Below are 59,773 nucleotides of genomic sequence, written 5' to 3'. Positions count from 1 at the left end.
ACCAAAACATTCAATAAAAAAATATTTATTTTTTTATTAATTTTACCCAGTACACTAAATCAAATCTGTATTCCTGCATTTTTCTCTCTAATAAAACATCAACTGACGTTTGAGTTGACTTGTTATTAATATGAGTTAAGTAGTTTAATCCATGACATATGACTTTAACATAGCTGAGTTTAAGACAATAATAAATGTTTTTAATATTACAATATTTTATTAAATTTTACAATCAAGTGTCATTGTTTACAATTTAATTGGATTTTAAAAATGATTGGACTCCATGTTGAATATAAGAATTTATATGCAAATGTTTATGTCTGAATTTATATGATTTTAATAGTGTTTGGTAATAAAATTCATGTGGGTTCAGAATTCACACTTGAAATTACACCATAAAGGATATAAAACCTTAGTATTTCGGGTGCATGGGACGCGACAGAAAATTAGAGCATCATCGTAAAGCACGCAAGCATTCCTCTCCTTCGGTACTTGTCACAATAAAGGAAAATTCGAGCATCATCGTGAAGCACGCAAGCATTTCTGCCCTTTCCTCTCCTTCAATTAACAAAGGAAAATTCGTTGGAATATGAGCATTTTCGTAAACTCTACGCAAGCATTCCTCTCCTTCGGTACTTGTCACAATAAAGGAAAATTCATATGAACACTTTGTCTTGCTATTCACAACCAGGAAAAGTCCTTTGGCCTCATCGTATGGAAGCTCCCTCTCCTTATTCCTTATGCTATAAATTTAAGTAATGTAACTGATTGAAGTATGAGACATCTTGATCTTTAATCTTGCTTTAGAAAGTTTGGGGAAAGCAGAATCCACAGTGGGAAACAATTAACAGTACTAAAGCAAGCAGGTATACAACAAGAGCCATCATGTATTTTCCTTACAATCCAAGACGTGCACCTTTGCTTGCTTTGAATACTTTTGATTTACTTGTAGTCAACGTGCTCTTTCCATTTTCAACCAAGAAATCTGTTGTTGCATCGTTTCTTCATATGTTCAAAACTTTTATTTTCATCTTATTTCTGGCTATGTCAACTGATTTTACAGAAGTTAACTAGAGAGGTGAATTGATGGAGAAGACTGCGGCGAAAACTGAAGAAGTTGCTGGTAGAAGCTTATTAGACTTGGTGTTCTCTTGGTCTATCAGGGATGTACTAAACAGAGATCTTTACAAAAATCAGGTTTGCATGTATGCCGTTTTGTCATGTTTATGTTGTACGATCCACTTATGATTTGTTTTTTTTTTTGGCGGTTAAATCCATTTGCAAGTTGATTAAAGTGAAATCATTTAGAGACTTCTCCTTCCATGACATTTAGATTTTGCTGAAACAAGATCAATCTTGGCATGAACTTAGACTTGATCCCTATACTTTTCTTTGGAAAGGATTAGACCAGTAAGCTAAGCATCCAATGGTCAGTAAAGCAGAACATGTTGTTCTTTGAAGATCATTTATAGTAGCGGTTTCTTTTCATGTTTTTGGAATTTTCAGAATTGACATAAGATTAATTGACAGCAACTGGAAAATGCGTTGACCGATTTCTATTTTCTTGCATTTGATGTCCGTGGCACTAATTTACTCAACAACAGGTGAAGAGGATACCAGAGAGATTCACGTCAAAGTCACATTACATGAAGTCATTCATTCCTGCTCTAAGCGAGGAAACTCGGGCAGATTTGTGCTCAAACATGATGAAGGTCTCCCAAGCACCTTCAAGGGAGATCTTTTCAATTGAAAGTTCAAAAGAGTATAAACCTCCCAAAGACTTGTTTTATAAGATGTGGTTGAAAAGAATGGGAAAAACTGGAAATGGGAAAGGAATATACGAGCCTGAGGTTGGAGATCTCCTTGTTTTGACAGATGCAAGACCGAAAGACATTGCAGATTTGAACAGGCCTGGGATAAACTATCTTCTTGCTTATGTTCATAGGGTATCTAATGGGCTGGATGATGACGATAATCATGAAAAGTTATCAATTCTCACATCCAAACCCATTGAATTTGGATTAGAAAACAAGCAGAATAAAAGGGAGTCTGTCATTGCTGGACAAGAGATTCAAAAGAAAAGCAGAGCCACTGTCTTCGTTGTTTACCTAGCAAACATGACGACGAATGTTCGCATATGGAGATCATTGAACTCAGATCTGCAAGGGGGGAACACGAACGTTATCCAGAATGTGCTTGAAACTAGTTCACCTGTAAGAAGGCGAAATCATTTTTCTTTATGTGTAGGGAAGTCCTAGTTCTGTTCTAATAATTCAGCTGCTTAACTGACAGTTGCTGTGTCTTCTCCTGCAGGATAGCCAAGATTGTTCTCACTGTTAGGATACTGGCATGCAAACCCGACAAGACAAAAGGCTAAAATGAGAAATGAGACACACAAGAATTTACGTGGTTCACCCAATTAGGCTACGTCCACGGGCAAGTATAGAAGGATTTTACTAAGTAATGTGGGAATTACAACCTCTCTCAAATAATAGGAGAACAACTAAGAATCTCTCTATTACTAGGAGAAAACACCTCACTTACTCTCTCACAAATACCTCACAAATTTGTGGGATTATTTTCCCTCTTCACTCTCCTCTTCCTCTCTTGTTTCTCTCTTATGGTGTGTTTACAATACTTGGATGCATTGCCTATTTATAGGTAAACATCCATGCAAATACAAGGGGTAGGCAAGTGGCACAAGTTTGGCACAAGTTTGGTGCCTACAATTTGTGACTAAGGAAGGATGGCTTCACCACCATTGTTGACTCCCACCATTGTTGACTTAGGTGGTTGGTTTCATATTGGTTGGTTTCACATTCTCCCACTTGAAGACTTTGATGATTGAATCAAGTCTTCACACTTCATCATTTGTGATTCTTTTATCCTTTCAATACTTGCCATCTTCATGCTGCTTACGTTTCTGCTAGGCCACAAGAGGATCTGCACCATATATACTTATCAGTGTTGACTGGTTTGGTTAAAGCATTTGCTGGGTTTTCCTTTGTGTGAACCTTCTGAAAATCCACACTTCCATCTTCCACCACTTCGCGAACAAAGTGATACTGAACATCTATATGTTTTGTTCTTGAATGAAACGCTGGATTCCTTGCAATATGCAAGGCACTCTGACTATCACAATACAAAAGAATCTTCTCTTGTTTGTGCCCGAGCTCCTCCATAAGTTTCTTCATCCATATTGCTTCCTTACAAGCTTGTGTAGCTGCCATATACTCAGCTTCTGTTGTGGATAACGCTACAACAGTCTGAAGTTTAAAGACCCAGCTCACAGCTCCTCCTGCAATTATGAACACATAGCCTGTAGTGGATTTTCTTTTCTCAAGGTCACCAGCAAAATCTGAGTCAACATAACCTCTGATAGTAAATTCTGATCCTCCATAACATAATGCGGCATCTGAGGTACCCTTGATGTATCTCAAGATCCTCTTAATAGTATTCCAATGCTCTCTACCAGGATTTGCCATGTATCGACTAGTTGCTCCCACTGCTTGTGCAATGTCTGGTCTTGTACATATCATGGAAAACATTAAACTTCCCACTGCTGATGCATACGGTACTCGAGACATCTCCATCCTCTCTGCTTCATTGCTAGGAGACATACTTGAGGATAATTTGAAGTTAACAGGAAGTGGGGTGGAAATTGGCTTACAATCTTGCATGTTGAAGCGTCGCAAGATCTTCTTTAAATAATTCTTCTGAGAAAGCCAAATCTTCCTCTTACTTCTATCTCGGTGAATTTGCATCCCTAGAATCTTGTTTGCTGGTCCCAAGTCCTTCATATCAAACTCCCTAGCCAACTGTGCCTTCAATTCTTGGACTCGATCTTTGTTGGGGCCTATTACCAACATGTCATCCACGTACAACAACAGAATGATGAAAACATCATTTTCTTCAAACCTCTTGTAATACGTACAATGGTCTGAACTGAGTCTGTTGTACCCAAGGCTAATTATGAAGGAATCAAATCTCTTGTACCAACACCTCGGCGCCTGTTTGAGACCGTATAGAGATTTGTTCAACCTGCAAACCAAGTTCTCCTTGCCTGTTTCAGCAAAACCCTCTGGTTGGAGCATATAAATTTCTTCTTCAAGTTCTCCATGAAGAAATGCAGTTTTCACATCTAACTGCTCTAAGTGAAGATCAAATATAGCACACATTGCCAAGACTACTCTGATTGTAGTAAGTCGTACCACCGGAGAAAATATCTCATTGAAGTCTATTCCTTCTTTCTGAGCATATCCTTTCACCACCAATCTTGCACGATACCGCTCCACTTGATCATTGTCATCACGCTTTATCTTGTAAACCCATTTGTTGCCAATGGCCTTTCTTCCTTGTGGTAGCGGAACAAGATCCCAAGTGTTATTCTTGTGCAGAGCTTCAATCTCCTCTTGCATTGCTGTCATCCACATAGATACATCTGTGCTTTTGATAGCCTCATGGAAAGTTGATGGCTCTCCATCCTCTGTTAGAAGACAGTATGCAATGTTGCTCTTAGTAACATATTCTGAGTGCCAAGCCGGTGGTCTTCTTTCACGAGTTGACCGTCGAACTTCAGGAGTTTCAGACTCTATTTGTTCTTGTTCTTCATGCTCTGGTACAGCTTCAGAAGAAGTATGATTCTGAGTATTTTCCATCTGGACTTCTGTAGTCTCCTTTAAAATGCTATTATTTTCTTCCATTTGCATTTTATCTTCTGCAAATATGACATCTCTACTGATGACTACCTTGTGGGCAGTGGGATCCCACAAGCGATACCCCTTCACTCCATCAGCATACCCCAAGAATACACATTTTCTGGATTTTGAATCCAGCTTACTGACCTCTTGAGTATTGTACATCACGTACACAGGACTTCCAAATATATGCAATCGAGAATAATCAGCTGGCTTTCCAGTCCACATCTCCATCGGTGTCTTCAACTCAATTGCAGTAGACGGAGATCGATTTATTACATAACAGGCGGTATTGACTGCTTCTGCCCAGAATGACTTTTCTAGACCTGCAGCCTTCAACATTGCTCTTGTTCTTTCCAATAGAGTTCTGTTCATCCGCTCTGCCACTCCATTTTGTTGTGGAGTGTATGCCGTTGTGAACTGCCTTTTGATACCTTCATGTTGACAGAAGTTATCAAATTCATCACTGGTATATTCTCCTCCATTGTCAGTCCTCAAACACTTGATCTTCTTTTCAGATTCAAGTTCTACCCGCGCTTTGAAGGTTTTAAAAACTACGAACACATCTGCCTTCCTTCTAATCGGATACACCCAACATCTCCTGGAGAAGTCATCTATGAATGATACAAAGTATCTTGCTCCTCCCAAGGATACAACCGGTGCTTGCCAAACATCAGAGTGAATCAGGTCTAAGATGCATTTGCTCTTAGTTGTTGACGTGTCAAACTTCAACCTATGTTGTTTGCTTGTAACACAGTGCTCACAAAAGGGTAAAGTAACCTTTGTAAGCCCAGGGAGTAACTTCTGATCAGAGAGAACCTTTAAACCTTTCTCTGACATGTGGCCTAGTTTTTGATGCCATATCATCGTCTTCTCTTCTGCAGGACTAGCTGATGCGATTGATGCTTCTGCCCCATGATGCGTTTCTCCCATTAATACAAACATGTTAGCAACTGTCTTTCTTGCCTTTAAAACCACCAGCGCGCCTTTGACAATTTTCATGATTCCATTGTCTGTTCGGATCTTACAGCCAAGACTATCAAATTGTCCTACGGACAAAAGATTCTTCTTTAAGTCTTTCACATGTCGCACTCCTGAAATAGTACGAATTAAGCCATCATACATCTTCAATTTGATGGTGCCAATGCCAGAAATCTCTACAGCATGATTATCACCCATGAACACTGTACCTCCAGAGATAGGTTCATATGTATGGAACCAATCTCGTCTAGGGGTCATATGCCATGTTGCTCCTGAATCCATAATCCAGACCTCAGTGAGCTCTTCTCTATCTGTAGAGCTTGTTGCTGCTTCACTATATAAAATCTCTCCATCTTCTGAGGTGCTTGCAACACATCCTTGAGGTCTTGATGACTCTGCAGTATTCTCTATACCCTTTTTAAACCAATAATCCTTTTTGAAGTGCCCTTTTCTGCCACAGTTGTAGCATTTCACCATCTTCTTACTTCTTGATTTGGACCTCCCCTGCCTTTGACTCCCACTGGAGCCACGCTCCGTTGATCTTCCTCTTGACACCAATAATGCCTCTGCTTGGTTTGAACTGTTTCTGTCTCCTTTGTTTTTGCGCCTATTTTCTTCTTCCAAGATAGCGGCTGCAACATCATCGAAGACTAAATAGTCTGAGAGGATATTATTGGTCAAGTTGATAATGAGCTGATCATACGAATCAGGAAGACTTTGAAGTAGAAGCTCTGCACGTTCATTTTCCTCTATTTGCTGACCCAATGTAGTGAGTTGTGAAAATAGAGTTCTGATTGTGTTGATGTGGTCAGTCACCGACGTGGTTTCTGCCATTCGAAGGGTATAAAGTCTCCACTTTAAGAAAATCTTAGTGTGCAAAGACTTAGACTCGTATAGCTTTGTTAGAGTCTCCCATATCTCCTTAGCTGTTTTCTTCTCCGCCACACTTGATAATACTTCATCAGCTAATGCTAAATGTATGTTAGCAATAGCATTGCCATCCATCTCATTCCATTTTGCATTATCAGTGATCTCCGCGGGCCGATCCCCAATTGCTGCCAAGCAATTGTCTTTCCTCAAGATTGCCTTGATTCTCATTTTCCATAGTGAGAAATTACTCCCCTTGAACCTCTCAATCTCGTACTTTGCTGCCATTGTATTCACCGAGATCTATTCAGCTATCACCGTTTCACAGATCTGTAACGTATATAAAAATAGTATCGTGTGAATAATACTTCACTAAGTAAGTTCCCAGGAAAGATTGGAGGGGTCACAAACGGTCCCGCTTAAAACCCAATCTCCTTAGACAGAACTTCCTAGACTGTATTTAATCACCGCACTGACTTTCTATATACGCCAACAGTAACGTAAGTGAACAGTACCGTATGGATGAATAGTGCCGTATAGGTGAATAGTGCCGTAGACGTGAATAGTAACCGTATACACGACTAACTTTTGTGTGTTAACAACACCAACCAAGAAGGCTCTGATACCACTGTTAGGATACTGGCATGCAAACCCGACAAGACAAAAGGCTAAAATGAGAAATGAGACACACAAGAATTTACGTGGTTCACCCAATTAGGCTACGTCCACGGACAAGTATAGAAGGATTTTACTAAGTAATGTGGGAATTACAACCTCTCTCAAATAATAGGAGAACAACTAAGAATCTCTCTATTACTAGGAGAAAACACCTCACTTACTCTCTCACAAATACCTCACAAATTTGTGGGATTATTTTCCCTCTTCACTCTCCTCTTCCTCTCTTGTTTCTCTCTTATGGTGTGTTTACAATACTTGGATGCATTGCCTATTTATAGGCAAACATCCATGCAAATACAAGGGGTAGGCAAGTGGCACAAGTTTGGCACAAGTTTGGTGCCTACAATTTGTGACTAAGGAAGGATGGCTTCACCACCATTGTTGACTCCCACCATTGTTGACTTAGGTGGTTGGTTTCATATTGGTTGGTTTCACACTCACTGCTTATCTGAAGTGAATAGAAGTGCTGCACTTTGTGGTATGGAAGAAACCATAATCAGCTCCTTTAATTTAAATGACTCACAGGAAGGTGCAATTGCAAGCTGCATTGGTCTGAGTGAATGCCAGCATCAAAGCACTGTCAAACTAATTTGGGGTCCTCCAGGGACTGGAAAGACAAAGACAGTTGGTTTATTATTGTTTTCTCTACTTAAACTGAAGTGCAGGACACTTACATGTGCTCCAACCAATATTGCTGTGTTGCAAGTGACATCGAGACTCCTAAAGCTAGTTACAGACTCTCTTGAATATGACACTTATGGACTTGGAGATATAGTTCTCTTTGGGAATGGGGAGCGAATGAAGATTTCTGAGAATGATGATCTTGAAGATATATTTCTTGACCATCGTGTTGAAGTGCTTTCTCATTGCTTTGCCCCGTCAACCGGGTGGAAGCACACTGTAGATTCAATGATAAATTTGCTTGAAGATCCGGAGCATCAGTACCGCAGGTACTTTGAAATCATGAAAAAAGAGAATGTGAGAGTGGGTCAGGATGATGGAATGATTGAATTTGAAGAGATGAAACAGCAACAAAGAGAAGGATGAAGTGGTCAATGGTCAAAATCAGATGGGCAGGAACAGCAGAAAAGTTCCGAAGAAAATTCTAGTGCAGGCATTGAAAGACAACAAGAAAACTGAAAAACAGAAACAAAAGTTTCTTATTATCAAGATAAGCTTCCAAAGTGTGTCGGAAAAGGAGGTCAATATGGAAAGGAAAACAAGGAAGATGATATTCTCCCGTTCGAGGAATTTGTAAAGAAAAGGTTCAAAATCCTTAGTGAGAAGCTGGACATTTTTAATTGTAGGTTTGTACACGCATTTGCCAACGTCTGTCATTTCATTAGAAGTTGTGAAGAACATGATAAAAGCTCTTGATTCACTCAGCCGCCTGAAAACCTTGTTGAATGGTGTTAGCATTGGAGATGAAGGTTTAAAGCTAGTCCTCAATGATTTCGAAGATGAAGAAAGCAGTGCGTGTCAATTTTCATGGTTGGCCACTACAAGAAAGGATTTGCATTCAGATACTGAATTCACTTCCTCGATCATTTGACGTGCCCAATATTTTTAAAAGTTATCAAGTGAGAAACTTTTACTTGGAAAATGCATGTCTAATTTTCTGTACCGCTTCAAGCTCTGCCAAGCTGCACACAGAAGGAATGAAACCGATAAAAATGTTAGTTGTTGATGAAGCTGCGCAGCTTAAAGAATGTGAATCGACCATTCCATTGCAGCTTTCTGGTCTTCGCCATGCCGTTCTTATAGGTGACGAGCGCCAACTTCCTGCCATGGTTCAAAGCCAGGTGATGAGGTTAATCTTTTTTGCATTCCATTTACTGAGTAATTTATAAGATTTAAGTTGTAATGTTTTTGTCAAATAACTTGATCAGATTTCCGAGAAAGCTGAATTTGGAAGGAGTTTGTTCGAGAGATTGGTCATACTGGGACACGAGAAACACCTACTGAATATGCAGTACAGGATGCATCCATCTATAAGCTTATTCCCAAATAAAGAGTTCTATGGTGGGCTAATCCAGAATGCTTCAACTGTCAAAGAAAGAAACTATCAGAAACGATTCCTTCAAGGCAAAATGTACGGGCCTTACTCATTTATTAATTTAGCCCACGGGGAAGAGCAATTCAATGACGATTGCAGCACGAGAAATTTGGTCGAGGTTGCTGTAGTTTCAGAGCTAGTTGCAAGTCTTTTTAAAGGTATGCATTTAAGAAATGGTGTTAGGGAAATCAAATATATGACAAAGCTATTGGTTTATCTTTTTGTTGGCAAATGAGAAAGCCAAAGCTTTCCTTTTCTTTCCATCGCAGGGTTTACCAAGGCAAGAAAGGGGATGAGCGTAGGAATCATATCACCGTACAAGGCTCAAGTTTATGCAATTCAAGAAAAGATTGGAAAGACTTACAGTGCATATAGTGACTTTGCCGTAAATATTCGGTCTGTCGATGGATTTCAAGGAGGCGAGGAGGATGTTATAATTTTCTCTACTGTCAGATGTAATGCAAACGGAAAAATAGGTTTCCTTTCCAATCGCCAAAGGGTTAATGTGGCATTGACCCGTGCAAGGTATCATCTCCAAATACCAGATAGGATTGCAAGTTTTTTGCAAGTTAATGTGTGTGTATGCATCTATGTGTTAGGACATTCCAAAAATCAATTACGTGTTTTGGCAACTTGTATATTTCACAAGAGCTACTAACTTGTATTAGTCAAGCTTAGAAACAATACAAACAACAAAACAAGAATGATGAGAAAATTCTTGTCTACTCAACTCAACTCTCTCTAGCTCTTTCTCTCTGTATTTCTCTCTATTTTTGGTGTCACTCAGCTCTCATTAGCACCCTTTATTTATAGTTGATATGGGAGACAATCCTTCCTATTTTAGTCAATTATAGTAGCCACTTTTGCCACCGTATTTAATATTCAGCAACCACTTTTTACCTTCACCATGCAGCAATGTTTAGCATGACAGCCAACAGCCCATTTGTGTCCATAGATAACACTATGTATTGGTGATTTTGAATAACAATTTATGATGTACTGTCTAATGAAGGTACTGCCTCTGGATATTGGGAAATGGAGCAACTCTTGTCAACAGTTACTCTATTTGGAAGAAATTAGTTACTGACGCTAAGGAACGGGGGTGTTTCTATAATGCCGAAGACGATAAAAGCTTGTCTAAGGCTATTGTGGATGCCTTGGTGAATGTGAATTCTCTGCTGTTCAGAAATGCAAGATGGAAGGTATGTATCCTGAATACTACTGTCTATTTTTTCATGTAATCGTTTTGTCTGAAGCTGAATACTACTCGGTGGACTTATCATCTCGAACCTTTTTCCCATTAAAGTTTTGCTTCAGTGACGATTTTCGGAAATCCATTCTGAAAGTGAGAAATGAGGCTCGTCAGGAAGTGATTTCTTTGCTGGCAAAGCTTTCGAGTGGCTGGCGGCAATATCCTGAAGAGAGAAACATCGTTGTCCGACATGGAACTCCTCCTGTACAGTTAGAACAATACAGAGTCAATGACCAGCTTCATCTGATTTGGACAGTGGATATAATCAAGGAAAACTCAAACCACACACAAATTCTCAAGGCGTGGGATGTTTTACCATTACCTGATTTACCAAAACTAGCAAGGCGTCTCGATGATGTCTTTGGGAATTATACAGTTGATAAGATGAATCGCTGCAAGCACAGATGTATAGAAGGGTATGCATCTCTCTATTTTAATTCTTCCAGATTCTGGTATTATACATCAACGGTTGCTTGAGTTGACTTGATCAGCAGTAGGAATCCATTGACAAACCTCAGATATTTTCTGTTATATGCAACAAGGGCAGGTCTCAAACCTGACCTGAGACCTCTCCCCTCCTTGCTCTGCAACAAAGAATACCATTAGGCTAAACATCCATTGCTATGGGTATTCTCTACTATACTTGCTCTGCTGGCCTGAATAAATAAAAAAAATCAATTATTTCTTTTTTGAATTGCAGGAATTTGGTTGTTCCAATGAGATGGCCACTGTGTTTCGATGGTGCTGCCGGGCGTAGCATCCCTGAAATTGATCCTGTTGAACTTCTGTCGCAACCTTCGGCTTCACTTATGGCGGCGACACCACAAGCAAAGACACAAGCAAAGATACCAGATGCACATCGCAGATTACCCAAGTACATGAATAAAGACAACAAAAAATATCCCAGCAAGTCACTTTTTGAAAATGTAAAGCTTCCGTCACAACCTTTGGCTTCCCTTCTGGTGCGGACACCACAAGTGAAGACACTAGGTCCACACCGCAGATTACCCCAATATATAGAAAAAGACAACAAAAGAAATCTCCGCATATCACTTTTTGGATGGGAGCTCATGTGCGTCTGTTTCATTGTTTTTATTTTGATTATTTGTTTTATTCGGTTTTAATTAATGGATTGAGCATAATAACCGAATGTTTTAGGGCTATGTTATTTATTTATATATATATATATATATATATTTTTTTTTTTCAGCTTGAAAGATAATTTTGATAAATTAATAAAATAACAAACTAGCTATTCATCCTCTGAACATTTTTTTTTTCTCAACTTTGAATTCTTAGCCTTTTTCTTTCTTTGTTTTAAGTTTTCATTAGTTTTTTTGTTTTGTAGAAACATGCTTGATTTATATATATATTTTTAAAATGTTGTTATATATTTTTTAAAAAATTTAAAATAATATTATTTTAAATTCACTTTTATCTATATAAGTTAAATGCGTGATATGTGACCCAATGAGTTGAATAACTTTGATTGAGACCATGTTTTTAATAGTATAATGTTTTATTAAATTTCACAATCTAAGTGTCATTGTTTACAATTTAATTGGATTTTAAAAATAAACATTGGCTCCATGTTGAATGTAAGAATTTATATATGCAATTGTTTATGTCTGAATTTATATGATTAATTTTAATAGTATTGCGGTAATAAAATGTACTATAAAAAGTTTATGTCTGAATTTACATAATGTTTTTTTTAAAATTATAATCACAAAAACTATCACAATTCCAAACATATCCATAATTAAAAAACATCAAGGAGGTCAATTTCATTTAAAATATGATTTGATTTATATTTTTTTAAATAATATTATTTTAAAATATTATTATTTTAAATTGACTTGTATTAATATGAGTTAAGCAGTTTAATCCATGACATATGACTTTAACATAGTTGAGTTTAAAACAATAATAAAATCTATTACAATATTTTATTAAATTTCACAATCAAGTGTCATTGCTTACAATTTAATTGGATTTTAAAAATGATTGGACTCCATGTTGAATATAAGAATTTATATGCAAATGTCTATGTCTGAATTTATATGATTTTAATAGTGTTTGGTAATAAAATTCATGTGGGTTCAGAATTCACACTTGAAATTACACCATAAGGATATAAAACCTTAGTATTTCGGGTGCATGGGACGCGACAGAAAATTCGAGCATCATCGTAAAGCACGCAAGCATTTCTGCCCTTTCCTCTCCTTATTCCTTATGCTATAAATTTAAGTAATGCAACTGATTGAAGTATGAGACATATTGATCTTTAATCTTGCTTTAAAAAGTTTGGGGAAAGCAGAATCTACAGTGGGAAACAATTAAAAGTACTAAAGCAAACAGGTATACAACAGGAGCCAATCATGTATTTTCTATACAAAACCAGCAAGACTTGCAACAGTGCTTGCTTTAATTACTTTTGATTTACTTGCAGTCAACGTGCTCTTTCCACTTCATTCTTCAGGAATCTCTGGCCCATTTTCATTAAATCATCTGCACGTCCATTTCTTTTCATTTATTGGGGTTTTTGGAAGCTATTAAAAAAAACAGCATTGTCACAAGGTAAATATCTGTACTGGTCTTACTGTCGGGTTTCTTCACTCATAAGAAACCTGTTGTTGCATCGTTTCTTCATATGTTCAAGACTTTTATTTTCATCTCATTATTGGCTTTGTCAACTGATTTTACAGAAGCTAACTAGAGAGGAGAAATGATGGAGAAGACTGCAGCGAAAACTGAAGAAGAAGTTGCTGGTAGAAGCTTATTAGATTTGGTGTTCTCTTGGTCGATCAAGGATGTACTTAACAGCGACCTTTACAAAAATCAGGTTTGCATGAATGCCATTTTGTCGTGTTTATGTGTACGATCCACTTATGATATGATTTTTTTTTTCCCGGTTAAAATCTGTTTAAGTTACATTTCTACTGATTAAATTTGGCAAGTTGTAATCATTTAGAGACTTCTCCTTGCACGACATTAAGATTTTGGTGAAACAAGATCAATCTGAAATGAACTTAGACTTGATCCCTCTACTTTTCTTTGGAAACGCTTAGACCAGTAAGCTGAGCATCCAATGGTTAGTAAAGCAGAACATAAGTTCTTTGAAGATCATTTATAGTAGCGGTTTCTTTTCATGTTTTTGGAATTTTCAGAATTGACGTAAGATTAATTGACAGCAACTGTAAATGCAGTTGACCGATTTCTATTTTCTTGCATTTGATGTCGGTGGCACTAAATTACTCACTAACAGGTGAAGAAGATACCAGAGACATTCACGTCAACGTCACATTACATGAAGTCATTCATTCCTGCTCTAATCGAGGAAACTCGTGCAGATTTGGGCTCAAACATGATGAAGGTCTCCCAAGCACCTACAAGGGAGATCTTTTCAATTGAAAGATCAAAAGAGTATAAACCTCCCGAAGACGTGTTTTATAAGATATGGTTGAATAGAATGAGTAAAACTGGAAAGGGGAAAGGAATATACGAGCCCGTGGTTGGAGATCTCATTGCTTTGACAGATGCAAGACCGAAAGACATTGCTGATTTGAACAGGCCTGGGATAAACTATCTTCTTGCTTATGTTCATAGGCTATCTAATGGGCTGGATGATGACGACAATCATGAAATGGTATCAATTCTCACATCCAAACCCATTGAATTTGAATTAGAAAACAAGCAGAATAAAAGGGAGTCTGTCTTTGCTGGACAAGAGATTCAAAAGAAAAGAAGAGCCACTGTCTTCGTTGTTTACCTAGCAAACATGACGACGAATGTCCGCATGTGGAGATCATTGAACTCAGATCTGCAAGGAGGGAACACGAACGTTATCCAGAATGTGCTTGAAACTAGTTCACCTGTAAGAAGGCGAAATCATTGTTCTTTATGTGTATGGAAGTTCTAGTTCTATTCATCATTCAGTTGCTTAACTGACAGTTGCTGTGTCTTCTCCTGCAGGATAGCCAAGACTGTTCTCACTGCTTATCTGAAGTGAATAGAAGTGCTGCACTTTGTGGTATGGAAGAAACCATAATCAGCTCCTTTAATTTAAATGACTCACAGGAAGGTGCAATTGCAAGCTGCATTGGTCTGAGTGAATGCCAGCATCAAAGCACTGTCAAACTAATTTGGGGTCCTCCAGGGACTGGAAAGACAAAGACAGTTGGTTTATTACTGTTTTCTCTACTTAAATTGAAGTGCAGGACACTTACATGTTCTCCAACCAATATTGCTGTGTTGCAAGTGACATCGGGACTCCTAAAGCTAGTTACAGACTCTCTTGAATATGAAACCTATGGACTTGGAGATATAGTTCTCTTTGGGAATGGGGAGCGAATGAAGATTTCTGAGAATGATGATCTTGAAGATATATTTCTTGACCATCGTGTTGAAGTGCTTTATAATTGCTTTGCCCCGTCAACCGGGTGGAAGCACACTGTAGATTCAATGATAAATTTGCTTGAAGATCCGGAGCATCAGTACCGCAGGTACTTGGAAAACATGAAAAAAGAGAACGAGGGAGGGGATCGGGATGATGAAATGATTGAATTTGAAGAGATGAACAGCAAGAAAGAGAAGGATGAAGTGGTCAGTGAACAAAACCAGAAGGGCAGGAACAGCAGGAAAGTTCTGAAGAAAATTCTTTTACAGGCATTGAAAGACAACAAGAAAACTGAAAAAAAGAAACAGAAGGTTTCTTCTCATCAAGATAAGCTTCCAAGGTGTTTGGGAAAGGGAGATCAATATGGAAAGGAAAACAAGGAAGATAATATTCTCCCGTTCGAGGAATTTGTAAAGAAAAGGTTCAAAATCCTTAGTGAGAAGCTGGACTTTTTAATTTTTGGTTTGTACACGCATTTGCCAACGTCTGTCATTTCATTAGAAGTTGTGAAGAACATGATGAAAGCTCTCGATTCATTCAGCCGCCTGAAATCCTTGTTGAATGGTGTTAGCATTGGAGATGAAGGTTTAAAGCTAGTCCTCAATGATTTCGAAGATGAAGAAAGCAGTGCTTGTCAATTTTCATGGTTGGCCACTAAAAGAAAGGATTGCATTCAGATACTGAATTCACTTCCTCGATCATTTGACGTGCCCAATATTTTTGAAAGTTATCAAGTGAGAAACTTTTGCTTGGAAAATGCATGTCTGATTTTCTGTACCGCTTCAAGCTCTGCCAAGCTGCACACAGGAGGAATGAAACCGATAAAATTGTTAGTTGTTGATGAAGCTGCGCAGCTTAAAGAATGTGAATCGACCATTCCATTGCAGCTTTCTGGTCTTCGCCATGCCGTTCTTATAGGTGACGAACGCCAACTTCCTGCCACGGTTCAAAGCGAGGTGATAAGGTTCATCTTTTTTGCATTCCATTTACTGAGTAATTTAAAAGTTTTAAGTTGTAATGTTTTTGTCAAATAACTTGATCAGATTTCCAAGGAAGCTGAATTCGGGAGGAGTTTGTTCGAGAGATTGGTCATACTGGGACACGAGAAACACCTCCTGTATATGCAGTACAGGATGCATCCATCTATAAGCTTATTCCCAAATAAAGAGTTCTATGGTGGGCTAATTCAGGATGCTTCAACTGTCAAAGAAAGAAACTACCAGAAACGATTCCTTCAAGGCAATATGTATGGGCCTTACTCATTTATTAATTTAGCCAACGGGGAAGAGCAATTCAATGACGGTGGAAGCAAGAAAAATTTGGTCGAGGTTGCTGTAGTTTCAGAGCTAGTTGCAAGCCTTTTTAAAGGTATGCATTTTAGAAATGCTGTTAAGGAAATCATATATATGACATAGCTATTGGTTTCAATTACTTTTTTGTTGGCAAGTGGGAAAGCTAAAGCCTTCCTTTTCTTTCCATCGCAGAATTTACAAGGGCAAGAAAGAGGATGAGCGTAGGAGTCATATCACCGTACAACGCTCAAGTTTATGCAATTCAAGAAAAAATTGGAAAGACTTACAGTGCACATAGTGATTTTACAGTAAATATTCGGTCTGTCGATGGATTTCAAGGAGGCGAGGAGGATGTTATAATTATCTCTACTGTCAGATGTAATGCAAACGGAAAAATAGGTTTCCTTTCCAATCGCCAAAGGGTCAATGTGGCATTGACCCGTGCAAGGTATCATCTCCAAATACCAGATAGGATTGCAAGTTTTTTGCAAGTTAATGTATTGGTGATTTTGAATAACAATTTATGATGCACTGTCTAATGAAGGCACTGCCTCTGGATATTGGGAAATGGAGCAACTCTTGTCAACAGCGATTCTATTTGGAAGAAATTAGTTACTGATGCCAAGGAACGGGGGTGTTTCTATAATGCCGAAGAGGATAAAAGCTTGTCTAAGGCTATTACGGATGCCTTTTTAGAATCGGACCAACTTGATGCTCTTCTGAACTTGAATTCTCCACTGTTCAGAAATGCAAGATGGAAGGTATGTGTGCTAACTTTTCTTGTTTCTTGATTTTTTTTGTTAGTTCTTATTGTCATGTCTGAAGCTGAATACTACTCGGTGGACTTATCACCTCAATCCTTTTTCCCATTAAAGTTTTGTTTCAGTAACGATTTTCGGAAATCCATTCTGAAAGTGAGAAATGAGGCTCGTCAGGAAGTGATATCTTTGGTGTCAAAGCTTTTGAGTGGCTGGCGGGAATCTCCTGAAGAGAGAAACATCGTTGTCCGAAATGGAACTTCTTCTGAACTGTTAGAACAATACAGAGTCAATGATCAGCTTAAACTGATTTGGACAGTGGATGTAATCAAGGAAAACTCAAACCACACACAAATTCTCAAGGTGTGGGATGTTTTACCATTGCCCGATTTACCAAAACTAGCAAGGCGTCTCGATGATGTCTTTGGGAATTATACAGTTGATAAGATGAATCGCTGCAAGCACAGATGTATAGAAGGGTATGCATCTCTCTTTTTTCATTTTACTAGATTCTGGTATTATACATCAACGGTTGCTTGAGTTGACTGGATCAGCAGTAGGAATCCATTGACAAACCTCAGATATTCTCTGTTATATGCAACAAGGGCAGGTCTCAAACCTGACCTGAGACCTCTCCCCTTCTTGCTCTGCAAGAAAGAATACCATTAGGCTAAACATCCATTGCTATGTGTGATGATGCTTGAATGGGATTGGGTATTCTCTACTATACTAGCTCTGCTGGCCGGAAGCTAAAAAAATTCAATTATCATTGCATTGTCGTTTTTGAATTGCAGAGATTTGGTTGTTCCAATGAGATGGCCACTGTATTTCGATGGCGCTGCCGAGCGTAGTATCCCTGAAATTGATCCTGTCGAACTTCCGTCGCAACCTTCGGCTTCACTTATGGCGCCGACACCACAAGCAAAGACACAAGCAAAGACACCAGATCCACATGGCAGATTACCTAAGTATATAAATGAAGACAACAAAAAATATCCGCAAGCAAAGACACAAGCAAAGACACCAGATCCACATGACAGATTACCTAAGTATATAAATGAAGACAACAAAAAATATCCCAGCACATCACTTTTTGGATGGGATAATGAACCCATATGGGTCTATTTTATTATTTTTATTTTGATTATTTTGATTATTCGTGTTATTTAATTTTAATGGATAGATTAAACCTAATAGTTAGATGTTTTAAGATTATATTATTTATATGCTTTTTTTTTTAGCTTGAAAGATAATTTTAATGAATTAATAAAATAACAAATTATTCGTGCTCTTAATTTCCTTTTCTTTCTAATTTTTTTCTTTATTTTTAATTCTTATCTTATTTTTTTGCTTTTAGTTTTCTTTAGTTTTTGGTTTTGCACCAACTTTGATATTAGAAACATGTTTGATTCATCTATATATATATATATATATTGTTATAATTTTTTTAAAATTAAAATAATATTATTTTAAATTAATTTGTATCTTTAAAGCAGTCAAATTAGTGGTTGGTGAACTCAATTGAATTGACTATGTTTTTTTTAATAGTACAATATTTTATTAAATTTCACAATCAAGTGTCATTGTTTACAATTTAATTTGATTTTAAAAAGACCATTGGACTCCATGTTGAATGTAAGAATTTATATGCAATTGTTTATGTCTGAATTTATATGATTTTAATAGTGTTGCGGTAATAAAATCGTACTGTACTTTTCAAGTAATTTTTTTTTCTAGTATATTAATTTTGTTTTGTGTAAAATAACTTGTTTTTGAGAAATGGACATGTAATATATTTTTTTTTCTTGAGCGTGTTAAAAAATGCTTAAAATAAATTGTTTGGGGTTTGATATATAGAAAACAATTGTTAATAAAAGTAATTAATTAGTGGCGCGTCCATAATTTAAAGAGGAATATAGTTTTGTAAAATATTTTTATCTTTTAAAAATTGCAAATTATTTTTTTTGTTTCAACTTTTTTTATCATAAAATATTTATATTCATCAAGTTTTTCTCATATGAATATGATGCAAAATATTAAAGAGATTAATTTATAAAAATATTGTGTACATAAAACAAATAAAAGAACCGTGGATAAATTATATTTAAATTGAAAATATAAAAATGAATGATTTGATCTTTATTTATACATCAAATTTATTTAACAAGTAATTTAATTTTATAGTGATGTTGTGATTGTTTTTTAAAATATTAACATGATAATTTTTTATTTTTTTTAAAATTATTTTAAAGATAAATACATTAATTTAAAAATATATAAAAAAATTAATTTTAATAAAAAAAAGTTTAATTTATTTTTTGGTCACCGCATTCCCAAACGTTATACCACAGCAGTCAGCACAGTTCAATTTTTCTTTTTGACTTTTTACTGAAGAATAGTGAAAAATCAAAATGAAACAAGAAAGAAAGAAAAAGGGTCCCACCGCCACCCCTTTTATAACGGGCGTGCTGTAATTTCTCGCGAGAAGTGTCGGTCGTTCTTTCGTTATCTAAGGATATTCGGTACATGTAACAAGTATATCAAGTGTTTTTTTTTTTTTTTAATTATTATTATTATTTTTAATATTCTTGAATATTTTATTTTAATGTATTAATATAAAAAATAAAATTTAAAAAATAAAAAAGATATTATTTTTATACATTTTTTTTTAAAAAATTCACAACCACACTCAAATATACCTTGTATTTTTAAGTTTTGAAGGGTGAATGGAGGCGAGAAATTGACCAGGAGACGAGAGAATGTGGTCATCACTTCCCTTGGATCCTCATTTTTAAGGTGAAGAGTGTTCCACTCTCGTGTCTGGTAGTTGAACAGCTGGCTGTTCCTTCTGTCCCTGTAATTCCCACTTCGCAGATGAAAAAAATAAAATAAAAATCAGCACAACTCATGTCATGGAGAATCCAACATTGAAGCCTAATGTGGCAAGTGTTTCAATTCCTTTTCAGCAATTTTGGAAATTAGGGTGATATCTTGATGAAGATGGCGGTAATAAAGACGGTTAATTTGTAGTTGTTATATTTGAAAACTGGAAAATGGTTTGGACACTCTGCTTCCTGTTCGCATCCATGGGGGTTCAGAATTCACACTTGAAAGTACAGCTTAAGGTTATAAAACCTTAGTGTTTCGGGTGCATGGAATTTTCTCGGGGGAAGTGTGTGCCTGGGGATGGGACAGAAAATTAAAGCATCATCGTAACGTACGCAAGCATTCCTGTCCTTTCCTCTCCTTCGGTATTTGTCACAATAAAGGAAAATACATAGGAATATGAACACGAAAAGTCCTTCGGCCTCCTCGTATGAAAGCTCCCTCTCCTTTTTTCCATATGCTATAGATAATAACTTTAAATAATGGAACTGATTGAAGGAAGAGATATCTTGATCCTTGTGGGAAAATTAACAGTACTAAAGCAAACAGGAATACAACAGGAGCCATTCATGTATTTTCCTTACAGACCAAGACTTGCAACATTGCTTGCTTTAATTACTTTTGATTTGCTTGCAGTCAACGTGCTCTTTCCACTTCATTCTTGATTCTTCAGGAATCTCTGGCCCATTTTCATTAAATCATCTGTACGTCCATTTCTTTTCATTTATTGGGGTTTTTGGTAGCTATTGAAAAAAGAAGCATTGTCACAAGGTAAATATCTGTACTGGTCTTACTGTGGGGTTTCTTCACTGATAAGAAATCTGTTGTTGCATCGTTTCTTCATATGTTCAAGACTTTTATTTTCATCTCATTGTTGGCTTTGTCAACTGATTTTACAGAAGATAACCAGAGAGGAGAAAAGATGGAGAAGACTACAGCGAAAACTGAAGAAGAAGTTGCTGGTAGGAGCTTATTAGATTTGGTGTTCTCTTGGTCTATCAGGGATGTGCTTAACAAAGATATTTACAAAAATCAGGTGTGCATGAATGCCATTTTGTCATGTTTATGTGTGCGATCCACTTATGATATGTTTTTTTTTTTCCAGTTAAAATCTGTACAAGTTACATTTCTACTGATTAATTTTGGCAAGTTGATTAAAGGCACGACATTAAGATTTTGGTGAAACAAGATCAATCTTGGCATGAGCTTAGACTTGATTCCTCTACTTTTCTTTGGAAAGGCTTAGACCAGTAAGCTAAGCATCCAATGGTTAGTAAAGCAGAACATATATAACTATATAAGTTCTTTGAGGATCATTTATAGTAGCGGTTTCTTTTCATGTTTTTTGAATTTTCAGAATTGACATAAGATTAATTGACAGCAACTGGAAAATGCAGTTGATCGATTTCTATTTTCTTGCATTTGATATCTGTGGCACTAAATTACTCACCAACAGGTGAAGACGATACCAGAGACATTCACGTCAACGTCACATTACATGAAGTCATTCATTCCTGCTCTTCTTGAGGAAACTCGTGCAGATTTGTGCTCAAACATGATGAAGGTCTCCCAAGCACCTACAAGGGAGATCTTTTCAATTGAAAGATCAAAAGAGTATAAACCTCCCAAAGACTTGTTTTATAAGATGTGGTTGAAGAGAATGGGAAAAACTGGAAATGGGAAAGGAATATACGACCCTGAGGTTGGAGATCTCCTTGCTTTGACAGATGCAAGACCGAAAGACATTGCAGATTTGAACAGGCCTGGGATAAACTATCTTCTTGCTTATGTTCATAGGGTATCTAATGGGCTGGATGATGACGATAATCATGAAACGTTATCAATTCTCACATCCAAACCCATTGAATTTGAATTAGAAAACAAGCAGAATAAAAGGGAGTCTGTCATTGCTGGACAAGAGATTCAAAAGAAAAGAAGAGCCACTGTCTTCGTTGTTTACCTAGCAAACATGACGACGAATGTCCGCATATGGAGATCATTGAACTCAGATCTGCAAGGAGGGAACACGAACGTTATCCAGAATGTGCTTGAAACTAGCTCACCTGTAAGAAGGCGAAATCATTGTTCTTTATGTGTATGGAAGTTCTAGTTCTATTCTAAACATTCAGTTGCTTAACTGACAGTTGCTGTGTCTTCTCCTGCAGGATAGCCAAGATTGTTCTCACTGCTTATCTGAAGTGAATAGAAGTGCTGCACTTTCTGGTATGGAAGAAAATATAATCAGCTCTTCTAATTTAAATGACTCACAGGAAGATGCAATTGTAAGCTGCATTGGTCTGAGTGAATGCCAGCATCAAAGCACTGTCAAACTAATTTGGGGTCCTCCAGGGACTGGAAAGACAAAGACAGTTGGTTTATTACTGTTTTCTCTACTTAAACTGAAGTGCAGGACACTTACATGTGCTCCAACCAATGTTGCTGTGTTGCAAGTGACATCGGGACTCCTAAAGCTAGTTACAGACTCTCTTGAACATGACACCTATGGACTTGGAGATATAGTTCTCTTTGGGAACGGGGAGCGAATGAAGATTTCTGAGAATGATGATCTTGAAGATATATTTCTTGACCATCGGGTTGAATTGCTTTATCATTGCTTTGCCCCGTCAACCGGGTGGAAGCACACTGTAGATTCAATGATAAATTTGCTTGAAGATCCGGAGCATCAGTACCGCAGGTACTTGGAAAACATAAAAAAAGAGAACGAGGGAGGGGATCGGGATGATGAAATGATTGAATTTGAAGAGATGAACAGCAACAAAGAGAAGGATGAAGTGGTCAGTGAACAAAACCAGAAGGGCAGGAACAGCAGGAAAGTTCTGAAGAAAATTCTTTTACAGGCATTGAAAGACAACAAGAAAACTGAAAAAAAGAAACAGATGGTTTCTTCTCATCAAGATAAGCTTCCAAGGTGTTTGGGAAAGGGAGATCAATATGGAAAGGAAAACAAGGAAGATAATACTCTCCCGTTCGAGGAATTTGTAAAGAAAAGGTTCAATATCCTTGGTGAGAAGTTGGATTTTTTAATTGTAGGTTTGTATACGCATTTGCCAACGTCTGTCATTTCAGTAGAAGTTGTGAAGAGCATGATAAAAGCTCTTGATTTACTCAGCTGCCTCAAAACATTGTTGAATGGTGTTAGCAGAGGAGATGAAGGTTTAAAGCTAGACATCAATAATTTTGAAAATGAAGAAAGCAATGCCTGTCAATATTCAAGGCTGGCCACTAAAAGAAAGGATTGCATTCAGATACTGAATTCACTTCCTCGAGCATTTGACGTGCCCAATATTTTTGAAAGTTATCAAGTGAGAAACTTTTGCTTGGAAAATGCATGTCTGATTTTCTGTACCGCTTCAAGCTCTGCCAAGTTGCACACAGAAGGAATGAAACCGATAAAATTGTTGGTTGTTGATGAAGCTGCGCAGCTTAAAGAATGTGAATCGACCATTCCATTGCAGCTTTCTGGTCTTCGCCATGCCGTTCTTATAGGTGACGAGCGCCAACTTCCTGCAATGGTTCAAAGCGAGGTGATAAGGTTCATCTTTTTTGCATTCCATTTACTGAATAATTTAAAAGTTTTAAGTTCTATAGTTTTTGTCAAATAACTTGATCAGATTTCCAAGGAAGCTGAATTCGGGAGGAGTTTGTTCGAGAGATTGGTCATACTGGGACACGAGAAACACCTACTGAATATGCAGTACAGGATGCATCCATCTATAAGCTTATTCCCAAATAAAGAGTTCTATGGTGGGCTAATTCAGGATGCTTCAACTGTCAAAGAAAGAAACTATCAGAAACAATTTCTTCAAGGCAATATGTATGGGCCTTACTCATTTATTAATGTAGCCAGTGGGAAAGAACAATTCAATAATGGTGGCAGCAAGAAAAATTTGGTCGAGGTTGCCGTAGTTTCTGAGCTAGTTGCAAGCCTTTTTAAAGGTATGCATTTTAGAAATGCTGTTAGGGAAATCATATATATGACATGGCTATTGGTTTCAATTACTGTTTTGTTGGCAAGTGGGAAAGCTAAAGCCTTCCTTTTCTTTCCATCGCAGAATTTACAAGGGCAAGAAAGAAGATGAGCGTAGGAGTCATATCACCGTACAACGCTCAAGTTTATGCAATTCAAGAAAAAATTGGAAAGACTTACAGTGCACATAGTGATTTTACAGTAAATATTCGGTCTGTCGATGGATTTCAAGGAGGCGAGGAGGATGTTATAATTATCTCTACTGTCAGATGTAATGCAAACGGAAAAATAGGTTTCCTTTCCAATCGCCAAAGGGTGAATGTGGCATTGACCCGTGCAAGGTATCATCTCCAAATACCAGATAGGATTGCAAGTTTTTTGCAAGTTAATGTATTGGTGATTTTGAATAACAATTTATGATGTACTGTCTAATGAAGGCACTGCCTCTGGATATTGGGAAATGGAGCAACTCTTGTCAACAGCGATTCTATTTGGAAGAAATTAGTTACTGATGCCAAGGAACGGGGGTGTTTCTATAATGCCGAAGAGGATAAAAGCTTGTCTAAGGCTATTACGGATGCCTTTTTAGAATCGGACCAACTTGATGCTCTTCTGAACGTGAATTCTCCACAGTTCAGAAATGCAAGATGGAAGGTATGCGTGCTAATTTTTCTTGTTTCTCGATTCTTTTTTTTAGTTCTTTTTGTCATGTCTCAAGCTGAATACTACTCGGTGGACTTATCACCTCAATCCTTTTTCCCGTTAAAGTTTTGTTTCAGTAACGATTTTCGGAAATCCATTCTGAAAGTGAGAAATGAGGCTCGTCAGGAAGTGATTTCTTTGTTGTCAAAGCTTTCGAGTGGCTGGCGGGAATCTCCTGAAGAGAGAATCATCGTTGTCCGACATGGAACTTCTTCTGAACTGTTAGAACAATACAGAGTCAATGATCAGCTTAAACTGATTTGGACAGTGGATGTAATCAAGGAAAACTCAAACCACACGCAAATTCTCAAGGTGTGGGATGTTTTACCATTACTTGATTTACCAAAACTAGCAAGGCATCTCGATGATGTCTTTGGGAATTATACAGTTGATAAGATGAATCGCTGCAAGCACAAATGTATAGAAGGGTAAGCATTTCTCTATTTTCATTGTACTAGATTCTGGTATTATACATCAACGGTTGCTTTAGTTTGACTTGATCAGCAGTAGGAATCAATTGACAAACCTCAGATTTTTTTTTTTTCTGTTTTATGCAACAAGGGCAGGTCTCGAACCTGACCCGAGACCTCTCCCCTTCTTGCTCTTCAAGAAAGAATACCATTAGGCTAAACATCCATTGCTATGCGAAATGATTCCGAATGGGATAGGGTATTCTCTACTATACTTGCTGCTGGCCTGAAGAAAAATAAATAAATTCAATTATCGTTTCTTTGTCCTTTCTGAATTGCAGGAATTTGGTTGTTCCAATGAGATGGCCAATGGGTTTCGATGGTGCTGCCGGGAGTAGTATCTCTGAAACTGATCTTGCAGAACTTCTGTCACAACCATTGGCTTCACTTGTTATTAGGGATGAATCAGAAGCATCAGTAACAAGTAGTAGGTATGCAAAACTAAATTTCTGAACAAGTCTCACTGTAGAATATCCTCCGAAAGAACAAAAAGAGAAAGATCAATTCTATGTTGTCTTTATGAGCTTCAAATTCTGTCATTGATTCTTGTATGGTATCTTGAAATATCAGACAGGCGCCCTGGACGAACAGGAACAGGAAATATGGATTTAGCAGTGGAAGAATGGATTCAAAGCCTAGGTGGTGAAGTGCAAGTACTAATAACTAATGTGGTAAGGACATCTTTACTATAGCCAAATTGATCTTAAAACAAACTCTCTTGTTCTAACGTGTTAAAAAGAAAAATAAAATTAAGATAGCAACTTGACTCCTCAGGCTGTTCAACAAGTTCTTGAATGGAGATTGCAGCTCTCTGACTGAAGGAGGAGGTCATATCCTTGCCGTTGCCTAGCTATATATTTGTTTGACCATGTCAACCTATGCTAAATTTACTACTTGTGTTGCAAAAAGGTGGTCAAAATTAATCATATGATGTTTTTCCTTTCTTCTATCGTCAATCTATTTAATGTTAATGTTTATATTTTATAAATACGAAATGGAATTATGGAATCAAAGATGATCATATCCTTCGGATGATTTTTGTAGCTAAATTATTTGTGTTACTGAAACGCCTGATTTTTGGCCCGACATTTACTGGGTTGACTAATAGACATGACATCAAGCCTAATGGTAATTGAAGCTTAGACCAAACAAGAATATTTGCTCCTGCAAAAAGCTCAGTATACAGGGATCAGATCCTAGCCCCTTGCATGTACTTAATGGTAATTGAATTTTATTTTATCAAACCAATAATTATAATTAGAGTGATGAAATATTCCTTCATTTTTTTTTTAATTTTAATTATATGGCTAAGAGATGAAGAAACACCCGTCGAGAATATATTTTCACTCTCATCTCACTTTCTTAGATATAAGCTTTTCGATGTATAATAAATGCATAATGAAAGACTGTTCTTCGTTGAACATAATGATGGAAGGCTTTGGGCTACAAAACCCATGGTTAATATGAACAGTGGATATCCTAGAATAAAGAATTAAGGAAACTACTTAGAATTATACATAAAACTAATTACCCTCAGTGTTTTATTCTGCATGTGAACAGTAAAATTCATAGTACAATAATCATTTTACCTTCAAAAACCAAATGATTAATCAAACACTCATGGGTAAAATAGTATTTTTATATTTTATTGTACAGTGTAATTATACCCATGCCTTTTTAAAAAAACAAGACAACTAAGGGCTATTTTTGAATTTTCATATTTTTTATACAATATAATTATCAAATAGTGGTTAGGGTAAACTTTTTTTTTTTTTTACTTAAGGTCAAGGGGTATTTTTGGTTTTTTGACATCAATTTCTTTTGCAATTATCGCATGGGATCAAGGGTGTTCTGGTCTTGTTATAAATAAAAAAGATGGTGGCGCTAGCAAGTGAGAGACGCTTGCACCTTTTAGACGGAGCATGTGGTGTCTTCTAATTGCCATTGGTTCGACGTCCAAAGTATTGTGTCACCCTTTACATGGTGGGCAACATGTTTCCGCCACCGTGACATAATGGAGCTCTAATGATAATTTTTCTATTTTTTTTTTTTCTCTCCTCCACATCATAAGATATACTTATCTTGTAAAATTACAAAGTAATCCTCAATCTTTTAATTGTATTGAATTTAATTTATTTAATTATTAATTTCATTCATTGACATTTGATTTTTTATTTTTTTTAATGAAATTTGATTTTTATTTTTTGATTCCTATTTATTTTGCTTTTAATCTTCTTCTTTTTTTTTTATTGGATTTTGTTTTTTGATTTCATCCATAATAATTTTATTTTAATTCCTTCTGTTATTGAATTTGATTCTCATTTTTATGATTGTAATTCCTTTTATTTTGAGTTCTCTTCTTGATTTTTTTTTTGTAATTCCATCTCTCATTGTTTAATTTTAATGAATTTTCATATCATATTTTGATGCTTATTTTTTTTTTTTATCATGCTTTTTAAAATCTAGCATGAGAGTCAACCCATCTCATGTCCCGGGTCACGGGTTGACCGGATTTTTTATTGTTTAAGAAATAAAAATAATATTAGTTTGATAAAAAAAATAATGGCAAAAAAAAATAATCAAAGTGTTTTTACTCTTTCAATTCCAAATACACTTTCACATATTCATGCTATGCAACTTGTTCTTCAAAGTTCAAGAAAGTTAACATCTTAAATGAATTGTAGAAAAATGATTTAGTCTGAAGTCTCTGAACTATAAAAATTAAAATTTAAAGGTAAATCGTAAAGGCTAAAAACGAAAAGAATTTGAGAAAGCCTTAAATGTTGTCGCATCCCTAAAATAGTCCACAAGCTGAGCTTAAATAGATGAAAAATTTGGGCTGAAGCGTAGAATCTCTGCAAATATATTTTGGGCTGAAGCGTTCAACTATCTGACATTGAAGAAAAAAATTCTAACGTCGTTCTTGTTTATGTTCATACTTTACCACATTATTAAATTAGTGGTGTTTCCTCTTCAGAGAACAAGGGACAGATTGCCATCTTTTACTTGAGATGACTCGCAAGAAGCTGCAGGTTTAAGCTGCATTACCAGAACTGGATGCTGTCATCAGAGTACTGTCAAATTAACATGGGATCTTCCAGGAACTGGGAAAACAAAGACTCTTGGTTTCTTGTTATATACACTACTAAGAATGAAATGCAGGACACTTACATATTCTCTAACCAACATGTCAGCTTGGAAGTGGCAGCCTGTGTCCTGAGATCAGATGTCGAATTATATGGATATGCACATTATGAGATGTGTTCTTATCTGGGAATCGGGAGAGAATGGAGATTGATGGTCCAAATGAGCTTCTTCACATATTTCCCGACCGTCATGCTAACAAACTAGTGGTGTGTTTTTGCCCTTCCGGTTGGGTAGCTTCCATGGCATGGTTGCTCGAATGTATGAAATAACTTTTACATTTGCTCAAGAAACCAAACCAAAGATCAACAACGAGAGAGCAAACTTCGTGATCAGCAAATAAACTGAATGCAGGTAACATCAAGAACAAATGCAGGAATGTCGTAAGCAATTAGGCCAGGGCACAAGAATTGGAAATCGTAGCAGCAACAAATAATTTACAAGCAGGAACTCCGAGGAAAGCACATAGATAATGGAAATTAATCTCCAGAAAAGGTTCTTCATCTTTATTGGAACAAACTAAATTATCAGCAACAACACCGGATACATTGAAGTCTCCGAATAACCATCAGCAAAAACACCAGTGAAAGCTGAAAAATATCAGACATGCATACATAGAATTTAATAATGATCTAGAAAAATGCTGAATGAATTAGTTAGCTTTTAATTAGAATGCAATATCATGACATACCCTGTCTTGTTCTTTTTCTCTGGTAAAGCTAAAGGAGTTCCATGTGAATCTCACCCTGCAAAACAAAAGAGGTTTGTGAAATTAATTAGAACAAACATGGCGTTCTTTCTTTTATCCAAAGCTAATATTGTTTTTAGGGAAAATAATTTAAACGAAAAAAGAAGTTGAAGAATGGATATGTAGAAATATGAAACAAAATATCAAATTCTCATAATCCTCACCTAATTAGCTGTCATCAAGGTCAACCTCGATTCTAGGGATATGAGCGATCTTTGGCCAATCTTCTCCCGTTCCCCTTTGGCATTTTTTGCTTAACCTTGGACAATGTCTGATCTGTAGTTTTTGAAGTTTCTTTAAATTTCCGACGCACTCTGGCAATTCTTCAATGTTTGGACAATCTCCAATGATAAATGTTTGTAAGGAGTTCATAGATCCTTGAAGAAGCTGTTTCGGTAGTGTAATTGTTGTCGTTAACCATCCAAAAAATACAATCCGAAGGGAAAGTGGTTGAATTTTTTGTTCTTTTTCTTCCTCTGTCATCATTAAATCAAGCTTTTCACAATCACAAATATACAATTCCTCCAATGCAGTTAGGGATTTCATGCTTTGCGGCAAAGAAATTAGACTTTTACATCCAGCAATAACCAATTTACCGAAGACTTCTAAGACCTTGCATATCATCGCACAAAAATTCAAGATTTTTACGTCGAACAATGAATAAAGTTTGAAGACACTCCAAGCACCCAATCGCACCTTCTAGGAACCGCTTCTGATTAGTGACGAGAAATAAGAATCTACGGTTGATCATGCATCTCATATCTTTTGGCAGCTCTTCTAATCCTTTTGCACCTACAAGCAGAGCTTGCAAATTTTGTAATTTGAAAATGGATTTTGGAAGTCTTTTCATTTTTGAAGACCCGACAAAACTTAGATATCTCAAATGTTTCAAGGCACCAATCTTCTCCGGCAAAGTCTCAAATTAAGAACCATCCATCAATTCCAAAGACCGCAAATGCTTAAATTCCGACAAGCACTTCTCAAAGTCTGTTTTGCATCCAGGAGCCTCTAGGCTAGTTGCAAAGAGTATTGACCGCACATGAGGTAATTTATTTGTGAACTTAGGAAGAGTTTGATGAAAAAATGAATCAGATTCGAGAATTGACAAATGACGGGTGGTTTTGGAAATTTGGTGGTTTTGAGAGCTTATGATTGAACACTCATTTTGAGCCAACGATGATGCAAGATCATGCATTTAAATAAAGCTTGGTGTTGGTAGTCAAAAATTAATTATATGATGTTTTTCCTTTCTCGTATCTTGAATCAACTTGGTGTTGGTGCTTGTATTTCAGAAAATATATGGAATGGAACCGAAGATGATCATATTCCTCTGACGATTTTTCGAGCTAATTTCGTTGTGTTATTGCAATGCCTGATTTTGTAAAAGTATTAGAACAAGCATGAGGTGATAACAACTAGATGTTAATCAATTTATTAATGAAAGAAAATATCACAGACAGCTTGCTGAGGAAATCAAGGCAGGAGGAATTAAACAATAAGGAAGATCAGTCTAGCCTCAGGCTGGTTTTTGCAAGCAACTAAACTGTTTGTAAAAGATCTGAGCTGACGGGACCCTGGTAGTTACTATAATCTTACTTTCATCAGCACCTTTTGATAACAAAGTCTTCAACAACAACCATTTTTGAGCTTCTTCATTCCGAACATCATCCAAAAGAAGCAAGTATTTCTTACCATTCAAAATTTCTTCAAGTTTTTTATTAAGTTCACCCTCATCCAAATCCGCACATCTTTCCCCAGTTGTAGATTTAATAATTTTTCGTACCACTTGTTTCAAGGAAAAATCATCTGAAACACATACCTCCATGTTCAGTTCAAATGAGATTTTACAATTTCATTCTCAAACACAGATTTGACAAGAGATGTCTTCCCCAAGCCTCCCATTCCTACTATCGGAAGGACAACGGGATGTGCATCAACAACCTTAAAAGGTGCTACTAAAAGGTTGATGATGCGTTCTTTGTCTTCATCTCTTCCGATAAGAACGGAAAAGCTCTCAAAGGATCGGTTCATCCCTGTTTCCTCATGCAAGACATGGCTACAATCAATAGCCTGCTCGCTGAGGTTGAACTCAGACTTACGATATGAGATCTCAGCTAGTCTTTCTATGATGGTCTTTATCTTATGACCCATTCTTAAACGGAATGCAATCTTATTAGAGCTTGAAAAGAAGCGCCGTACCTTTCTGCTGGTGCGCCCTATTGTTTTCACCACCTGCCTTCGCAAAGTTTCATACAAGACTTATCTGAGCTCGTTGAGCCAGAACCCAATCCTGTCATTCTTTGATTGTTGCTTCTCAGCATCGGACAGCACCACGTTGATGGCTTTCAATATCTCTTCAAGACGTTCAAGGTCATCTTCAAGTCCCCATGCCAAACGAAATTCTTGACCAGCGAAAGAGCCAAACTTCCCTAAAAGGGATTTTGCAATCTCGGCTGCCAAAGCATCTGCCATTTTCTTTTTGAGAGATGGGAGAAGTGTTTGATAGGAAGAAATGATGGAGATAACAGTGGAGTTCCGCTTTCTGAGTGGAGAGGAGAAGTCGTTGAGTCTTCTTCATTATAAAATTAATGGATAACATGGACCCTTATCTTTGACCATTGTTATTTATTTTAATTTTAAAAGTTCTTTTTGGTGGAATTAATGTCCTCTTACCGGTGCACCAAATGCGCCCATTTCATTAAAGGAGCTTAGCCGGTGCACTTCTTTGGCTTGGACCCGCATCTTTGACCATTGTTTGCCCTTTTTTTATTTTTTATTTTTTTACTCTAAATGGTTTGTGGACGGGTTCGTCGAATTTGGGTGCACTTCCTAACTTTTGCAAAGACCAAACAGAGCAAACAGTTGTTTTTATTAATTATGGCCTACAAATCAATTTCTCTCATGACAAATCAATCTCTCTTGTGAGTGCATTACAGCTGCGGAGCATAGTAAATGTGACAACTGAAATGTACAAGGAAAATCAATCACTCATGAGTGCATTACAATCTGGTATTCAAACATGTACAATCATTTATCTCAAGATTTTAAAAATTTTTAAATTGCTGATGCAATCTGATATTTCTTTAATATTTGGACAGTCTCTAATGATAAATTTTTATAAAAATTTAGATGATTCTTAAGAAAACTGTTCTAATAAGGAAAGACTTGCTAACAACCCTTTAAATATTACAATAGTAAGAAAAAGTGGTTGAATTTTCTAGTCTCTCTTTTTCTGTCGTCATCAAATCAAACTTTGCATAACTTTCAATAACAAATTCTTCTTAGATATTTTATGCTTTTTGGAAGAGAAATCAAGATATTTTATCCATATCTTCACATAAATTTTCTAGATTTTCACACCCAATAATGAATAAAGTTTGAAGAAATTTCAAGCACCCAATCCCACCTTTTGTAAACCGCTTTTGCTCAGTAACTAGAAATAAAAATATAAGACTGATCATGTACCTCACATCTTTGGACAGCTCTTCTAATCCATCTCCACTTACAACCAGAGCTTGCAAATTTTGCAATTTAAAAATAGATTTTGAGTCTTTTTATTTTTGAGTTCAAAAAATTAAGATATCTCAAATGTGTCAGGGCGCTAATCCTCTCTAGAAAAGCCTTAAATTCATAATCATACATTAATTCTAAAGACCACAAATGCTTAAATTCTGACAAACATTTCTCAAAATCTATTTTGAATGAAGGCCCCACTATACTATCTGCAAAGACTATTGATGCAAGCCAATGATCAACGCGCACACATAACGCAAGCCAACATCTTCCAAGTTCTCCGTTGGATTTGATGATTGAAGAATGAGCCCATTTGCCATCCAAAATTGCACCAAGAAGAGATCTGAGAACGGGTAATCTTCTGAATTGTCATATTTTTTAGTGTTTAGTTTTCATTTGGATTTGATGATTTTTTCTTTTATTTTTTAAAAATTATTTTTTAAGATTTAGAACATCAAAACAATATAAACACTCTTTTATATGTAATGTTACTAGCTAGTTCATGTTACCATTGATTTTCACTGCCATGTACAGTTATTGCAGCATATGGTATCTAACACTCTTTTGTAATAACAGTCTACTGTACAGATATTACAGCATATACAAACTATTACAGAATCATATCTCCATGTGTATGTGCTTGTGTTAGTAAGATGTGCGTCATCTAAAAAGACCGAGAGTTTTATATACCAACTGTGATCAGAAACCGGTGGAAGATCAAATAGAATTACTGGAAGTGAAGCCATCAGATTAGAGCTGGGTTGCTGATTCTCGATGACTAAAGAGGTAGGTTTATTTTCCCATCATGAACCAGATGACATTTATAGTTCAGCTTTCATGCTCTACACCTATCACGATGTTACAATATGCAGGACTAGCTATTTTACATTAAAAAAATATAACTCTCAATCCAATCGTCGTATCGGGATAAAATTTTATATGAAGTTTATTAATAAGTTGTCTTGCCAGATCTCAGCTCAATTGAAATTTAGAAAGGACTAGCTATTTAAGTAGAAAAATTGGATAGCTTATGTGAAAAATAAAATGAAATAAATAAGAGACAAAATTATAATTAATGGCAAATTTGCCTTTAAAACATAAAAGAGGCCAAATATTACAAAAAAGAAAGAAAGAAGTGAGGCAATTGAGAAAATTCAGCTAGAGAGAAAGAGAAGTGTAGAATTTGGAGGAGCCAGCCATAAACAAGGCAGCATGCTTCAGTGGTCATATCTCTAGTATAATTGTGAATATGTTTTTCTTCTCAAATGCATCTACTAATTGACTAAAGAAATTTGAAAGATTGTTATCTGTTTGTCAGAACTCACCATCGAAATTATCCTGGAAAACAAAGGGAAACACACCCTATAGGATAATTTTGGTTTGATGGTCATATCTCCGGCATCGACCGCCCAAAAACATATTTCTAACATCTTAAACCCAATACACAAAATTGAATATGTTTTCAATTATATCTTTCATCTTCATCCATCTGTAGAATGCACACCCTGCTGTAATAGAAGTGCTTTCTGAGTCAAAGTGTCACGACTGGAAATTGAGGATGAGGGTTAGCACTGACGAAGAGGGAATTTTAATTCAAAACTTACAAGAAACGACAGCGTTATGAGAAGGCGGCAAGAATTTCAATTCTAGTTAAACGGTTGCGTTTAGGCAGCCCGGATAAAACAAATAAGTAACTAAAATAGCCACGTGTAGAGGCCAGGATAAAAGTAGAAATAACAGAACTGAAGAAGGGATATAAATACCCCGAAAGATGTAACAGAAGGCATGCATTTTATATAACAGAATCCAGTATTGTTTTCCTCATTTCTCTCTCGTTCTTCACTGTGGGAAACACATGCCAGACATGTGTCATCGTCTTCTCCCTCTCTTCTAAAACCTTCTTCCCCTCCCTGATCTGGTGATCGACTTGAATCTGTTGATCAACGTGGAAAAGTAACTCGCAGCAAAGTGGTATCAGAGCTTCATCTTTGGACCTCCACAAAATGCCTCCAGAGACCAGGTCCCAAGATGTGAGGCGATGCGATGATTCCTTGGAAGCTGCTAACCAAAGAATCGATGGAATAAAAATCAAAATAAATACATAATCAGATGATCTTGGCCAACTCAAAGCCATGATAAAAGAAATAGCTACTCAGCAGATTGCAATAAAACATACCTTGCAAGCTCTCACTGGAGAGACCAGCTCATCGCAACAGCACCATGCCCCTCATCAGCCTACAACGACATGCAGTCCTGGTTGGATAGGAGAAGGATCGCAAGGATCCTACAGGGTCACAAGCCTAAGAGGAACTTCCCTACTTTTGAAGGCGACGAGGTGCATAAGTGGTTGTATAAATGCAACCAATACTTCGACCTTAAAGAGATAGCAGAGCAAGATAAATTGAAGCTAGCCTCCTACTACTTGGATGGGTTGGCACTGTACTGGCACCAGAACTTCATCAGAAATTTGGAAGGACAGGAAGCTACTTGGGAAGAGTATGTTGAGGCCCTGTGTTGCCGGTTTGGAGGGCAAAAGGATCCCTTGGAGGAGTTGACAGAACACAAACAAGCAGGTGATCTCGAAGTCTATATCAAGTAGTTCGACATGCTATGGAATAGAGCTCAGGTAACAGAAAAGCAAGCATTAGTATTTTTCTTGGGAGGGTTGGAAACTGAAATTAAGAATTTAGTGAAAATGTTTGATCCGAAATCTCTCAAACAAGCATATAACCTATCTAGGCTCCATGACAACACCCTCACTTACAGAAAAAGCTCCCCGCACTACTCTAAAAATCTAGCTCAAGCAAACTCTTACCAACAAAACCAGAGATCAACCTACACCCCCATCTTAAACAAACCAAATCCCAGCCCCACCTTCACTACTTCTAAAGCTCCCCAACCTGCCCTTCTACCTACCCCTAACATACCACCTTTTAATAACCCTCCTGTTAACCTCAATAATAGACCTTCTAGACCCATCAGAACTAGAGAAATGGAGGAGCGAAGGGCCAAGGGCTTATGCTTTTGGTGTGATGAAAGATTTGTGCCAGGGCATAGGTGCAGAAATAGGAAACTATATTCCTTATGCATCATTGCAGATGAAGAAGATAATTCAGAAGAGGAGGGAACCCTTGAAGCCGTGAATGAAGAAGAGCTTACCCCTCATCTGTCATTACATGCCTTGCAAGGCACCACCGGCTACCACACCATCAAAGTATGGGGTAAACTAGACAAGTGCCCTATATTAATCCTGATTGACTCTGGCAGCACTCACAATTTCATTAATGTCAACCTAGCAAACAAACACAATTGCCTCCTCACTTCCATCAAACCCATGCTAGTTGAAGCAGCCAATGGGGGTACCATGGCTTGTGCTCAAATTTGCAAGAACCTGCAGTGGAAAATGCAAGGCACCCAGTTCCAGGCTGATGTGTTTGTAATGGCCCTGCAGAACTATGATATGGTCCTAGGTATACAGTGGTTGAAATTGTTGGGCGATATACTAGCTAATTATGAGGACAAATGGATGACTTTTTGGTGGCAAGGGAAGGAAGTGACATTAAAGGGGGACAACCCGACTCTCACCCAGTCCATTCCATTGGAAGAGCTAAATGGCCTACTCACTAATACGACCTCTTAGGCAGGGGTGAACATTTGTAGCCTAAGAGTGCTGGATGATGGTGACAACACTATCAACTCCTGGGAAGGACACCTCCCTACCTTGCATGCAGAGGACCTTCCATTGCAGACTGTGCTGGACACTTATCACCATGTTTTTAGAGAACCAGTAGACTTACCTCCAGTCAGAGAACATGACCACAGGATCCCACTGAAGGATGAACACCTAACAGTCAATCTAAGGCCATACAGATACTCAGGGCTACAGAAGGATACCCTGGAGAAACTAGTGGCTGAAATGCTTGAAGCTGGGATTATTCAACCCAGCCATAGTCCTTTTGCTTCTCTTGTGGTGTTAGTCAATAAGAAGGACCTCACCTGGCGGTTTTGTGTAGATTTCAGAGCTCTCAACAAGTTGACTATAAAAGATAAGTATCTCATCCCTATTATTAATGAATTGTTGGTAGAATTGGAGGGGGCAGCCATCTTCTCTAAAATTGACTTAAGGGCAGGCTACCACCAAATTCGGATGGATCCTAGTGATGTGTTTAAAACAGCCTTTCGCACCCACAATGGCCATTTTGAATTTCTTGTCATGCCCTTTGGGCTCTCTAATGCCCCATCAACTTTCCAAAGCCTAATGAACGACATCTTTAGGCAACATTTGAGAAAGTTCATTTTAGTTTTCTTTGATGATATATTGATTTATAGCAAGAATCAGGTAGAGCATTTGCATCATATTACTGTTGTGTTTGAACTACTCTGTGCCAATCAATTGGTTGCAAAGAAGGAGAAGTGTGTATTTGGCAGCCATCACATGGAATACTTGGGCCACATCATCACCAAAGAAGGGGTGGCCACCGACCCTAACAAAGTCCTAGCAATGGTAAACTGGCCTATCCCCACTACTATCAAACAACTGAGGGGGTTTCTGGGTTTGACAGGATACTATAGAAAATTTGTGAAGGGCTATGGGGAGCTTTGTAGGCGTCTTACACAGTTGTTGAAGAAGGATTCCTTCAACTGGACATGTCCAAACCCTTGGTGCTAGCATTGCCAAACTTTGACAAGACTTTTATTGTAGAGACTGATGCATCAGGAGTGGGAATGAGGGCAGTTTTGATGCAGGAATGACATCCACTAGCCTTTATAAGCAAAGCACTGGGACCTAGACAACAAAACCTATCAGCATATGAACAAGAGCTACTGGCTATTGTCTATGCTGTCACCAAATGGAAGCACTACTTAAGGGGCAGACATTTCTTAATCAGGACAGATCACTCAAGTCTCAAGTTCTTACTGGATCATAAGGCAACTCATGAGGCACAACAGGTTTGGCTCACCAAGCTTTTGGGTTTCGATTATGAGATAGAATACAGGAAAGGCAAGGATAACTTGGCAGCTGATGCCTTGTCCAGGGTTTCAAGCTCAGAATTGAGTGCTTTCACTCTGTCCTCGATTTCCACTAGCATTATGGAAGAAATCAAACAGACTTGGGTAACTGATCTTAACCTACAGAAAGTCATTGCAGAAGTAAAAAAGGATGCCAACTCATATCCTGCTTACTCCTGGGTCAACAATACCCTCCTTCGAAAATGGAAGGTAGTGGTGGGTAGAGACTCACCCTTGCAAACTAAACTTATAAGCTTTTACCATGACTCTGCAGTAGGAGGCCATTCAGGAGCCACTGTCACCACAAAGAAACTGGGGCAAGTTTTTTACTGGAGGAAGCTACAGAAGATAGTAAGACAGTATGTGCGAGAATGCCCAATTTGTCAGCAGAACAAGACCGAGAATGTGAAACCTCCAGGACTTCTACAACCCCTACCTATTCCTATTGCCCCCTTCATCGACATCAGCATGGACTTCATTGAAGGCTTGCCCAAATCAGAAGGGAAAGAAGTCATCTTGGTAGTGGTCGATCGGTTCAGCAAATATGCTCATCTCATTGCACTCTCCCGTCCTTACTCTGCACCTACCATAGCTAAAGCTTTTATAGAGCATGTCTACAAACTCCATGGAATGCCAGCCACCATAGTCAGTGACAGGGACATCATTTTTCTTAGTCAGTTCTGGAAAGAGTTGTTTAAACAGCAAGGGGTCGACTTACACTACTCTACAGCCTATCACCCACAATCGGATGGCCAAACCGAAGTGGTTAACAAGTGCATTGAGGGTTACCTGCGCTGCATGACAGGTACTACCCCAACCTTATGGGGAAGGTGGTTAGGTGCTTGTGAGTGGTGGTACAACACTAATTACCATACTTCAACTAAGAAAACTCCCTATGAAATCCTCTATGGTATGGTCCCTCCCATTCACATCCCCTACACTCATAAAGACTCCCCAGTGGAAGCCGTGGATCTCTACCTCACCCAAAGAGAGGACATGTTTAAAGAAATCAGAGGCAATCTATTACAAGCTCAGCACCGAATGACCCAACAAGCCAACAAGAAAAGAAGCGAGCGCAGTTTTGCAGTGGGGAATTCAGTATATGTCAAACTACAACCTTATAGACAGCATTCAGTGCATAAAAGAGTTTCCCACAAGTTATCAGCTAAGTACTATGGACCTTATACAATCCTTAAAAAAATTGGCACCGTTGCATATAAGTTGCAATTACCTGCATCAGCTACAATTCATTCCGTCTTCCACGTCTCTCAGCTCAAGCAGCACGTGGGTCATCGTGAAGTACACTCTGACCTTCTCAATCCTCAACATCGATCCTTGCTCCAACCTCTACAAATCATCAACAGAAGAATGAGTAAACGAAGAAATGCAACAACCACCCAATTACTGGTTTTATGGAAGGACCTACCTCTGACCGAAGCCACCTGGGAAGATATGGATGACTTCTGCTTACGATTCCCTGAGTTTCCCCTTAAGGACAAGGTGGTGCTCATGGAGGGGGCATTGTCACGACTGGAAATTGAGGATGAGGGTTAGCACTGACGAAGAGGGAATTTTAATTCAAAACTTACAAGAAACGACAGCGTTATGAGAAGGCGGCAAGAATTTCAATTCTAGTTAAACGGTTGCGTTTAGGCAGCCCGGATAAAACAAATAAGTAACTAAAATAGCCACGTGTAGAGGCCAGGATAAAAGTAGAAATAACAGAACTGAAGAAGGGATATAAATACCCCGAAAGATGTAACAGAAGGCATGCATTTTATATAACATAATCCAATATTGTTTTCCTTATTTCTCTCTCGTTCTTCACTGTGGGAAACACATGCCAGACATGTGTCATCGTCTTCTCCCTCTCTTCTAAAACCTTCTTCCCCTCCCTATCTGGTGATCGACTTGAATCTGTTGATCAATGTGGAAAAGTAACTCGCAGCACAAAGATGGACAAGACGACAAAAGGCATATGTGAAATACCTACAGATCATCAAATTCAAGCTGGTCCATTCGTTTAGTCTCTTCTTTTATTCTGTCCCACTTAAGATTATCATTAATCAGGTGTTATTAAGGCTAAACATAGACTTCAAAACAGAGCTCACAACACCACCCCTGCCTCCACTGCAAGCTGCATGAGATAGAAAAGGAGGGGGGAGGAACTGGGTATTCCTCAAAATTCTTAAAATATATTTTTTTGAAATATTTTTTAACTGAAATATTTTCTTCTCGTTGAAATATATATTTTTAGATATTCAAGAGGGGTTAAAAATCGTGTTATAATAACATAAATAAAGAAGATTTGGAAAGTGGATGTGAAGAGGTGAATTTATCAAGGAAAGAATAGGCGGTGGTTGTGGTGGTCTAGAAAGTGAAGGCGGCGACGTCAATGGATGCTGATGGTAGTAAGCGAAGAAAATTAAGATTGAGGGAATGAATGAATCATGGTCATAAAAACAGATAAAGGAAAGAAAGAGAGGAAGAATCCCGGCATTCAGTCACATGCAGCTATAATATTGGAAGGTAAGCAAAGATTCAACAACATAAATACACAAAATTTTGAGTGCTAAAAACAAGAAGGTTGAGGGGATGAAGAGAAGTGTTGTTTCAGCGAAGGTGAGGATGACAGAGAATGTCCATTTCTTGGAATTGATGATAGTTGAGACAAGGAAAATATGTGTAGGGGAATAGCTTTAAATCTTGGCCTAGAAGCAAGGAAAATGACATGAACGAAACAAAAAGGAGCACTCCTTGTCCTAAAGCAGGATAACGATGATTAGATAAATTTAAGCTGCTTGTTGCTGGTGGCACATAGTTTAGAAAAGGAAAATGGGACAAATGAAAATTTTCAAAACAGAGCTCACAACACCACCCCTGCCTCCTCTGCAAGCTGCAACCTGGTTTCGTTTAATATTTTAGCTATAAAATCCAGTGTGACAAAAACCAGGTCTGAGTAAATATATTACAAATGGAAGAGCACCATATACAACTCCAAATTCTATCTGAAAATCTCTACCACTATCATATATTTGGGCCAAACACGCCAAGGTGTCAATTCTACGTATAGTTCGTTTTTGTATTTTTAAAAATATTATTAATAAATTTTGTTTTTTTTTATTTTTTTTAATTATTTTTATATTTTTATATTTTTAGATCGTTTTAATGTACTAGTTAATAATAAAATTTTAAAAAATAAAAAATATTATTTTAATATATTTCTATATAAAAAATATTTTACCAAACATCCTTTTATTATCTGTATATCCATTTGATTCACCATTTTCAGCCTAGATATGCTATTGCAAGTAAAACTCAATCTTACAATAAGAGAACATTTAGGACTCTTTTTGGAAATCAATTTCTTCTGATGCATGTTTTCCATTCTTTTTTCTATTTTTTAAAATATGTTTTTATTGACATAATGGTACCGATTTAATTAATTAAATTCACTCAAAATCAAAACTTTAAATTATTCGCTAAATCACAAATTAACACATAAATTAATAACAATAATAATAAAACTACATTTACTTCGAATAATTTCTAATAGTGAGAATCAGAGTTTACTGGTAGGTCATGAAGAGAGTTTGTAATCCGTGATGGTTGAAGCAATCTGTTAGCGAAAATAAAAATGATTAAAACAAGGTTAAATAATTAGCTTAGAGAAAGAGAGGGGAGGTTTTTACCGACGGTGGAGATTGCACAAGAAGAGCGAAGGAAGGTGTACTGGAGAGATGAATTTGTTAGGGAAGGAGTCGGGGTGGTTGTGGTGGTATAGATAGTGAAGTTGGCGCTGCTAGTGGTTGCTGTTAGTGTTAAAAGTTTGGTTTTTCTAGTTAAAGGAAGCTAGAAGTTTTGTTTGAGAGTCATTTTATTTTGCAAGAAGATGGCGGTGGCTGTGGTTGTGTCGATGAGTCACTTGTTTTGACGGCGAGGTACACGGTTAGAATGTTTGTTTGAAAAAAAAATGAAAAAAATAGTTTTTCAAAAATTAGTTAGGATCAAGGGGTGGTTTTGGAGTGTGACCTAAAATATATTAAAATATTTTTTAAAAAAAATATTTTTAACAGTTACACATTAAAAAAATTTTAAAATAAAAAAAATAATTTAAGGAAAGAAATTTCAAAATTTAATGAAAAACAGAGTATAAAAATTTATAAACTTTTAATATGTTATTGGATGTCTCTTCGTTAAGATCTTTGAAACTCATGAATGAGACATTGCAGTATTATTAGAAACAAGTAGCATAATTATTTAAATAATTCAGAATAACCAAATGTTTATCAATTTATTAATGACAAATTATCACATATAGCTAGCCAAGAAAATTACACAAAGCAGACACTCCGAGCCTTCAGCTGATCTTTGCAAGAGACTAACTGTCGTAGAAGATCTTGGCCAACAGGATCCTCAGAGTAGTAAACCTGAAGAAATTAGACAAACATAGAATTTAATAATGATGTATTAAGTTCAAAGAAATTTAAATTGCTGAATGAATTAGTCAACTTTTCATTTTATCATGACATACCTTGTCTTCTTCTCTTGCTTATGGAGTTCCACTTGAACCTGCCTCTCCAAAACACAAGAGGTTTTGTCAGTTTTTTTTTTTTTTACTTTTTCAAAGCTAATAGTGTTTTCAAATAATTTAAACGAAAATAGGAATTGAAGAATGGATAAATATATAAAACTAAATATGATAGATTTAAATATGGTTTGCTGCTGCTACCTGCATGAGATGTCTCTTCACCACTATCATCATCGTCAACCTTGATTTTAGGGATATGTTTGATCTTGGGCCAATCTTCTCCTATTCCTCTTCGACACCTTTTGCTCAAACTTGGACAATCACTGATGTCAAGATTTTGAAGTTTAATTAAATTGTTGATGCAATCTGGCATTTCATTAATGTTTGAACAATCTCTGATGATAAATGTTTGTAAGGATTCTGCAGATCCTTGAAGAAGTTGTTCTGGTAAAGCAGGAGTTGCTGGTAACGCTGTAAATGCTACAATACGAAGGGGAAGGGAAAGAGGTTGAATTTTTTTCTCTTTATCTTCTTCTATTGTCATCAAATCAAGCTTTCCACAGTCAATAATACAAAATTCTTCCAGAGTAGTTAGGAATTTTATGCTTCGAGGCAGAGAAATCAAGCTATCACATCCAGCAATAACCAATTTTCGAAGACTTTTAAGACCTTGCATATCTTCGCACAAATTTTCTAGATTTTCACACCCAAGAATTAATAAAGTTTGAAGAAATTTCAAGCACCCAATCCCTCCTTCTGGCAACTGCTTCTGCTTAGTAACTAGAGCTAAAAATCTAAGGCTGATCATGTACTTCACATCTTTGGGCAGCTCTTCTAATCCTTTACCTGTAACCAGAGCTTGCAAGTTTTGCAATTTGAAAATAGATTTTGGGAGTCTTTTTATTTTTGAGCTCAACCCAAAATAGACATATCTCAAATGTTTCAAGGCGCCAATCCTCTCCGGAAAATCCTCAAATCCATAATCATCCCATAAGTACAAAGACCGCAAATGCTCAAATTCTAACAAACATTTCTCAAAGTCTGTTTTGCATGTAGACCCCACTATATTATCTGCAAAGACTATTGACCGCACTTGATGGAAGTTGTTTGGGAACTTGGGGAGAGTTTGATGAAAAAATGAATCAGAGTTAAGGACTGACAAATGACGGGTCGTTTTGGAAATTTGGTGGTTTTGAGAGCTTATGATTGAAAACTCATTTTGAGCCAATGATGATGCAAGATCATGCATTAAATCATGCATCTTAAAGGTAGCTGCAATAATCTTATACTCATAATCTTGGAAGAAACATCTTGAGATCAACTCGCGCACATAACGCAAGCCAACATCTTCCAATTTCTCATTTGGATTTGATGATTGAAGAATGAGCCCATGTGCCATCCAAAATTGCACCAATAAGATATCTGGGAAGCCATAATCTTTTGGAAAAACCGAACAATAAAGAAAGCATCTTTTCAAGTGAGCCGGCAATCTTTGATAGCTTATTTTCAAGGCAGGTAAAATGCCATCTCCCTCTTCTTCCCACTTCTCACTGTCTCTCACCGATTCCCACTCTTTTTCATCAGTCTTACCATACAGTTGAGTCCCCAAGTTAATCACTGCCAGAGGAACTTGCTTGCATTTCGCCACTATTTCTTTCCCAATTCCAACCAAATTTGGAGACAACTCCATTTGCCCTTCCTTGAATGCACACTTGTAAAACAACAACAGACAGTCCTCTTGACCAAGAAGACTTAGGTTGTATGCAGTAACAGTACCCATAATCTCAGCAACACGTTGACTACGGGTAGTTACTATAATCTTACTTCCATCAGCACCTTTTGATAACAAAGGCTTCAACAACAACCATTTTTTAGCATCTTCATCCCAAACATCATCCAAAAGAAGCACGTATTTCCTGCCGTTCAAAATTGCTTCAAGTTTTTTATTAAGCTCACCCTCATCCAAATCCGCACATCTTTCCCCAGTTGCAGATTTAATAATTTTTGGTACCACTTGTTTCAAGGAAAAATCATCTGAAACACATACCTCCATATTCAGATCAAAATTACTTTTTACATTCTCAGCATCACACACCGATTTGGCGAGAGATGTCTTCCCCAAGCCTCCCATTCCTACAATCGGAAGGACAAGGGGACGTGCATCACCAACCTTAAAAGGTGCTGCTAAAAGGTTGATGATGCGTTCTTTGTCTTCATCTCTTCCGATAAGACCGGAAAAGCTCTCAAAGGATCGGTTCATCTCTGTTTCCTCATGCAAGACATGACCACAATCAATAGGCTGCTCGCTGAGGTTGAAGTCAGACTTAAGAGATGAGATATTGGCTAGTCTATCTATGATGCTCTTTATCTTATGACCCATTGTTGAACGGAATGCAATCTTATTATAGCTTGAAAAGAAGCGCCGTACCTTTCTGCTGGTGCTCCCTGTGGTTTTCACCACGTCTCTTCGCAAAGTTTCGCACTCGATTTCGTCCAGCACGTCCTCTGCATCATACAAGACTTCTCTGAGCATATGGAGCCAGAGCCGAATGCTCTCTTTCTTTGATTGTTGCTTCTCAGCATCGGACAGCACCGCGTTGATGGCTTTCAATCTCTCTTCAAGACGTGCAAGGTCATCTTCAAGTCCCCATGCCAAACGAAATTCTTGAACAGCAAAAGAGCCTAACTTCCCTAAAAGGGATTTTGCAATCTCGGCAGCAAAAGCTTCTGCCATTTTTTTTTTAGTGAGGGGAGAAGTGTTTGTTAGGAAGAAATGATTGAGATAAGAGTGGAGCTCCGCTTTCTGAGTGGAGAGGAGAAGTCGTTGAGTCTTCTTGATCACAAAATTAAGGGATGAAAAATAAAAAAGAATACATTTACAAGTAGTGCAATTGTGTTGTAGCTTCTCCCATGTAATATTGACCACACATGGTCGGACTCATTTGGGGACTTTGGATTAGTTTGATGAAAAAATGAAATGGAGTCAAGAACACTTATTTTGAGCCAATGATAATGCAAGATCGTGCATTTTAAAGCTTGAGAAAAAAAAGGTAAATCATCATAATCTTGAAAGAAACATCTTGAGATCAACTCGCACACATAACACAAGCCAGCATTTTCCAAGCTATCATTTGGATTCGATGATTGAATGCATGTGCCATCCAAAATTGTTTGAATTAGGAGTAGAGGAGTAATTATTTTTAAAAATATTTTTTAATTCAAAATAAATTAAAATAATATAATATATATATATATTTTTTATATAAAAATTATTTTTAATATCCTATAACTAATAATCTCTTGACAAAAATGTAACAATAAAGAAAGTATCTTTTCAAGGGTGTCTACTTTCAAATATGAAACACATGGACCTGCGAGGATCCCTTTGCTTTTATACAAGTAAATGTACACAGTCACCCATTATTACAAAGAAAACCTAAATGAATAGGAAAAGTATTGTACTGTTACAATACTTTTTTACATTGGTTCTTTTATATTTGGTTTCTTTTAATATATTTTTTTTTTATAAATTTTTTTAAATTATTTTTACTTGTTTTATTTTTTTAATATTGAGATGGTTAAAAATTTAGTTTTATAATTTAATTTTTTATTTTTTTATTTATAAGGTTAGTATAATTTATAGGCTTATCGAAATAGCACAAGTTGTTTTATTTTTATACATTTGATGAGTGTTTTATGAGGATAGGATGAATAGTGTTTTATGAGGTTGTATAGTGAAAACATTACCTATTTTTAAGTTTTGTTGAGGAGAGTAATTCCATGGTTTTTTCCAAAATTTTTAAGTGTTTTTTGAAAAAAATTCAAAATAATATTTTTAGTATTTTATAAATATTTTAATGAGCAAATTATAAAGAAGAAACAATATTTTAATATATTTAAAAAAAAACTTCAAAAAAATGCCCTACACTCGAAAAAAAAAAAAGCCTTATTTTCTGATCTGTGTTTGAATTATTGTCTTTGGCATGGACCCTTATCTTTGACCATTGTTATTTATTTTAATTTTAAAAGTTCTTTTTGGTGGAATTAATGTGCTCTTACCGGTGCACCAAATGCGCCCATTTCATTAAAGGAGCTTAGCCGGTGCACTTCTTTGGCTTGGACCCGCATCTTGGACCATTGTTTGCCCTTTTTTTTATTTTTTACTCTAAATGGTTTGTGGACGGGTTCGTAGAATTTGGGTGCACTTCCTAGCTTTTGCAAAGACCAAACAGAGCAAACAGTTGTTTTTATTAATTATTGCCTACAAATCAATTTCTCTCATGAGAAATCAATCTCTCTTATGAGTGCATTACAGCTGCGGAGCATAGTAAATGTGACAGCTGAAATGAACGAGGAAAATCAATCTCTCTCATGTGTGCATTACAGCTGCGGAGCATAGTAAATGTGACAATTGATTTTCATGTGCATTACAATCTGGTATTCAAACATGTACAATCATTGATCTCAAGATTTTAAAAAAATTTTTCTTTAAATTGCTGATGCAATCTGATATTTCTTTAATATTTGGACCATCTGATAAATGTTTATAAAAATCTAGATGATCCTTGAGAAAACTATTCTAATAAGGCAGTTGCTGATAACCTTTAAATATTACAATATTAAGAAAAAGTGGTTGAATTTTCTGGTCTTTCTTTTTCTATAGTCATCAAATCAAACTTTGCACAACTTTCAATAACAAATTCTTCTTAGATATTTTATGCTTTTTGGAAGAGAAATCAAGATATTTTATGCATATCTTCGCACAAATTTTCTAGATTTTCACACCCACCAATAAATAAAGTTTAAAGAAATTCCAAGCACCCAATCCCATCCTTTTGGCAACCGCTTAGTAACTAGAAATAAAAATTTAAGGCTGATCATCTACCTCACATCTTTGAGCAGCTCTTCTTATCCATCTCCACTTACAACTAGAGCTTTATAAATTTTGCAATTTAAAAATAGATTTTGGGAGTCTTTTTATTTTTACGTTTAAAAAAATTAAGAGATATCTCAAATGTTTCAGGACGTCAATCCTCTCCGGAAAAGCTTTAAATTCAGAATCATACATTAATTCTAAAAGCTGCAAATGCTTAAATTCTACAAATATTTCTCAAAATCAATTTTTAATATAGGCCCTACTATACTATCTGCAAAGACTATTGACCGCACATGGTCTAGTCATTTAGGAACTTGGGGAGAGTTTGATGAAAAAAAGAATTAAAGTTAAGAACAGACACATGACGGGTCGTTTTGGAAATTTGGTGGTTTTGAGAGCCTATGAATCATGCATTTTAAAGGTAGCTAAGAAAATTCCATACTCGTAATCTTGGAAGAAACATCTTGAGATCACTCGCGCACATAACGCAAGCCAACATCTTCCAAGTTTTCATTTGAATTTGAATGATTTTTTTTTTTTTTAAAAGTTATTTTTAAAATCAGTACTTCAAAACAATCTACGAAAACATAAAAAAATTAATTTTTATAAAAAAAATTTAAACAATTTGAAGAATGGTTTTTTGGAATTTCCCAAACGGACCAACCATAAATATAAGATTTAGGAGGAGGGTTATATTAAAACAAATAATCTACAGAAGGGACGCATTAGAGAAAACCATAGAAAGTTCAAGGATGTGAAACTAAATTAACCCCAAAAGGCTAAAACTACCTTCTCCTTTATCCCACTAAAATGATCTTCCTCTTCCTCAACCCCCCAAAGCAACCGTCCTCTCGTATTCTCACTTGCTCAGAGACAAAAACACTTGAATGTGGATTAGTTTTTGTACTTGTGCATATTCCAAATGTTTGCATTATTACTCAGTCTAAAGGATAAATTGTGATGGCCAGTGGAAACTTTCAGATTACTTCCAAATCATTCAGATTGAGCTCTTAATTTTAAAAAACAGGATTAGGGATATGTTAATATCATGGCCGCCCACAGTTTCCACATTTCACAACGAGGAATCCCTAAAATGCAAAGTCCATATTCCCAGTAATTGCCGAAAGTTTCACAAAACAAGACCCCACCGTAAAGTATCCACGCGTCCAAATTGACTGCATCGACTAATCAGCAGGCATCCTCCATCTAACGTGTTGACAGGTTCAGCCTCATCATGAAACACATGGGACCTGCGTGGGTCCTTTTGCTTTTATACATGTAAATGTACACAGTCACCCATTATTTGACCATATTCTTAGGCGACCTGCTGTCGCAAAAAAATCGAGTTAGTTTCTATTTTTAATCATATCTGGATTAAATATGGTGCTAGATGCGTTTTTAACGCAAAACGGTAAGCAGAAAACTGTGTTGTAATTTTTTACAAAACCACGGATTGCTATGATTTTTTTTATAAATGGTTTTTTTATATTTTTTTATTGTTAAGATTTTTTTTTAAAAAAAAATTATTTTAACTGATTTTATTTTATAATAGTGAGATGGTTAAGAGTTTAATTTTGTAATTTTTTTTCTTTTTTATTTTGTTTTTTTACCAAGGTTAACATAATTTATGGGTTTGTCAAAGTAACCCAGAATATTCCAGTTTATGAATTTGATGGGTTTTTTTTTCATTGCACTTGAATTTTTATAATTTATTTTTTTATATTATTAAAAAAAATAATTTTTATAAAAAATATGTTATTAAACTTTATGAAATAAAAAAATTAAAGAATATGGAGAGAATAATTGTTTCACTCAACACCTATTTTGACACCGTGGAATTATAATAGAAAGATGTTTTGTTTTTTTAATTTTTATTATGGTTTTTTAAAATTTATTTTTGTTAATTTTATTTTTTAAAATTAAAATTTTAAAAAAATAGGTCTGTAATTTGCTAGCCTAAAGAGTGTAGAGTCCATATTCTAGTTTTCAATTGTATCTTTTATCTTCATCCATCTGTAGAATGTTGTAATAGAAGTGCTTTCTGAAGTCAAAGATGTACAGTCACACCATATAAGCTCCAAATTCTATCTGAAAATCTTTACCACTATCATATATTTGGGCCAGCCACATCATGGTATTCAAATCTGCTAATTGGTTTTTATGTTTTAAAAATATTATTAAAAAAGTTTTGAATTTTTTTATTTTTTTCATTACTTAAACTTATTTTTATGTTTTATATAGATCATTTTAATGTGTTTGTCCAGAATTAATTTTTAAAAATAATAATAAAATATTATTTTAATATATTTGTATATAAAAGTAATTTTTTTTTTATAATACCAAACATGCTATTATGCTCTTATAAATGTACAGATATATGTATATGCATTTGATCCACCATTTTCAGCGTTGATATGCTTTTGCCAAGTAAGACTCAATCTTACAATAAGAGAACATTTAGAACTCTTTTTGGAAATCAATTTCTTCTGATGCATTTTTCATTTTTTTTTTAATTTTTTTAATTATTTTTTTATTGACATAATGGCGCGGATTTAATTAATTAAATTCACTCAAAATCAAAACTTAAATTATTCACTAATTCACAAATTAACACATAAATTAACAATAATAATAATATTTAAATTGAAGTTTATTTTTAAAGTGATGCAACTGTGTTGTAGCTTTCCGTGGACCACACTATGGTCTAACTCATTTGGGGACTTGGGGAGAGTTTGATAAAAAAATGAAATGGAATCAGTAACTGACAAATGACGGGTCGTTTTGAAAATTAAATCGGTGGTTTTGAGAGCTTATGATTTAAAACTCATTTTGAGCCAATGATGCATTTAAAAGGTAGCCAAGGGAATTGCTTCCTCATAATATTTTCAAGTGTGTCGGCGGTCTTCGGTAACTTACTTTCAAAGTTAGCCAAGGTAAAATATCATATCCCTCTTCTTCCCACTTCTCACTATCTCAGTATCTCTCACCGATTTCCACTCTTTTTCATCAGTCTTACCGTAAAGTTGAGTCCCCATGTGATTTTAATCACTGCCAAAGGAATTTGCTTGCATTTCTCCGCTATTTCTTTCCCAATTCCAACCAAATTTGGATGGAACTCCTTTTGCCATTCTTTTTTTCTTTTTCTTTTTTAACCGAGAGTGTCCATATGCATACTTTAATTAAAATCACTCAAGACCTTAATATTAATAAACATGTAAGTTTTTTATAGCTTTGAGATTTATAACACTTAAATTGGTAACATCTGAATAACTAATTTAAAATCTAATAAGTTAAATTATATATTTCAGAGTTTTAAAATAACAACTTGCTGTAATTTTTTTTTAAAAAAATACACTTAGTGGGGGACAAACTATCGAGTTATTAATCAACAAAATTTGTATGGAACTCATTTTGCCCTTGATAATTTTTTTCTTTTTTAAAAAAAGATACATTTACAATGCTTTGTCATTATTATTTTTACGCTTTAAAAAAAATCAAGTTGGCTTACAGCGAAGCATGGACAAACTTTTTAAAAGTTTCGTTGATTACTAACTACATATTTATCGAGTGAACCCTATTATAATCAAACTATCATTTTTTCTTTTTTCTTTTGTAAGTTTTTCATAACCAGATGTAAATATTCTACTAGACGTATTATAAACGTAAAATACAACAATTCAATAATATATAAAATATACTAAATTAGAAATTTAAGAAAAAAAACAAATTAGAAAATTAAGAAAAAAAAAACCGTGTAATAAAAGTTGAAAGCAAATTGGCGCAGCAGGCAACACATAGATTGTACGTAACTTCTAAATAGTTGTTTGCTAGCAATATTTGTCTTTGTAAATGATGAAATGGCTACTTGGGATGCTATTTGTGTGGGGAAGTGAGACTTTTTTTTTCATGTTGACAGGTTCAGTCTACATGATGAAACACATGGACCTACGAGGGTCCCTTTCCTTTTATACAAGTAAATGTACACAGTCGCCTACTATTACAAAGAAAATCTAAATGAATGGAAAAAGTATTGTACTGTTACAATGTTTTTTTACTTTGGTTTTTTTTTTATATATATTTTTTTATGATTTTTTTAAATTATTTTTGCTTATTTTATTTTTTAAATATTGAGATGGTTGAAAATTTAGTTTTGTAATTTCTTTTCCTTTTATTTTTATCTTTTTATGAGGTTAACATGATTTGCGGGTTTATCAAGGTAACTTGAATTGATCTAATAACCTACATGATTTGAGGTCAACCCAAATTAACTTACCAAATTCATGACCTGGATTATGAGATCATAATAACCTTATATCATAATAACCTTATATAAAGCAAATCAAAATAAATTATGAAGCTTAATTCTCAATCAACTCAATATTAAGGAATGAAATTAAAAAAAAATAATTGAAAAATAATAAAAATTTTGACTTGAGTTAACCTGCTAAACTCGTGACTTGAGTTAGGAAATTGAGATAATATCACAGAAAGTAAGCAAAAAAATAATATGAGTCAACTCAGGTTAAATAAAAATAAACTCGAGTCAACTGGGTTAACCCACCAGACATATGACCCGAGTCATGAGATCAAAACAACCTCATAGAAAAAAAACTAAAATAAATTATGAAGTCTAATTCATAATCAACCCAAAGTTTAATAGTGAAATTGAGAAAAAAATATCAATTAAAAAAAAAAAACCTTGAGTTAACCGAGTTAACTCGTTTCGAAGTATGAAATTAGAAAAAAAAATAATTATAAAAAAAACAAAAAAAAACTATTAAAATGAATAGTTTTTATAAGATTGTACAGTAAAAACATCATATTTTGTAGGCCTTGTTAAGGAGACTAATTCAACCCGTTTTTCTAAAATTTTGAGTATTTTTTGAAAAAGATTTAAAATAATATTTTTAGTATTTTATAAATATTTTAAGGGGTAAATATAAAGAAAAAAACAATATCTAAAAATATTTTTTTAATATTGTTTTTTAAAAAAAAACTTTAAAAAATACCCTACACCAAGAAAGAAACTGCCTTATTTTCTGATACGTGTTTTGAATTATTGTCTTTGGCATGGACCCTTATCTTTGACCATTTAAATTTATTTTAATTTTAAAAAGTTCTTTTTGGTGGAATTTATGTGCTTTTACGAGTGCACTAAATGGACCCATTTCAATAAAGGAGCTTAGCCGGTGCATTTCTTTGGCTTGGACCCACATCTTTGACCATTGTTTGCCCTTATTTTATTTTTACTCTAAAGTAGCCTGAATTAATTTATTAAATTCGTGATTTGAATCAGAAGATTTATATAATTTTATAAATAATTAATTTCTTATTATGAGTGCATTACAGCTGCGGAGCATCTTTGACCATTGTTTGCTTCTTTTTTCTTTTATTTTTTTACTCTAAAGTTTGTGGATGGGTCCGTAGAATTTGGGTGAACCCCTAACTTTTGCAAAGAGAGCAAACAGTTGTTTTTTCGTCTTGTAGGGTGTTTTTTTTTAGTTTTTGAAAAATTGTTTAAAAATGTATTAAAATATTTTTTTTATTTTTTAAAAATTATTTTTGATAAATAATCTAAAAACATAAAAAATTTCATTTTAGGTAAAAATAAATCAAACACACCCTTATTATGAGTGCATTACAGCTAAGGAGCATAGTAAATTCTGAGTATTGATATGAAGAGGAAAAACGCCACACCCTTTACTTTATTCCGTAATGTAATTTTAACTTTGCATTCAGAAATTTGCAGCTAAAACATGAATATGTTAATACCATGACTGCCAACAATTTTCACATTCCCAATTAAGATTAATTATTTTCGATTTGATTTGATTTTTATAAAAAAAAAATTAAAATAATTTTTTTTAAAAAAAATTAAAATCAAACTAAAACTAATTCAAACCGATTAATTTTAATTATTTAAAAAAAAAAAAACAGTTTAAACCAACCATCCGGTTCTAAATAGTTGTTTGCTTGCAATATTTGTTGTTGTAAATTATGAAATGACTACTTGGGATGCTCTTTGTATGGGGAAGTGAGACTTTTTTTCATTTAGGTGATGGAGTATTTATATAATTGACTTCATTGACTAATCAGCAGGCATCCTCCATCTCACTTGTTGACAGGTTCGGCCTACATGATGAAACACAGGGACCTAGGTCCCTTTAGTTTTATACAAGTAAATGTACACAGGGACCTAGGTCCCTTTAGTTTTATTACAAAGAAAAGCTAAATGACATGGAAAAGTACTTTACTGTTACAATGTTGTTTTTTTACATTTTTTTTATATGGTTTGTTTTTTTGTTTTTTTTTTTTTTTATAATTTTTTTCAAAATTATTTTTTTAATATTAAGATGGTTGAGAATTTAGTTTTGTAATTTCTTTTCCTTTTATTTTTTTCTTTCTATGAGGTTAATATGACTTGCAGGTTTGTCGAGGTAGCAAATGTTGTCTCATTTTATAGATTTGACGGGTTTATAATTAAACTTGATTTTTTTATTCTATTTTTTTCTCATATTGTTAAAAAAAAAATTAGTTTTAGAGAAAAATTATGTTATCAAACTTTATGACGTATTAAAAATTAAAGGATATAAGAGAAACCACTGTTCTCCCAATTGCACTGAGGATTACAATAGTAATCCACACTTTTTTGCTTTATTTTTTCTTTTGGTGTTTTTTTGAATTATTGTTATGATTTTTTTAAATATATTTTTGTTGATTTCGTCTTTTTAAATCGACATTGTTAAGAATTTAGCTTCGTAATTTGCTTCTTTTTATTTTTTTTATATGAGGTTAACGTGATTTGTAGGTTTGCTAAGGTAAATTAGGTTGCTCTGGTTTTTAAGTTTGGTGAATTGTCTTTTTTTTTTAATTGAATTTAACTTTTTTTATAGTCTATATTTTTTTTCTCATATAGTTAAAATATAGTTTTAGAGAAAAGTCAAGCTATTAAACTTTATAAAGTAAAAACAATTAAAGGGTGTGAGAGAACCTTTGTTCACCTACACACATTGTACTATGAATGACAATAGTAGCCCACAATTTTTTTTTTTTTCTATATGTTTTTGAATTTTTGTCATGATTGTTGTTTCAAATTTGTTTTTATTGATTTTATTATATTGAAATGGTTAATAATTTAGTTTCATAATTTGTTTTCTTTTATCTTACTTTTCTATAAGGTTAATATGGTTTGAGGATTTGTTAGGGTAATCCCGGTTGCCATGGTTTACGAATTTGGTGGAGTATTTTTTTTTTTAATTGAACTTAATTTTTTTTATTGTCTATTTTCTTCTCATATTGTTAAAAAAATAGTTTCAGAAAAAAAGTTATTTTATTAAATTTTATAAAGTCCATGGGTCTATTCACATGTTTGGTTGATTGACTTGGTTTGTGGGTCTAACAAGTTTTAATTTTTTAAATTAATTTTTTTTTCTCCTTAGATACTAAATTAATTGGAAATTTAGTTTCATAATTGATTTCGTTTTGCCTTTTTTGAGGTTATCGTAATCTAAAAAACATCTCAGTATTGAGATTGTATTTGATTTTATAATCATCTATTTTTGTTATTTGTATAGTTAAATAAAAAATAGATTTTAATTTTTTTTATAATCCTAGTGGAGTCCATAACTCAGTTCACTGGTTTGACTTACTAGCCCGGCTTACCCGATTTATAGGTTTGACAAGTTTAACCATCGATATGATATGTTTTTTTTTGTTTTTTTAATTTATTTCTTCCCAATTTTATTATTTAATATTAGATTTTTTGAGAAATGTACTGCATTATTGATTTTTGTTTGCTTTCTAAAAATAATCATATTAAACAAATATTTATTTTTAAATTAATATTTAATTTTGTAAGCATTTGTTTTGTAATATGTGTTTGAATTATTGTCTTTGGCACGGAGCCTTATCTTTGACCATTGAAATTTATTTTAATTTTTAAAAGTTCTTTTGGTGGAATTTATGTGCTTTTACTAAATGCACCCATTTCATTAAAGGAGCTTAGCCGGTACCCTTCCTAACTTTTGCAAATACCAAACAAAGCAAACAGTTGTTTTTTTCGTGATGTAGTGAGTTAATTATTGCCTACAAATCAATTTATTATGATGAGTGCATTACAGCTGCGGAGCATAGTAATAACTTGTTTATTTTTTATTTTAAATATATATTTTAGAAATTTTAATTTTTTTAATTTATTTTACTTTAAATAAAATTTGTCTTATTTTTTTTTTAATGTACTGTTATAAATTAAATTTGTTTTGATTTTTTATATCATTTTAATTTAAATTAAATTAGCGTGGAACCATAATTCCACCCTTGATGTTATTACTTAATCTTTATTTATATACCCAAATCTCAAGCTGCTGAAGAGGGAAAATATTGTTTAACAAATCAATATGTTCTTAACTTATTTGATTACTTATATCTTGTTTATTTTTGTGCTTTAAATTTTTTTAAAAAAAACAATTTAATTTTTTTTATTTTTTATTTTATTTGAAATTAATATTTTCTTATTATTTTAATGTAATGATATCAAAATAATATTTAAAAATAAAAAATATTTTTTTAAATATATTTTTTAAAAAATATACTTTAAAAAATAATAATTATTAGACTCTCAAACACACTGTACACAACAAAACCATATAAAAAAAAGGTAACGGTGAGAGTTATCAAGGTTTTGCTGGGATATTGGATTCATGGATTTTTAAGAGTTTTAATAGACTATGGCCAGTAGTGTTTGGGCCATGGCCCAAATTAGACCTAAAATATTTTCTTTCGAGCATGGTCAGGGAGAAAAAAAAAGAAAAAAAAATAAAAATTTATCCTTACTTTGTGGTGATTGAAGGAACGAATGTATGATGGTCATCAAATCTTTTACTTCAGAAAAAATCTTCTAAATAATCTATCCTTTACTTATAACTTCCTAAGCAGTAAGCACAATAGCATAAAAGCAAGTGATGTCTCTCTCAAAACCTGAGATGCATCAGAGATCAAAGATAATCATGACCTATCCTATCTTATGTACTTTCTCAAGAGTTTTTAATTATGATAGTAATGATTCTAATTAATATTTTTAGGTTAAAAATTAGATTTAAAAATATGATAGAAAAATAGAATAGAAAGTCCTGCTATTAATGAAAAACAATCACAAAATTTGCATTTAGATCTTATTAAAAAAATAAATAGATTAAAATATACAACATGTTGCCTTAGTCTACAAGTTTGATGAAGTATTTTTTTTTAAATTGAACTTGATTTTATTAACATTTATTTTTTTCTTATATAGTTAAAAAAATAATTTAAAAAAAACAAATATTATTAAACTTTATAAAATAAATGGATCTATTCACAATTTTAGTATATTACAAGTTACATGACCCGCACGATGCCGTGGGTCAATTTTTTTTGCATTCAAAAAATATATATATATATATATATAAAAGCTAAGATTTAAAAGTGTTAGGTCTTTTTGTAAATTTATACTCAAGAGTCTTGGGTTTGGCTGCAACGCCTGGCCCAAAAGTAATATTTATAATATTAATAATAACATTAAGCTTGCATGACCCAAGTTTCTTTGATTTTCGTTTTTCTTTTTGGAATAGAAAATCTACTCAGCATGATAGCTAGCTAGTCATGCAGACCCTTAGAGTTTAGAGCAACAGCATGTTCCCATGCATTATTCACATATAAAGAAAGAGTAGATGTTCTTGAAGGGAGCGGAAATGGATGTCTCTTCGTTATGATCTTTGAAACTCATGAACGAGACAATGCAGTAAGTTTGAAATGATGTCCTTCTCCTCCCAACTTCAGCTTTCTAGTTTGTTTAGAAGGACGAGTTTATATGTTAAGCATAATTATTTAAATGATCACACACAATATTTTAAATAAGATAAGTTGAATAAAATAAAGAGACAAGCCAATAATTCAGAACAACCAAATGTTTATCAATTTATTAATGACAAATCATCACACACAGCTAGCCAAGAAAATTAAGACAGGGGAAGTTACACAAAGCAGACACTCCGAGCCTTCAGCTAATCTTTGCAAGAGACTTAACTGTCGTGGAAAATCTTGGCCGACAGGGCCTTCACAGTAGTAAACTTGAAGAAATTAGACAAAACATAGAATTTAATAATGATGCATGAAGTTCAAAGAAATTTAAATTGCTGAATGAATTAGTCAACTTTGCATTTTATCATGACATAACTTGTCTTGTTCTTTTGCTCTCTAGTTAAATCTGATGGAGTTCCACTTGAACCTGCCCCTCCAAAACACAAGAGGTTTTGTCAAATAAACATTGCATTTTCTTTTCGGGGAAAAGAATTTAAATGAAAAACAAGGAATTGAAGAATGGATAAAAATTGTGAAACTAAATATGATAGATTTAAATACTCATAACCCATACCTAATCAGATGTTTCTTCACCACTGTCATCATCGTCAACCATAATTTTACGAATATTTTTGATCTTTAGCCAATCTTCTCCTGTTCCCCTTCGGCACCATTTGCTCAAACTTGAACAATCACTGATCTTAAGATTTTGAAGTTTTTTTAAATTGATGCAATTTGGCATTTCTTTAATGTTTGGACAGTCTTTGATGATAAATGTTTGAAAGGATTCTGCAGATCCTTGAAGAAGTTGTTCTGGTAAAGCAAAAGTTGCTGGTAACGCTGCAAATATTATAATACGAAGGGAAAGGGAAAGAGGTTGAATTTTTTTCTCTTTCTCTTCTTCTATTGTCATCAAATCAAGCTTTTTACACTTTATAATAAATAATTCTTCCAGAGTAGTTAGGCATTTTATGCTTCTTGGCAGAGAAATCAAGCTATCACATCCACCAATAACCAATTTTCGAAGACTTTTAAGACCTTGCATATCTTCGCACAAATTTTCTAGATTTTCACACCCAACAATGAATAAAGTTTGAAGACACTCCAAACACCCAATCCCACCTTCTGGCAACCGCTTCTGCTTAGTAACTACAAATAAAAATCTAAGGTTGATCATGTACCTCACATCTTTAGGCAGCTCTTCTAATCCAAAACCTACAGCCAGAGCTTGCAAGTTTTGCAATTTGAAAATAGATTTTGGGAGTCTTTTTATTTTTGCGTTGCCCCCAAAATGGGTATATCTCAAATGTTTTAAGGCGTCAATCCTCTCCGGAAAAGCCTCAAATTCAGAATCATCCATTAATTCTAAAGACCGCAAATGCTTGAATTCTAACAAACATTTCTCAAAGTCTATTTTGCATGTAGGCCCCGCTATACTATCTGCAAAGACTATTGACCGCACTTGATGGAAGTTGTTTGGGAACTTGGGGAGAGTTTGATGAAAAAATGAATCAGAGTCGGTAACTGAAAAATGACGGGTCGTTTTGGAAATTTGATGGTTTTGAGAGCTTATGATTGAAAACTCATTTTGAGCCAATGATGATGCAAGATCATGCATTAAATCATGCATCTTAAAGATAGCTACATAAGTGAAATCGTCATAATCTTGGTAGAAACATCTTGAGATCAACTCGCGCACATAACGCAAGCCAACATCTTCCAACTTCTCATTTGGATTTGATGTTTGAAGAATGAGCCCATGTGCCATCCAAAATTGCACCATTAAGAGATCTCGGAACAAGTAATCTTTTGGAAAAACAGAACAATAAAGAAAGCATCTTTTCAAGTGAGTCGGCAGTCTTTGATAGCTTATTTTCAAGGCAGGTAAAATGCCATCTCCCTCTTCTTCCCACTTCTCACTGTCTCTCACCGATTCCCACTCTTTTTCTTCAGTCTTACCATACAGTTGATTCCCCATGTTAATCACTGCCAGAGGAACTTGCTTGCATTTCGCCACTATTTCTTTCCCAATTGCAACCAAATTTGGATACAACTCCATTTGCCCATCCTTGAATGCACACTTGTAAAACAACGACAGACAGTCCTCCTGACCAAGAAGACTTAGGTTGTACGCAGGAACAGTACCCATAATCTCAGCAACACGTTGACTACGGGTAGTTACTATAATCTTACTTCCACCAGCACCTTTTGATAACAAAGGCTTCAACAACAACCATTTTTGAGCTTCTTCATTCCATACATCATCCAAAAGATGCAAGTATTTCCTACCATTCAGAATAGCTTCAAGTTTTTTTTCAAGTTCACCCCCATCCAAATCCGCACATCTTTCCCCAGTTGCAGATTTAATAATCTTTTGTATCACTTGTTTCAAGGAAAAATCATCTGAAACACATACCTCCATATTCAGATCAAAATGACTTTTCACATTCTCAGCATCACACACCGATTTGGCAAGAGATGTCTTCCCCAAGCCTCCATCAAATTTTTTTTTCCTTTTTATGGATTTGTAAAGTTAATTTTAACTTATTCAAAATATGCATTTGTTTTTCTCTATATATATTGCTTACCTCACACTTTGCTTCCATTAATCTGCAGATTATTGGGTTTTATCATTGATGTATGTCTTCTTTGAGTAGTTTAGTGGATAAAATCTAGTACTTTGAGGCTAATCTTCACATATATTTGGTATTAAAATTTTAATTTTTGATTAATTAATAAGATAATAAAAGACATTTTCTTAATGTAATAATAATTTTGTGATAACTGAAATGAATGCCTGTAGTGGCCGTGGTGATCTTAGTGATGATGGTGGTTGCGATTGTGGTGGCAGTGTAGTAGTGATAATATTAATATGATAATTTTGAATGAAGATGTAATTAGAGTTAGGTTAACTTCAATAATGGGAGATTAATTTGAGAAATATTTTAATAATAGGTACATAGAAATATAAGAAACAGAAATATATCAAGTCATCTATCAGAAGCATCCATGAAGTTTCTAAAAACTAGAAAATTTTCTAACATTATAAAGAAGGTATGGGAAGGGGATGTTTCACATTCATCAGAGAACA

The 59,773-nt window shown here is 35.1% G+C and overlaps 5 protein-coding genes, 1 long non-coding RNA gene and 1 pseudogene across 9 annotated transcripts; 4 read left to right on the top strand and 3 right to left on the bottom strand.

Annotated features, from left to right (window-relative positions):
* Positions 1 to 666: 666 nt before the first annotated feature.
* On the top strand, positions 667 to 11,711 carry LOC118037211 (uncharacterized; annotated as a pseudogene).
* On the top strand, positions 2,340 to 8,452 carry LOC140954904 (uncharacterized). Its single transcript, XM_073405967.1, has one exon. It carries the CDS (start codon positions 7,587 to 7,589, stop codon positions 8,268 to 8,270), a length of 684 nt encoding a protein of 227 aa, XP_073262068.1. The 5' UTR covers positions 2,340 to 7,586; the 3' UTR covers positions 8,271 to 8,452.
* Positions 11,712 to 13,969: 2,258 nt separating the features above from the next.
* LOC118037171 (uncharacterized) lies at positions 13,970 to 18,261 on the top strand. The gene is made up of 7 exons (XM_035043085.2): positions 13,970 to 14,408; positions 14,507 to 15,886; positions 15,974 to 16,298; positions 16,415 to 16,670; positions 16,767 to 16,983; positions 17,098 to 17,459; positions 17,775 to 18,261. Exons 1-7 carry the CDS (start codon positions 14,004 to 14,006, stop codon positions 18,148 to 18,150), a joined length of 3,321 nt encoding a protein of 1,106 aa, XP_034898976.2. The 5' UTR covers positions 13,970 to 14,003; the 3' UTR covers positions 18,151 to 18,261.
* Positions 18,262 to 20,509: 2,248 nt separating this feature from the next.
* LOC118037172 (uncharacterized) lies at positions 20,510 to 26,059 on the top strand. Of its 2 annotated transcripts, XM_073405966.1 has the most exons (11): positions 20,510 to 20,637; positions 20,766 to 20,902; positions 21,323 to 21,931; positions 22,032 to 23,411; positions 23,499 to 23,823; positions 23,940 to 24,195; positions 24,292 to 24,508; positions 24,623 to 24,984; positions 25,308 to 25,457; positions 25,597 to 25,697; positions 25,801 to 26,059. In XM_073405966.1, the coding sequence occupies exons 2-10, from the start codon at positions 20,789 to 20,791 to the stop codon at positions 25,670 to 25,672; spliced, it is 3,489 nt and encodes a 1,162-aa protein (XP_073262067.1). In that variant the 5' UTR covers positions 20,510 to 20,637; positions 20,766 to 20,788; the 3' UTR covers positions 25,673 to 25,697; positions 25,801 to 26,059. The 2 variants fall into 2 exon arrangements, with proteins under 2 accessions (XP_073262067.1, XP_034898977.2); XM_035043086.2 differs by lacking the exon at positions 20,510 to 20,637 and having other exon boundaries at positions 20,702 to 20,902.
* A 2,428-nt stretch (positions 26,060 to 28,487) lies between these two features.
* On the bottom strand, positions 28,488 to 31,484 carry LOC118037173 (uncharacterized). 2 transcript variants are annotated; one of them, XR_012168426.1, is made up of 4 exons: positions 31,118 to 31,484; positions 29,083 to 29,394; positions 28,862 to 28,916; positions 28,488 to 28,760 (listed from the first exon to the last, which is right to left on the bottom strand). It is a non-coding gene; the product is annotated as an uncharacterized lncRNA (long non-coding RNA). The 2 variants fall into 2 exon arrangements; XR_004685539.2 differs by having other exon boundaries at positions 29,083 to 31,482.
* A 10,149-nt stretch (positions 31,485 to 41,633) lies between these two features.
* LOC118037176 (putative disease resistance protein RGA3) lies at positions 41,634 to 44,985 on the bottom strand. 2 transcript variants are annotated; one of them, XM_035043089.2, is made up of 3 exons: positions 42,174 to 44,985; positions 41,976 to 42,019; positions 41,634 to 41,871 (listed from the first exon to the last, which is right to left on the bottom strand). In XM_035043089.2, exons 1-2 carry the CDS (start codon positions 44,704 to 44,706, stop codon positions 41,994 to 41,996), a joined length of 2,559 nt encoding a protein of 852 aa, XP_034898980.1. In that variant the 5' UTR covers positions 44,707 to 44,985; the 3' UTR covers positions 41,634 to 41,871; positions 41,976 to 41,993. The 2 variants fall into 2 exon arrangements, with proteins under 2 accessions (XP_034898980.1, XP_034898981.1); XM_035043090.2 differs by having other exon boundaries at positions 41,976 to 42,013; positions 42,174 to 44,984.
* Positions 44,986 to 57,023: 12,038 nt separating this feature from the next.
* On the bottom strand, positions 57,024 to 59,173 carry LOC118037212 (putative disease resistance protein RGA1). Its single transcript, XM_073405793.1, has 2 exons — positions 57,257 to 59,173; positions 57,024 to 57,109 (listed from the first exon to the last, which is right to left on the bottom strand). The coding sequence occupies exon 1, from the start codon at positions 59,102 to 59,104 to the stop codon at positions 57,257 to 57,259; it is 1,848 nt and encodes a 615-aa protein (XP_073261894.1). The 5' UTR covers positions 59,105 to 59,173; the 3' UTR covers positions 57,024 to 57,109.
* Positions 59,174 to 59,773: the final 600 nt, after the last annotated feature.

Source organism: Populus alba, chromosome 17 (assembly GCF_005239225.2).
Source record: "Populus alba chromosome 17, ASM523922v2, whole genome shotgun sequence".
Classification (NCBI taxonomy): Eukaryota; Viridiplantae; Streptophyta; class Magnoliopsida; order Malpighiales; family Salicaceae; genus Populus; species Populus alba.
The sequence above is the reverse complement of the archived record's forward strand: the minus strand, read 5'-3'. Positions and strand labels throughout refer to the sequence as shown.

What these genes read in the sequence shown, in the direction of transcription:
- LOC140954904 (XM_073405967.1), top strand. Translation starts at nt 7,587, where the DNA reads ATGGCTTCACCACCATTGTTGACTCCCACCATTGTTGACTTAGGTGGT.
- LOC118037176 (XM_035043089.2), bottom strand. Translation starts at nt 44,706, where the DNA reads ATGGCAGAAGCTTTTGCTGCCGAGATTGCAAAATCCCTTTTAGGGAAG. An exon ending in TGAAGAGACATCTCATGCAG is followed by an intron (nt 42,020 to 42,173) that starts GTAGCAGCAGCA and finishes TGTGTTTTGGAG; the next exon opens with AGGCAGGTTCAAGTGGAACT.
- LOC118037172 (XM_035043086.2), top strand. Translation starts at nt 20,711, where the DNA reads ATGTTCAAGACTTTTATTTTCATCTCATTGTTGGCTTTGTCAACTGAT. An exon ending in AAGATATTTACAAAAATCAG is followed by an intron (nt 20,903 to 21,322) that starts GTGTGCATGAAT and finishes ACTCACCAACAG; the next exon opens with GTGAAGACGATACCAGAGAC. An exon ending in AAGCACAAATGTATAGAAGG is followed by an intron (nt 24,985 to 25,307) that starts GTAAGCATTTCT and finishes TCTGAATTGCAG; the next exon opens with GAATTTGGTTGTTCCAATGA.
- LOC118037212 (XM_073405793.1), bottom strand. Translation starts at nt 59,104, where the DNA reads ATGGAGGTATGTGTTTCAGATGATTTTTCCTTGAAACAAGTGATACAA.
- LOC118037171 (XM_035043085.2), top strand. Translation starts at nt 14,004, where the DNA reads ATGAGTAAAACTGGAAAGGGGAAAGGAATATACGAGCCCGTGGTTGGA. An exon ending in TGCTTGAAACTAGTTCACCT is followed by an intron (nt 14,409 to 14,506) that starts GTAAGAAGGCGA and finishes CTTCTCCTGCAG; the next exon opens with GATAGCCAAGACTGTTCTCA. An exon ending in AGTTGCAAGCCTTTTTAAAG is followed by an intron (nt 16,299 to 16,414) that starts GTATGCATTTTA and finishes TTTCCATCGCAG; the next exon opens with AATTTACAAGGGCAAGAAAG.